Raw genomic sequence first — 70,751 nt, forward strand, 5'->3', positions numbered from 1 at the left:
GCCGCCGGCCCGATTTGGGGAACGGCCGAAGGTAGAAGAAGGGAAGAGAGAGAGACTGACAGGTGGGACCCGCACACAGTAACATTTCACTTTTATTTGATTTTCAAACTTTAAAAGCCCATATATTTTAAAATATAGATCCAATTCCAGTGAAACTTGGACCAATATTCTTCTAAAATCATTCTCTATCCTTTGAGCCTCTTTTTGCTATTTTTGCATTTTATTTTATTTTCTCTATTTTTCATATTTTTGGATTTTATTTGAATTCCTTTTAAATTTGAATTTTATATATGTCTAACCCTAGGTCTTGAGGATTCTTCTGACTCAATAGATAATATCAATCAATCTCAGGACATCGAGCAAGGCAAGTTACCATATACCTGTTGATCATTTAAGCCTATATTTTACAAATTATTTATTTATAGCCTTCTATTCAATACTCTATTTTATATGCACAATTCAACCAACAATTCAACCATAGAAACCCAGATAATTTAGTATTGCTTACTTTGCTTACAATCTGGTTAAAATATCTTATACTTAGATTGGGACAGTACGTAAGATTTGGTTGATTTTCGGGTGGCTAGTACTGTCTCGATCGATATAAGTTTTACCAGGTACTTATGTCGAATGAACAGGTATGACCACAGTTTCTAGAATGGGGACAGACCTAGTTATTATGTTAATTAGCAATATGGCACCTCTGTATAGTGGTTCTTATTTTTAAGTCCTCGCGCAGGAGGCAACTATAGCCGCGAAGGGCAACTTTAACCATTACCATGTACAGGTAAATGGTTTGTGATACTCGAGTATGAACTATATGGTATATTTCTAAACCTTGATCGAGATGACGTGTTGTCATACGATCAGTTCCCCTTAAATATCTCGGGAACGCCAGAACTCCTCTTGCTGCTGTTAACAATACGTTCAGAGCATATGAGGATATAAGTTCATGGAACAGGTGCCATAATTGTTAATGACTTAATACTGGGCCATGACTAAAGCCGATGATTATCAGCAGGTTGTGGACTGCGGGTAAAGCGTACATCTGCTGCAGTAGAATATCTTTGAAACTATTCGAATAGTCGTACTCATGGAGTTGAGTACCGGGACTCATATGGTACCCTGGTTAGAAATCTAAAGTTTATAAGTTTTACAAATTCGTGCTATAACTCTTCCAGATTGTTTATTACTGCTTTTTGCAAAGAACCCTACTATATGTCAATGCATAACATATTTCTATGATAACTTGCTGAGTATTGTAAATACTCACCCTTGCTCTTATAACCCCTTCTTCAGATCTGGGTCAAGAGGAGGACCCTTATGACTATTACTACGATGATTCCGATAACTTAGAGAATCCCTAAAGGTTATACCTCACTAGTCAGAATGTATAGAAACTTCCGCTGTGTATTAAATAGTTAGGTGAGTACCTATTATTGTAAAACCCTTAGTATTGTAAAACGTTAACCTATGCAATGAAGAACCAGTTATATTGTATGTATCAATATCTACTGATCCAGGGATTGATACATTAATTCCAGTCGGATCCAAGTTGTTAGTTTTGGGACCCGACATTATATCTCAGAAAAATAATAAAAAGCGTGGCCCCGCATGCAAAAAAAAATAAATTTAAAATGGTGGGGCCCCTATCCCACATGTCAGTCTCACTCCTCTCTTCTTCCCTCTCCCTTCTCTCCCTTCTTCCCTTTCCCCTCTCTCCCCTTCCCCAGCAGAGGATGGCGCGGGTGGGTGGCGGAGCAGGCGAGCTCCGGCGGCGGCGGCGGCCATCTCTCTCTTGCACCACCCCCCGACCGGAGCGCCGCCGGTCCGCGTGAAGGCGAGCAGAGCGGCGGCGCCCTGGAAGACGCCATCGATGCCACCATCCGTGTCGTCGCCACCGACCACCGGCATCGCCGAGCGCCTCTACACCACGCTCGTCGTCCTCCCGCCACTGTTCCACAAGCCGCCTACGCCGCGCTCTCCCCTCTCGACGCCGTGCTCTGCCTCCTCGCCTCCCTCCCCTGTGCCCCCAATTCCTTCATGCTCAACACCACGCTCCACACCCTCGCCTCCTCCCCCGACCCGGCCTCCGCCCTCGGCTTCTTCTCCCTCCTCCGCTGCGACGGCTAGGTGAGCTCCCTGGCCTACCGGCAAGCGCGCGTGCGTCGCTCCCTCCTCTCCCACAGGCGCCGCTCCCTCCTCTCTCGCCACCAACGCTGCCGCGCGCCGCTCCCTCTTCTCCCGCCGGCGGCCATCGGGGAGAAGGGCGGCGGACGGCTAGGCGAGCGGTGCAAGAGAGAGATGGCCGCCGCTGCCCCACGCGCCTCGCGCGCCGTCACCCGCCGCTGGCAATGCGCTGTCCGTCGCCGCGCCGCCCGCCGCTGGCCATGCTCTGTCCGTCGCCACGCCGCCGCCGTGCTATCTACCGCCGCCCGCTGTGCTTGACGCCACCCGGCGAGAGGAGGGAGCTGAGAGATGGGGAGAGCCAGAGAGAATTAGTTTAATTATTTTTCCGAGATATGATTGCCATGTCAGCGCCACGTCAGCGCCACGTGGGACGGAGAACTAGTCAAACAAGCCACGTAGGCGCCACGTCAGACAAAACTGCCTTCAAAACCACCAAGGGATCTCGTTTGCCCGGTTTTCGTAAGTTGGGGGACGGGTCATACCCGGTTTTGTGATCGAGGGACGAAAATCGGACTGGGCGACAAATAGAGGGACCCAAAGTGAACTTATTCCAAATAAAAATCCTCATTCCTCTTTGGGTCATTTTCAGCCAATTTTCTTCTTTAGCCCGCTACCGAGTCGGCCTACTTTCCTCTCTTCTCCTCCCCTCCGCCTCAGCCCGCAAGCAAGGAAACTAAAGTCTAATTAGCCTCTCCAAGTACTCATCTCACTGTCATGTGGGCCCCAACCAAAAATCTAACCTAACCTTGTGTTAGACCCAACGGCCGTGGCCCATCAGGCGTGCGCGGCCCAGCAGTGATGCGGCCCGACGATAGAGGCCGGCTCGATGCGGGATCGATGTGAGCATCTGAGCCATTTGTTTTGATGGACGACTCAGATCGGTTCCAAATCAATCAAAATCACCGGGGCCAAAAAAAAACCCTAACCCTACTTCATTTCTCCCTCCCCTGTATAAATATATAAGTCTAGATCAGTATCGGCTAGATTGTCAAACCTGGTAATTGATCTCTATTTGATATATTTTTATAGATTGATTTCCTTATAGAAGTTTGTGTCATAGTTATGGATACCACATACCCAATATTAATCGATTAAGCTCGGCGGGGCCCACCATATACCAAGTCTTATACGGAATCATACATCGTATATAGAAGGAGTTCCGCGTAAGGAAGGACAAGTAGAGTTTTATATGGAAACGATAACGACTACTCGGATTGTATCCATATTTAGGGGCGGACAGGAATCTCGTGGCTCATTAGCTCGCTCGGCTCGTGACAGGCTTGGTTTGGCTCGTTAGCTGCTCGCGAGCCTTAACGAGCTAAGGGGTTACCAGGCCAAGTCAGGTCCACAGCCAACAGCACACATACATATGGCCCATTTGGCCTAATAGACCCATCAAAAAAATCCTATTTCACCTCACCCTAGGGAGAAGCGAGTCCCTGACTGGCCGACTCCCTGTCCGCCGCCGTCTCGGCACTCTCGCATCGCATCGGCGGCTCGGCACTCTCGGCATCCGCATCTCGCATCGGCGGCGCATCATGGGCTCGCAGTCGCAGCTCTCCACACCGCGCCAAGCCGCCGCCGCCGTGCGAGCTCCACGCCTCCACCGCGCCAAGCCACCGCCACCAACCCCCATCGCCATCAGCGCCGCCACCGCGTGACAAGCTGCCACTGCCAGGAACTCAGGCGGTCAGGCCGGCACTCTCTACCGCCAGCCCGCCACCACATGCCACTCTCTGTGCCGCCGCCACCCGCCATCTCGCCATACACGTCGCTGCTTACTGCCATTGAGGAAGCGCCTCAACCACCAAGCGTGGAATCCCAGAGCAAATGCGCGAGCGCAAGGCCAATCTCGTCGGCAGCTACAAGTGCAGGTGCAGTGACACGTACACGCTCCGCACGGATTGCTCAAACCAAGGTTGGCCATAGTCGAGGATCCGCAAGGACCGCAATCGCAAGTGGGGCTGCTCCTACAACACAAATATTGAGGATAGAATTTTGTTTTTCTCTTTCCTCATATAATTCATGAAGTATACGATATTTGTGTTTGAGAACAGCTTCTCTGCGTTCAGCTTCTTCCAAACGTTTATGTTGTACATCCATATGTTCCAAAGCTTCTTCATACATGTCATCCGCGGCTTCCATCCAGATAGACATAGTTGCTTTCACTGGTTGTTCATGATAATCCACATTCTGGAGGGTACAATAATCTTCGCCTGGCTCTCGCATAGGATGATAAGAATAGCGAGAGTGTTGCAACCTGTCTCGGTAGATATGATTAAGACGTAGAAAAGCCTCCCTGGACACATCATATAGTGCAGCTCGCATGGTATCCCACCTATGATGTGTTTGGAAGTAATACATATCACGTTCACCTCGTGGAGGATTGATCTTCACGGTCATATAATATTCCCAACGTTCTCCCCGTTGATAGGCATGTGAATAGAATTCCGGCTTCTCATTTATCTTCAGTTTAGTCATCAAGTTGATTAGTTGATCAGTGCAGTCATTATCATGGATAGTAATCGCAGTTTCTACAAGTTCTTGCTCATGCTCTTCTGCCATTGTCTTGAAATATACAAATGTCATTATAATGCATGCTTGTGGATTAAATCTACCCCCCTTAAAAAGATAAGCTTGAAATAAGTTCAAACTTAACTTAGTTAGTAATCCTTAGGGTTTGTCCTATAGTCAAAACATATGCTCTGATACCAGTCCTGTCGAGTCCCAAAACTAATAACTTGGATCCGACTAGAATTAATGTATCAATCCCTGGATCAGTAGATATTGATACATACAATATAACTGGTTCTTCATTGCATACCTTAAAGTTTTACAATACTAAGGGTTTTACAATAATAGGTACTCACCTAACTATTTAATACACAGCGGAAGTTTCTATACATTCTGACTAGTGAGGTATAACCTTTAGGGATTCTCTAAGTTATCGGAGTCATCGTAGTAATAGTCATAAGGGTCCTCCTCTTGACCCAGATCTGAAGAAGGGGTTATAAGAGCAAGGGTGAGTATTTACAATACTCAGCAAGTTATCATGGAAATATGTTATGCATTGACATATAGTAGGGTTCTTTGCAAAAAGTAGTAATAAACAATTTGGAAGAGTTATAGCAAGAATTTGTAAAACTTATAAACTTTAGATTTCTAACCAGGGTAGCATATGAGTCCCGGTACTCAACTCCATGAGTACGGCTATTCGAATAGTTTCAAAGATATTCTACTGCAGCAGATGTACGCTTTAGTCATGGCCCAGCATTAAGTCATTAACAATTATGGCACCTGTTCCATGAACTTATATCCTCATATGCTCTGAACGTATTGTTAACAGCAGCAAGAGGAGTTCTGGCGTTCCCGAGATATTTAAGGGGAACTGATCGTATGACAACACGTCATCTCGATCAAGGTTTAGAAATATACCATATAGTTCATACTCGAGTATCACAAACCATTTACCTGTACATGGTAATGGTTAAAGTTGCCCTTCGCGGCTATAGTTGCCTCCTACGTGAGGACTTAAAAATAAGAACCACTATACAGAGGTGCCATATTGCTAATTAATATAATAACTAGGTCTGTCCCCATTCTAGAAACTGTGGTCGTACCCGTTCATTCGACATAAGTACCTGGTAAAACTTATATCGATCGAGACAGTACTAGCCACCCGAAAATCAACCAAATCTTACGTACTGTCCCAATCTAAGTATAAGATATTTTAACCAGATTGTAAGCAAAGTAAGCAATACTAAATTATCTGGGTTTCTATGGTTGAATTGTTGGTTGAATTGTGCATATAAAATAGAGTATTGAATAGAAGGCTATAAATAAATAATTTGTAAAATATAAGCTTAAATGATCAACAGGTATATGGTAACTTGCCTTGCTCGATGTCCTGAGATTGATTGATATTATCTATTGAGTCAGAAGAATCCTCAAGACCTAGGGTTAGACATATATAAAATTCAAATTTAAAAGGAATTCAAATAAAATCCAAAAATATGAAAAATAGAGAAAATAAAATAAAATGCAAAAATAGCAAAAAGAGGCTCAAAGGATAGAGAATGATTTTAGAAGAATATTGGTCCAAGTTTCACTGGAATTGGATCTATATTTTAAAATATATGGGCTTTTAAAGTTTGAAAATCAAATAAAAGTGAAATGTTATTGTGTGCGGGTCCCACCTATCAGTCTCTCTCTCTTCCCTTCTTCTACCTTCGGCCGTTCCCCAAATCGGGCCGGCGGCGCTAGGGTTTGGGATTACGGCGGCGCTAGAGGGAGAAAGTGGTTGCGGCCGAGGAGGGGAGGGAGCTAGGGATCTCCGGCGACGGCGAGCGGCGGCGGAGGGATTAATTTGATATGTGGATGGGTTGGCGGCTAGGGCGGCGGTGGCACGGTTAGGCCGTGTTGGTGATCGAAGTAATATGAGTTAGACATGGCTAGGGGAGGGGTTCTAGAGCATCTATGAGGTGTTTGGAGGGATTCCGGCAGCTTGCCGACCTTTGGCAAGGTGCGGAGAATAGTTGCTGACGAGCGCCGCCATAGGCGGCGGCCGTGCTCACGTCGGCAGCTCAGAGGGTGGCATGATAGTGCAAAGGGATTGATAAAATGGAATCTAGGTAGTATGTAGATGGTTGAAACGGAAGAACTCACCGAGTTATGTCGAGATGAAGGATTGCGGCCGGAAAAACCTCGCGGCGGCGAAGAACAGAGCAGCGTGGGGGCGGCGGTGCTCGGCTTGGCGCGACGAGGTAGAACTTGACGCAGGACTTTGGTTAGGGTCTACTATGCTAGAACATAGTTGATATAAGGTGTTCTAAGGGATATTTAGGGCGGAGGATGGAGGGAGAGGTGTGGAGTCGATCGCGTACAAGGTGTTCGACCGACGGGTGATGGTGGTTGATGGGATGGATTAGTGAAGCAGAGCTTTGGGGTTGTGGGGTGATGGTGGTTGATGGTTGTTGATGATCGATGATGGACAAGGAAGGGATTGGGGTCCTATTTATAGGGCTGGGAGGAATGGATGAGCTCGGGCACCGTCATCGCCATGGATGAGCTCGAGCTTTGGATATGGCTAGGGCGGCAGAGGCTGTGAGAGGGCGGGCAAGATCAATTTGAGTGGCGGGAGGCCATGTTTGAATACTTACCGGCGAAGGATTGGCTTGACCGCGTGCGAAATCGGCTGGCGATGTGTTAGCGCCAATCCGGGCGCGACGCGCAGCGGCGGCGAGGGTGAAAACAGCCGACTTGGGGGTGAATGGTTTGAATTGTGAGAGGGGAAACCACCGTCTAACTTTAATCCAACTGTGCGGCAAGAATTGGTGCGATTCACCCGGGGTAGAAGCGAAATCGTGCTCGGCGGCGGCTTTGGACGGGTGCGCACGGCGTCGAGCGGTGATTTCTTGCGGCGGTGGTCGTTCTGTCTTCGTTGTCGTCGTGATTGGTGCAGCGGTGGTGGTCTAAGGGCGTCGAACGGCTAGCGGCACGCCAAGGCGGTCGGACACGCGCGATCGATCCGGAGACCGACGCGCGGCGGCTCGGCGCGCGGCAAAGTCAGACGCCAGGACGGCGCGCGCAAGGGGGAGGAGAAGGCCAACTAAACCGTGGTTTTTTGAGTGGGATGTGGTCCCCTAGGATCAATTCTAGACTTTGCACAAGATTGGGTGGTGATTGGGCTGCTCTAGCTGGGCTGGGCATTTTGTCGAGCACCTTGAGTGCAATGAACAGTGTTTTCAGGAATTTTTGAATATTTCCCTAGAAAAGAATGAATTTAATCTATGAATTTGAAAGAGTTTCACTAGGATTTGAAGTATAGCAAATCCTCACTAATATTAGGATAAACTAAGGAAATAATCTATGGTTTGAAATTTGAGAGAATTTTCTCAAATTCACTAAGGTTTGGAATAAAGGGAATAATTAGGGTAAATTAGTAGGGCTCTAAGAAAGTAATACTTGAACCAATTGAAGAGTCAAATAGATTTTTAAAGCACACTAATTTAATCAAAAGCCAGGATGATGCAGTCAAAATTTAGTTTAAAATTTGAGGATGTTACGTATAATTGCCACGTAAGCGCCACGTCAATGTCACGTGGGATGGAGACCTAGTCAAACATGTCACGTATGCGCCACGTCAGCCAAAACCACCTTTAAAACCACCGAGGGACCACGTTTGCCCGGTTTTTGTAAGTTGGGGGATGGGTCATACCCGTTTTTGTGGTCATGGGTCGAAAATCGGACTGGGCGACAAATAGAGTGACCCAAAGTGAACTTATTCCTTTTTATTTAAATAAATGCTGAAATGATGTTTATATTATCAAAATTGACAATGAAACTCTAGAAATTCCAACAAATTTTGAAAGAGTGTTATTAATCATGATTAATTAATTTAATAAAAATTAAATCCAACCATATCCGAATATTTCGATGTAAATATCTTTTCTTCCCATTGCGACTTATTTTTAGTAAAGCAGAAATTGGCAGTTCCGATCCACAAAGAGCCCCTACTACTTCCAACGTTCAAAACCGCCCCGGCATAGTCTCCCTCTCCGCCCCACCGTGCCGCCATTAGCACGCCTCTTTACCCACCGCCGGCCGCCGTCCACTGTCCGCTGCCGCCAGCTACAAGAAAGAAGATTGGGTGATTTGGCATATGGGGAGCTCCAACACCAACGCCAACAACAGCAGCGGCGGTGGCAAGGACAAGGACGATGAGACATCGCCGTCCTTCAAGGAGGGCGAGAGAGTGCTCGCCTACCACGGCCCCCTCCTCTACGAGGCCAAGGTCCACCCCTATCTCCCATTCCACTCCAATCCAACTAGGGTTCTAGTCCCCTCCCCTCCCCTCCGGATTGATTTCAATCCAACCTAGCCGATACATATATTTATATAGGGTGATCTGTCTATATAAGTGGCAAATAATTTTAATTTGGATCACATACCGGATTCATGGAGCATTAAGCCACCGATGTGAGCCGTCGGGGTGCATCCAGCCCTTAGCCGGGAAGCGGCATCACTGTTGTCATCGCCTATGGCCGCTGTACCCTCCCCCTTGGCGTCGAGGCCTACGGGAAGAGGGAGAGGAGGTGGGACGACCGTCGCTGTCGTCTTCGCCGTCTCCGTGCCGTACCCACCATTGCTGCATCGCGTCGTACTCTCACCGTCGCCGTGCCGTGCCTGCGACACGGGAGGAGAGGGGGAGAAGGAGCGGCGCTGCCGGTGGGGGAGGGGAAGCGATGGAGAGAGAGCGACAGAGGGGGAGAGGCGGCCGACGGTAGGAAAGGGAGGGAAAAAATGAAATAGGGTCAGGGTTTTTTTTGGCACATGTGGTTTTGATTGATTTGGAACCGATCTGAGCTGAGCCATCCATCAAAACGAACGACGACTCAGATGCTCACATCGATCCCATATCGAGCTGGTCTCCATCGTCGGGTCGTATCATTGCTGGGCCACGTGCTGTCTGTCGGGTCCAACACTACGCTTAGGTTATACTTTCAGTTAGGGCCCACATGATAGTGAGAGTAGTACTTGGAGAGGCTGATTAGACTTTAGTTTGCTTGCTGGGCTGGACGCTTGCTTGCGGGCTGAGGCGAAGGGGAGGAGAAGAGAGGAAAGTAGGCCGACTCGGTTGCGGGCTAAGGAAGAATGGGCTGAAAATGGCCCAAAGAGGAATGATGATTTTTATTTAAATAAATACTGAAATGAATGATGTTTATATAATCAAAATTGACAATTAAACTCTAGAAATTCCAACAAATTTTGAAAAAGTGTTATTAATGATGACTAATTTACTAAAGATTAAATCCAACCATAGCCAAATATTTCGATGTAAATATCTTTTCTTCCCGTTGCGACTTTCTTTTTAGTAAAGCAGAAATCGGCAGTTCCGATCCACAAAGAGCCCCTACTGCTTGGCTTCCAACGTTCAAAACCGCCCCGGCATAGTCTCTCTCTCCGCCCCGCCGCGCCGCCATTAGCACGCCTCTTTGCCCACCGCCGTCCGCCGTCCGCCGTCCGCCGCCGCCGGCTACAAGAAAGAAGATTGGGTGATTTGGCATGGGGGGGAGCTCCAACACCAACACCAACACCAGAAGCGGCGGTGGCAAGGACAAGCACGACGAGACATCGCCGTCCTTCAAGGAGGGCGAGAGAGTGCTCGCCTACCACGGCCCCCTCCTCTACGAGGCCAAGGTCCGCCCCTATCTCCCATTCCACTCCAATCCAACCTAGGGTTCTAGTCCCCTCCCCTCCCCTCCCCTCCGGATTTCGTTCATTTAATTTTGCTTCTCTGCAAATGGCCTCCATAGTTGCTCCGCTCCCATACTTGAATTTCCTAGCCTTCTTTCGCTTGTTAATTGCATTCCCCAATAGATTTTGTCTTCTGGATTTCTCAAGGTTCAAAAGTCCGAAAACAAGGAGGATGAGTGGCGGTATCACGTGCATTATCTTGTAAGTCTCCGTCGCCATTGTACACCATGACAAGTGCTTAAAAATGATGCATTAACTTTGGGTGTTCCCTTACGATATCCACGTTACCTGTATAATATATTTGGCACCTCCTCCCCCCTCTTTGTCTTGCTTTAATCTTCCTCTTTTCTTTTCTAGGGTTGGAGTAAGAGGCAAGTGCATACCATGGATGATCGATAAGTCTTCCATGCTTACCTATAGCTGATAACTTATTACCAATGCTTTCCAGTTCTTTATGTTGATGTGAATATTTTTCTAACCATACAAGGAAGATCTGTACCTGTACCTGTATGATGCATTTGATGTTTTATTCTATCAAGCAATTGACATTATTTTTACATGTAGTACCATGAGATATGTGAAAGTATGCAAATCTTCTCATGAATCTGCACTGGCCTCAATCTGATTAATACAGAACTACAGCATAGCATCATGTCAAAGCCATAGAATTCAGAACAGACTTTGGGCTACATCTGTGTCTCTTTGTTGTGTAATGGAAATATATGATGTTTTTGAAACCGTCGAATCAAACTTTTATAGTTTTGACCACCAATATATCAAATGCTATTTATAGATTCACTTGTAAATGAAACCATTAGATTCGTTTGTGAAACATATGATGATTGAATGATTATGTTGATGAAATCATCTCTAGAACTTGATCTGTTATGTCTCAGTTGGGGAAGTGATCCTATGCCTGTTTTGTTGACTTTGATTTAGGACCTGAGTGAGTGCCTGGAGCCCAGATGACTTGACATATTTTTAATTATGACCAATCCATTTTCCATGTGTGAATTGAAGTGATGGCAACACAAATTTGTTTAATACTTGTGCCGGATGAAAAATTTCACTGAGGCCTTTGACAGTTTAAAAGTGTCTAAGTTGGATTTTGGACCTTGAGCTGGATATGGATTACCTTATGCATGTTCTAGTGTCTTTTTATTTTTCTGGCAGGGCCATATTGTTGTCTAACACCATGTTTGGGTAGTCTCACATCTTTGCCCTTACGTTGCAATTTTTTTTCTTAATATTTTCATGAATCCTGTTTAGGGGCTTGTTTCTATCATTGCGCTGATGCTATTTAGTTGTCTTTCTGCTCTCCTAATCCAAGTAAATGGCCTTCTTATTATGTTTATTTTCAATGAGTACAGCGTGAATCCTATTGAGGGGCTTGTTTCTATCATTGCACTGAGGCTATTTAGTTGTCTTTCTGCTCTCCTAATCCAAGTAAACAGTCTTCTTATTGTGTTTATTTTCAATGAGTACAGCTGGGATGAATGGGTCACAAATGATCGCTTACTGAAATTGACCGACGAAAATATCCGCAAACAACAAGAGCTTGAAAAGAGCCAAGCAGTTGACAAAAGTGTAAAATCTGGACGGTCAGCGCAGCATAAGCCAAAAGGTTCTAATGGTTAGCTTATTCCTCCCTCTTCTCCGTATTGTTTCCATTGGAATTGATTACGCATGCTTTTTTACTGGGTCGATAGTTTTTACTTCTATCCGTGACAAGCTATCTGTGTGTTAAATCAATGTTTGTGCTGTTGGATCATGTCTAGACTATTCCACTGGGAGCTTCCTTTCTAGGAACTATTTTGCCAAATGGTCGTTTTTACTATGTTCTATAGCTGTGAGTGTTATGTTTCTATTATAAATTTTGTATTTTGCTAATAGAATCAATCATCTTGGAAATGCTTAATCTGTAGTTAAAAGAGTAGAAATGCCAAATGGCAAAGAGATTGTGAATATGGGATGGTTATAACTTATAACTGAATGCTGTGATCATTTACATTGACGGATTAAGCTCAAACTTCACCCTGGGAGATATTTCTTCCAAAGTTTGGAGTTGTGAACCAATCTTGGAGTAATTTTGTGATAGTTAGTGTACAGTACGTGGTAGATTACTGTTATGGGTGTTGGTACTACGCATATAGGACATTCTGAAATTTCCCGTTCATACTTTTTCATATTGGTATGGTTATGAATTCATGATCATATTTCTGTTTTATGGTGGAAACTATCTCTCAGTCCAATCATGAAAATTGCCATGGCTTTGATACCAATTCAGCATGAAAACTCTTAGAACATTGTATATGTTCTTTTCAATTGTTAAACTATCTGTTTATTGAATTTGAACTGTAATTTTATTTGTACTTCTAGAAATAAGAAATGATGACCAATGGTAAACCAAAGGGAAAGAAAAGATAGAAGTTCCTATTTGCAACATTTATTTTTCTTTCTGGCACATTGAATTTTTAAAGGGGTGCTACCACTCTATTTGCTACATTGGGAATGGAATAAACCATGCTGTTATAGTGGTTATACCAAAATTTTTCCCATGCTTCCACCTAAGGATGGGTTTCCACTTAATGTCTTACTTTTTTAATTAAATATATCTTACTTACCTATGGTAATTGCATTCAGCAGATGCAAAAACTGATAAAGAGGACACCAAGATTATTGGTAAGTTCACTTATACATTTTTCAAAGTTCTTGTATCATTGTCTCTGGTGGTTCATGCCTTCATGGTTCTTCTGATTTGTATGATACTTATTACATTTGATCTCTGCGATGTTAAAACTGCAGTCAAGGGGAAGAAACGCAAAAGTCAGCCTGGTGGGACTGAGGTGCCTCTCACTTTCAAATATGTTTTATTGTGAAGTATTTGATTTCCATGAATTTCATTTTCTATCAATTATAATACTGCAATTTGCCTTTTGAGATATCGTTTCTAAACTACTGATATTATGCATATTTCTGCTCCTTTGAACTAATAATACTTTTTTATTAGTTTTCTTTTTATTTTCTAGTACTACATGGTTTGGCAATTATGCTCATTTTGCAGCATACATGTGGAAAATGGGAACATTCTATGGTCGACGTGGACCTTTTGTTGTATGATGATGACAATTTTATTTTCTCAACATTCTAAATTGTAATGATGAATAGGAAATCATGTTGCTTCAGTGCTTCGTTTAGTTCTTTACACAACAATCCAATTTCTGGACTAAATGATGTTTGGTTACCAGCAAAAATAATCTAACTGTAAGAATTGTGTAGTATGGATAAATTTAGAACACATGTTAAATTTAAACTGGAACTATAAACTAATGTTTTACATTGTGCGAAGAGAATTCGTGACCTACCTATTTGCAGACTGATAAATTTTACATTTTGAAGCTTTCAGCTATATTTGGCAATCATATGGTAGAACATTTTATCTATCAAGTTTTCTTGTGACATATTTGTAAACATAGTGACAACTCTGCCCTGTTTGATCCAGGAGAAAGAAAGAAAATCATCTGAGAGTCTCTTCATGTCACATTTTCCTTCAACACTAAAAAAACAACTTGTTGATGATTGGGAGTTTGTCACGCAGCTGGGTAAGGTATTCAATTCTTTCTCTGAGCCGTCTTTGAATTATTTATGTCCAAAGCACACTCCTCATTGTTCAATTATAATTGAATATTGTCTCTGAATTGGCATGGAAACAACAGGTACTTAAGAGAAGCATATTTGTATCAAATAGGAACTAATAAGAGAATGAAAACTAGCAATATTTATTTCCTTCAGAAAAAAAAAACTAGCAATCTTGACCAGTGGATATATTGTTCATTGTACATTCCGCAGCTAAATTTTGACATATACCACCTTACTGTTAGACAAACAACCTTGATATATGCCACTCAAACTTACCTAGATATATCCTGTATATTTTGTATATTTCGTGTATCTGTGGAGCTGGATTTTCTGCACCTTTTTGAACATGATTGACTGATGCCAACATGTTGTCATGTTCATTTCTCATGTAAGAATTGTGTAGTATGGAAAATTGTAAGAATTAAGGTTCCCCAAAAAGGTTACTATTTCAAGAAGAATTACTAACAACTAGACAGACTTGAATGTTTCAAGTCATTATGTTGCACTAATTCCTGACAGGAAAAGGTACTTGTTATAAAACTACAAATACGATGAGTTTGTCCTCAGTTATCACTTTATCAGTATGCCAAAGTTAACTGTTTATCATTCTCACCAGCTTCTTTCCTGAGCCAATTTCCTTGTTCTGCAGCTTGTGAAGCTACCTCGATCCCCCACTGTCGATGATATTCTAAAGAAGTACTTGGAGCACCGAACAAAGAAGGATAACAAGTAAGCATTCTATATAAACATAAATTCTTATTTATTGGCATATCTTTGACACAACAAGTTATAAACAGTGTTGGGATATGGAATTCTACTGTAGGTATCGAGGCATACACCATGATGTTTTAAACAAATGTTAGTGTCATTGGTGCAATTCCTTATTTGCTACTTGAAAATCCATGTGATCCCTTTACCCCTAATGTCTTGCTGACATGTGGACCCTGGACCAACATGTCATTGAGAGAATGAGTGGAAAATAAAGGAACGAGTAACGAGTATTCGAGTAAACTTTCAGAGGTGCAAAGAAGTTACAAGTCTTTTAATTGGAAGAAGGGATAAAATAAAATGTGGAAAGATATTATAGTCTAACATGCTTTTGAATTATAATTGATGTATTTTTCAGAAAGTATTGGAAGTTACTCTAATTTTAACAAATAAACAGAAAAAAAAACAGGAGGATGCTGGTGCATGAGAATCGCTGAGTTTAAGATTACTCACTGACAAACTAGGCAAAGTTACTTTTGTGTAGTGTGTTATAGAATTTTATAAAAAAAATGGCTATTCAGATGAATATTCATGAATTTTGGTAGGTTCCCACATATATACAAAGATAATGTAAAACAAAGATAGGGACTATCACCTTTGGACAGGTCTTGGTGCCGTGGTCACAAAAGTTCCCAGATCGATGGATTGAGGAACTAGAACGAGGAACACGGGATGCCATTTTCTAAAAACATGGAACGTTAGGGGTATACCTCTTCCTAAAACATGGAACGTTAGTTGGAACACATTCCTAAGTTGTTTGGAACATCCCTCTATCACTCCATGGTCGTCCCACAGCGTGACGAGGGCAATGCTTGTCCATTCTCCACTGCATGATGTTGCTGACGCTCGTACATGCACAGCAGGACGTTGGCGAGCAGCGAGGGAGCAACAACAACGTTCGTCCCATCCAGATGAGTTCAAATTTAGTGAAAGTTAATCAAATTATAGATTTTGCTTGGAAATTTTGGATTGCCTTTCCATCATTTGCTCCATTGTGCTGCATTTCTGTATCATACTGCTCTACTCGTTATTCTATCATACCTTGTACTGGGACCACTCTCGAGATGAAGTTCCATCCATGTTCCATCCATTTTCGGGATGAAGTTCCACATAGTTCCCGTTCCTCGATCCGGAACGAGGAACACACCCAAGTTGCATGTTCCATGTGACATCTGCTGCATTTCCCTTCAATTTTCAACTAATATGTTTCACCCTAGGATACCTTAAAATGGTTTTCTGAATTTCTGATTATGCATTTCCTCCAGAATGCTCATTAGTTTTCTCAAGTTTTCTAGTATACTCCACAGAGGGATTTGGGTTTAATATGATATTGGGCTAATCGTGGATTTTTATATAAGATGCAGATGGTGGGTCTGCTGTATCTCATTTTGTTAATTTTAAATGCTAAACTTGAATGACATGTCCAGATACACTGGAATGCTGCATATGGCTGTATCCTGTATGTATCGGACATGGGAATGACATGTATTGTTGATTCATATCTTCATGTTATACCCATAATATGCAAAAACTTGCGCAAAATTTGACATTTATAAGCCAATTAGCTAAATTAGTGGCAGCGTGATACACACTTTATTGGCCCCATGACCCACATGCCATTAATCAACTTCCCATCCAAAGTTATACAAAACGTATGGCCAATTATATCTTTGTGGAACAATGCTGAGTATAGCATGCTTTTGTAAGTTGTGACTAAGGGATAAATTTAACTTAAATAAATCAACTAATGATGTGGACTACTGTAATCACATGTCACGTGAACATTGCAAACAGCAATTGCTGCACCTGACAGCTTCTATCTTTGTTTTGCAACAGCACAACCACAGAATTTCCACTCTTAGCTTAGGGTTTGTAATTCATCCTGTGTGTTCTGTGTGCTTGGTTACTGATTATTATGTGCAGCATAATCCAATAGTATGTTTACTATGTGCATGCTATTCTCTTAACATGACTGAAAACCATACACCAAAAGTCAAACCAGCTATTGAAATGCATCTGTTCTTGTTCAGCGCCTTGGCCTCACTGGTGGGATTATTTCTGTTGTACTGTGTGCCTTCACAAGGAGAGTTCCAGCATTTATTGGTCCATGCCCTGGACAAATCTTTCATGTTGCACATTGGCTGCATGGTTCAAGATTTTCATGGTTCATAGGTTTCATATGTAACCTTCTGATTTGCCTGTTTTTACCTGTCTAATTGCATGAGCAGTCCATGAAGCAAACAGAACCATTGAGGTTGCCAATTCTGGTTTCCTATGGTCAGACTGCTGGTTTGCTGTTTTTTCTTTGTATATCCACAAAACCATAAACTGACCTTTAACTCTTTCTGATTAAATTTCACTACATCTAAATGTCTGAGACCCAAAACTTATAAAATCATTTTAATATTCATATTAATAACCATAATTATGGAAATTCTGTCCTTATGCAACAAAGGTTTAGATGTTATGTTATTCTTATCCAAAACCTATTTGCATCATCTGTGTCTGTCAAGATTTTTTTTAAAAAATATATATTTTTCTTGAAAAGACCCACTAAAACTTTGTATTGTTTGTACTGAAGGATAAATGACTCTTATGCTGAGATTTTGAAAGGATTGCGATGCTACTTTGATAAAGCATTGCCTGCAATGCTTTTATATAAGAAAGAACAACAGCAGTACACTGAAGAGGTTAAAGGTGATGTTTCGCCCTCAATTATATATGGAGCCGAGCATCTACTGCGCCTTTTTGGTATGTGCAGTTCTCGATTATATGAGATATCCACCAATGAATAAATTATTCAGTAAAGTAAGGAAACAATTAGGAACAAGGTTTATTGTCTGTTCAAAATTTCACTTTCTTCCTGAATGTAACTTGCAAATTTACTTCTTCAAGCTTTCATTGCATTTCTAAACCTTCTCTTGTTGAAACCAATTATATCAGTTTCACTTTTGAATACATTGTTATGACTGAGTAAAATTTATTTTACCCTCCTCATCTATTATGTTGTCTAGAAATCAATTCTCAGCTATGAAACAAAACAGCGTAATCAAAAGAGCCCCTTAAGACCAGTCCAATATGATTTTTACGGTGGTTTTTGCAGAGTTGGCATCCAAATTATCTACTTTTTGCTGAACATGGCACCTTATTTGCAAGCAATGTAGAAATAGTTGCCATGTCAGCTGTAACTGGTTTTGGTAGTTGAGCTTGAAAATGTCCAATTTCATAGTTGAGGGTTGGATTTTTAGGTTAGGGCTATAGTTGAAGAGGGTAACATCGACTATTGTAACCCTTGTGTATTCTATTATAATTTGAACTAGAGCCTGGGTAATAATTGTTCACAGGTATGAATAAATTGGAACCCCCATTAGCTGAATGAAATACAAGGTTTTGTTTGAGATGAATGTTTTGTGTCGGACTGTCGGTAGGATGTTGAGACTCAGAATAATTTGGAAGGCTAAGTACAATGTTTGAAAGGGTTCACTTCTTGCTGCTTTGCAGTGAAATTGCCGGAGCTACTTGCGTCTGTTAACATGGAAGAAGATGCACTCAACAAACTACAGCAGAAATTGCTGGACATTCTCAAGTAAGCAAATATTTCTTGATTTTATTGTTGGCGTCACTATGGCAACATATTCATTTCCCATCAATATACACAAATATGTGAAGTCGGTTAGCACCTTCATTTCTTCATGAAATTCCAGCCGTTATTTTTCTTCTGTATATACTAGCAGCTCTCTAGTTAGCCTGACTTTTAGAAACATGCTTGAAAATCTGTCCCACAATCAATTTTCTGGTCAATACCATAATTTTAGTTACATGCTTACCAGATTGTAGCAATCCCTGATAGTTAGGCATACTTAAAGCCAAAATGCTTACTAAACCAATTTGGAATTCATGGTAGGTTTCTGCAGAAGAACCAGAGTTCGTTCTTCCTTTCTGCGTATGATGGTGGTTCTAAAGGTACTGATGGGATAAAGACCAAATAGAAGCAAACTGTTGCATCTGTATGTTGACTGTACTTAACTGTCTCGCTGTGTTATTTTAAATTTTTATTTGATTGCACAATGGTCAATGAACATCACAACACTGTTTGCTAATTCATGTAGTGCTGCAGAAGGTTTCCTAAAATATGGTACTCTCATTGCATTTGCATCTGTGAGTTCGAGGATGTGTCCGCCCCCGCGGCCACCCCCACAGGCCACATTCCGTACGGTAGTTATCACAAACCACGTGAATTTCATATTTAAAAAGTTGAATTCAAAATTTTCTCGTGGTTACTGTGCAGTTACCGCACTGTAAGCCGTGGTCTTTGGCTTGAAAAACAAAATAACTGAAAAACAGAACCGCAACCTTGTATTTGACAAACAAAGATTGTAGCGTCTACACTATTTTCAACCGACGCTGTCTTGTAGTCATGCCAAATCATTATACACTTGGATTAGCATTTTTTTTGCCCCCATGGGATTTCATCAGGATCCATTCCCATTCAGCGTGTCAAAATATATAATTAAGTCAGTGTGTTAGAAAGGAAAACCGTTGGGTCAATGGCTTGATGCAGCGTGTAGGCAAATCTACTCAACAACAGTTTTCTGGGGTAGCTCGGACCTTTCGAGAATGTTTAGGGGGCTCAATGTTCGGTTTATAATAACTTCGGTTGCAAGATGAACGCTCACATTAAATTTTTGATTTTTTTTCCTCAAATAAATAACCTAGGAGTCAAGTGGGAAAAGAAATATTGCTAAAATTTGTAGGACAACAATTGAACTCCAAACAAATTAAGGAAGAAAAATAAAGCAAAGCAAATGGTGAGGTGAGTTGACATGGCACCAAACAACGGTGATGTAGCCGACTAGAAGTGGCTGCAATATGTCATGGACTTGGGTTGGTTGGGTGGAGAGGGGTTGGTGGAGTGGGATCATGTATGGGAGATCCAAACTGACATTGATAAGGGAGCTGGGATGGTAGTAGGACCTACTACACTTGAAGATGCTATACATTGATGGGATGGGATTTTAAACTCTAGAGGGGATTTTTTTTTTACATGTCATCAAAATAAAAAATAAAGAAGATAGATCACCCCACAAACATGTAAGTTCAAATTCAACTTCTATAAGTTGAGAAAAAATTAAACTATAACTAGTTAACATATATTTACAGTTAAATTTGTTTTTTTTTGCAACTTGTATAAGTTAAATATGATTTTGCATATTTGCAAAGTGGTCTATCACATATTAATCTATCTTGTTGAAACTTTTTTTAAAAAAAATCATAACCATTTAAGCTAGTGACATGCAAACAACGAGAAATGTTCCCTCGAGAGTTTAGAATTGTTTCCCATGCATTGAGGCAATTTGTTAATATAGTCACTAAAAACAGAATTGATGGTAGCGTTTCTCAAACCAGGATTATCAGATATTTTCATTTTCGTCTTGTAGAAACCTCACATAAATAGTGTATCATGTTCATCGACCCAATCAACCTAGGAACTTTGTCGGTATGGTCAAAATGCATCCTAAGGTTGTATGGTTGTATTACTTGAGATGGGGGTAAAAGAGAAGGACAAGATATATAAAGGTAAGCCATTAGCGCATGACTAATTAAGTATGAATCGATATGAATCTTTGAAGCAACTTTCTTATAAATATTTTTTTAAAAAAAAAGCAGTTCAAAAAACGTGCACACTAAAAAAAAGATAAAAAAAAGATAGAAAGTGTGCACATTGAATCTCTCCCTCTGTTGTTAAAACGAACCATCCACTCTAAGATTGTGTTTGGCTCTTCTTTTCCCAACCTTTATTTTCTTATTTTTCATGTACATATTTTCCGGATTGCTAAATGGTGTGTTTTGTAAAATGTTTTATAGGAATGTTGTTTTACAAAATCATATTCATCTATTTTAAAATTTTCAAGCTAATAAGTCGCTCAGTTTACCGTGCTAGACATGAACGTTCCTTGAACGTACGCAGCCTTAGCAGCCAATAAAATTGTGGAGATGCGGAGCCAATTTGTCAAAATTTAGGAGCCAAATGTCTAAATAGGTGGTACATTTAATTAGGAGTACTGTGGAAGGTAGCGTATCCTGTGGTTCGTTGACTAATATAATCTGCCCGTGCTGTGACGACTGTCAACAATATACTAATTTGCTAGTAGCTCTGAAATCTGTCCCATCTGTATCACAATCAAGCTTGCTTGGAATATTTGATTTGAGAGACATGCAATAGGTCTAGGTAGGGAATACATACACATTAATTATTACAATATAGTAAAGTGGTAATTAATTTATAATGGTTGTATTACGGTGCGTTACAGGGACAGGAAAGGAGTAGGAGTGGTAGGTAGGTAGGGGTAGCTAGAGGAGCGGCGGGAAAGGGTGGAGGCGCGGGTGGGCGTGGAGGAGGAGGCGATGCTTCCGAGCGCAAACCAGGCCGTCTGCCTCCTCCATGTCTATCAACTTATTGTCCATGCACTGCCAATCGAAGCACTGCAGCAGCGCCGCCACCACCGCCGGCACCGACTGCAGCGCAAGCCCCATCCCGGGGCACCCGCGCCGGCCGCTCCCGAACGGCATGAACTGGAAGTGCTGCCCGCGCGGCTCCACGCCCTCGCCGCCGCCGCCGGCGAGGAACCGCTCCGGCCTGAACTCCAGCGGCTCCTCCCAGTACGCCGGGTCTCGCCCGATGGCCCACACGTTGATGAACACCGCCGTCTGCGCCGGCACCCTGAACCCTCGGATCTGGATCTCCTCCGTCGACTGCCTGTGCGCGATCGGCGCCGCCGGCCTCAACCGCAGCGTCTCCTTGTACGCCGCCTGCAGATACGGCAGTCTCGGCAGGTCCCCCTCGCCGGCGATCCTGTCCCGCCCCACCACCGCCTCGATCTCCTCCCGCACCTTGCGCAGGGCCTCCGGGTGGTTCATCAGCTCCGCCACCATCCACTCCACCATGGCGGCCGAAGTGTCGGACCCGGCAGTAACAACGTCCTGATCGATCGAGTGCATCATATCCATGCATCATCTTAGTACTCCACTCCACTAGCTAATTAAGAAAGAAAGAAAGAAAAAAGTGCGTGCTGGCTTACGATGATGAAGGCCTTGATGTTGTCTCTGGTGAGCTTCACCTCCGCCGCGCCGTCCTCCGCCTTGTCCAGCAGGATGTCAAGCAGGTCCTTGCTGCCGACGTCTGTGTCTGTCTTCTTCCGCATCCTAGCCTCCTCCTTGTGCCTGATCATCTCCTCCAGCAGCGCGTCGAACCTCTTGTGCACGTCGGCCGCACGGCGCCCGAGGCCCTGCAGGTCCCAGCCACGGCACAGGGCGATGTAGTCGTCGGCGTTGAAGGCGCCCACCAGCTCCGCCACCACCTTCACCAGCTCCTGCGCCTCCTCCGTCACGCTGCTGGGGACCGTGCTGGCGGCCATGCGGATGATGGAGGTGTTGGACATGCGGATGAGCTCGCGGGTCAGGTCCACCGCCTCCGCCTCCGGCTGCGACAACACGTGGCGCAGCAGCGACACCAGCCCGGCTCGGCGCACGGGGCGCAGCTGCTCCACCGTGCGCGGGCCCAGCAGCTCCGACATGCACAGCCGCTTCATGAAGCGCCAGTGCGGGCTGTAGGGCGCGAACGCGAACCCCGCCGACTCGTACGCGAACTGCCGGGCCACCGCCGTCAGCGGCCGCTCCGATATCTTCGCCTCGTGGCTGCGGATCAGCTCCGCCGCCACCTCCGCCGAGCTCGCCACAACGCAGTGCGTCGACCCCAGCCGGACGTGCATCAGGGGGCCCAGCCTCGCCGCCAGCTCGTGGAAGGTGCGGTGCACCGGCGGCCGGAGCAGGTGAAGGTGCCCGATCACCGGTAGGCTCGCCGGACTCGGGGGAAGCCGCCGCCGCCCAAAGGCGTTCACGGCAACGTGCACAACCACAACGACGACGAGAGCCAGAGCCAGGGCGCCCATCGTAGTGCCCATTCCCAACAGCGGCACCTGCACTTCCATCAACGATGCCATCCTACCTTACTGATCTGTTTCACCGCACGCACTATTATAGACATATATATATACTCCCTCCGTTCCCTCCGTCCCAGGATGATAACCTACCATTGGATCTCCGTACTCATAATGTCTCGTCCGATTCTAAGATTATTGCTATATTTTGAAACAGGGGAATTAGCTAATGAAGAGGCATGGATCGTGTTTTATCTTCACGTAAATTTTTTAAGCATATTTACCTGCTCTCTCTAGTTACAAATAAGTTTTACCTTAGAATTCGTGCAGTTAACTTAATTCATTTTGACCATTATAATATACAACAACTTCTAATTTCGAAATATGGACAAGTACATTCAAGCTAAAAATACTTATATTTTAAGAAAATAATTATTTAAATTTTGGGCATATGAAAATGACACATTCAAATTTGTTATAGCGAAAGCTTTCGTAGATAATAGTACACCTATACAACTTCTATTTTTATTTAAGTATAATAATTATTCCCTCCATATTTAAATAGATGTCGCTACTGTCTTTTGGAATGAATTAATCACTATATTACCAAGAATGTTTTTTCAGACGGCCCAAATTACTAGGTGGAGCATCTGTCTGTAACCAAATTTCTGTAAAATTTGGGACTTTCATAGGTAGCCCCACACAATTATATATGTGAAAATCGATTATCATACACGGTTCAATTAGTAGACCTCCTGTGAAAATCGAAAGGCACCAGATTGGAAAATATTTTTGCAAAAAAAAGTTCTCCACAAACCCTAGCTCCCCAGCAAAATAATTTCCACAAAACTCAGATTCACAAAAATTCATCAGTGAAGCCACCGTCGTTGTAGTCATTGTTGTCACCCCGCTGTCCCGATCCGGCCTCCTCACTACTCCCCAGCTGGTCGCCATCCATATGTGGCGCATCTCGAGGAGGAGAGGTGTGCGGCGGCCCTCTCTACCACTCTCGCGTGGTTGCCGACAGCCTCCTCGCACCGGATCTTGGGTCACGCTAGTCACTCCACCTATCATTGGTGCATCCTAGCTCTGACTGGTGAGGGAGAGGGTGGCGCAGATAGGATGTACGATTGTGATGGAGGCAGCGACACTCTTGGTTTCATGGAGGCTGCGATTGAGAGGGGAAATAGGAGGCAGCGGTGTTGCGAGGACTCTGAGAGGGGAGAGCTCCGAAGGAAGGAGATGAAGAGGATGCAAAGAGGATATATCTTTGACTTTGCTTCGGGCGGTGGTCGAGCATCGTCGGTCGTGCGTAGGGCTCACTATTTACACAATTCATGCACTTAAAAAGCACCGCTTATGAAAATAGTCATATCTATCTATGTGTGATATTTTTACTGGTAAGCCTGCTATCTGTATAGTTTAATTATCAAATTGAGATCTTACGCAGTAGATTCTAAATTCTACAATAAAAAAAATAGTAAAATACCATTTTCACGCACATCCACTTTTACGGACGGTCTAGAAGAAGGAAAATGTATAGCCTGCCCCAGTCAAACCATTGAGCGAAAACTATTGATCAAGGCCGTGTTTAGTTTCAAAATTTTTTCTTCAAACATTCAATTTTTCCGTCACATCAGATATTTGGACACATATAGAGCATTAAATATGAACGAAAAAAACCAATTGCACAGTTTGTATGTAAATCGCGAGATGAATCTTTTGAGCCTAATTACGCCATGATTTGACAATGTGATGCTACAGTAAACATTTACTAATGACGGATTAATTAGGCTTAATAAATTCATCTCGCAGTTTACAGGCGGAATCTATAATTTGTTTTGTTATTAATCTACGTTTAATACTTCAAATGTGTGTCCGTATACTTTAAAAAATTTGGCACATGAACTAAATACAGCCCAACTTTCTTTCCCCTAACTCTTCTTTCTCGTGTTCCATGCACACGCTTTTCAATCTGCTAAACGGTACTTTTTTAAAAAAAATTATATGAAAGTTGCTTTAAAAATCATGTTAATCTATTTTTAAAAAATAGTAAATATTTAATTAATCATGGATCGCTCCGTTTTGGGAACTCACCTCCCGAATGCAGCCTTAAGTTTGTGTCCAGTTCACCGGTTGTACTTGCATCTATACTTAATTCCATTAAACAAACATGGACCCCGTGTTGAACGTTTGGACCTCATATTTGCACCTAATTTAATAATCTCCAGAAGTAATATATTGCACCTACATATTATATCTTCCCGTTCCAACATATAATTAATAATGAACAGGAATTAGCTACTCCCTTCGTCTCAAAAGAAAAGGACAATCTTCTCCTCGTACTATGAATTTGGATAAAGGGCTGCCTATATTGGATCACATCTCGTTGGTATTTTTTTAACGGAGGGAGTAGGTTTCAAACCATTTTCCTTGTCATCTCTACTGCAATGACACGTAGCCGTTCATCTCTAATGGGAGAAATTTTATTATAAAAATGATTTTCCTTTTTTTCTTCGTTGGAAGGAAATCACAGAGTTTTACATATATATACTTTGATCGGCGGACACTACTGTAGAAACCATCTTTGTCCGATCGGTAAAAAATCACAATAGTCCTGATTGTAATAAAAATCAAGATTAAAGATGATTTTTAGTCCCGGTTTATAAACAGAACGGGACTATATGATCTTTAGTCCTGGGACTAGTTCACATGCTGTTAGGGGCTGTCAAGGCCCTCCGGAATCTTTAGTCCCTGTTGGTAACTCCAACCGGAACTAAAGTTCGGATCGTTAGTCCCGGTTATCAACCAGGACTAAAGATCCCGGTGATCTTTAGTCCCGTTTAGTAATACCAACCGGGGCTTAACCGGGACTAAAGTTAGGACTTTAATCCCATTTGGTGTTACTAACCGGGACTAAAGATCAAAACGCACTATATAATCCCTAGTACTTATCCTCTTCTCCCGTCCACACAAACTCCTCTCTCTTAATTTTCCTCTCTAACTTATCTCTTTCCTTCCTTCACAGTTTACAGCCTTATCTCTTTCCTTCCTTCACAGTTCGCGGCTGAGCGAGCGCAGGAGGAGGGCAGCCCGGCTGGCGGCGGCGCGGAGGGCCGCGCGGCGGCGGCCGCCGCGGCGACGGCTAGTGCGGTGGTGCGGAGGGCCACGCGGCGGCGGTCGGCGTGGAGGGGATGGCAGCGGCAGGCGGATGGGAGTGCGGCGGCGGTCGGCGTGGAGGGGATGGCAGCGGCAGGTGCTTTTTTGTTGAAGAATTTGTGATTCATTGTATGGATTGAGATCTATAATTTCTTTTTTTTTAGAATCTGTGATTTATTGTATGGATCTGAGATGTATAATCTGTGATGTATTTGATTTATGGTATTTGGGATATTACTTTGATTTGGGGTTTGATTCGGGGATATACACCCCACTCGATTCGGGAGAAAATCAGTTAGGGATTAAGTAGTAAGTAGCAATAAAAACAATGAAAGAAAAAAAAGTAAACTAACCGGGACTGCCGCTGCCCTGAATTTGTAGTCCCAGTTGGAAAACCAGGACTACAGGGGGTTATAAATCAGGAGTAAAAAGATTTCTCCACCAGTGTGATGATAACAAAAGAGAGGATACGTTTAGGGTTTAGGGGTAAGCACCAAGGGTGTAATGGTTTTTGGCGCACCAATATATATGAGGCTTTTGCAAGTGTTTTTCTATAAGAATTTACCTTTTCAATAAGAATTTAGTTAATGACTTGCTTGCTAGCTAGTCTGGCCGTCTCCTGGTATGTGTTAGGTTCGCATTCATTAGCCGGTGTGTGAAATGATATCGATCTATACAAGTACAATTATATATGTCCCCGCAAAAAAGGTACATACTATTTGTAATAAAAAAATGAAAGTGGCCGGGAGCTGAGAGCTAGTACATATCATCGGGAATTGGACGAGAGAGTAGACAGTACACATGGGGAGTAGTTGGTGAAGCACCATGTTATAGTGAGGTCACTTTTCAATTGCCATCTATCTACATATGTATACTTTTATACTTTTTAAAAGTTTACATTTATAAATCTAAACTATTTGCTTCCTTTAAATTAAACATCATTCTTTACGTATAGTTCCCTTCATACAATATCATCTTCACTGTGAGGGTGAGCATTAAATTAGAATATTGATATTAGCGTTCAAGAACAATAACAGTTTTTTTTACTAAATTCTATAACAACTTCTCTACGTACATTCATTGCGCAACCAATCACAACCTTTCACCTTTCAAATTTGTCACATAGTACTAATTTTCCTTCACAACTAATCACAATCTTTTTCCATTTAATTCTACCTACTTTTTAATTTCCGTATTCAACTCTAAAATATTTTATATTTTAAGACGGAGGTAGCATATAGTAGATGAATCCCATATGAAAATATGAAACTAAAAGAAAGGTAGCCGTAGTTCGTCCCAAAATATAGCATATGTGTTCCGTATAAAATATAAACAACATAAGGCTGTGGACGTTTGAGACAAGGCAAAGGGGAGAAATGTCCCTCATTTTTCACGTGCACATTTCTTAAACTGCTAGATGGTGTATTTTTTAAAAGAAATCAACTAGGTAGCTATTTTGAGATGATACTAAATTGGAAGTTGATTGATATGAACACATTTCTTTTAACTCAAGAAGTAAAGAGTAAGAGCATCTCCAGCAATAGCTCCTATTTTAGATTCACTAAGCATCTTCAGCAATATCTCCTATTTTAGGTGGTGTTTGAATCTCCTGAAGATAAAGATTAAGTGTTTTACGCAAAACGAGGTGGTAATAACGTGTGATTAATTGAGTTGAAATTATTACAAACTTGAAAAATAGATTTTTAAAAAATTTAGAACAACTTTCATATGGAAAGTTTTCGTACGAAACGCTCCGTTTAGCAGTTTGAAAAGCGTGTCACTTTTATCCAAAAGTTTATCCAACTTTTATTGAAGATTCAAACAGGGCCTAAGAATCCCTAAAGGTTAAATGGGGGCTACCCCTATTTCCTCGGGACTCTAGAAAGGTTCTAACTCAAGCAACAACCTTTATTTCTTAGCCCCTATTTCTTTTTCTCCTCTATTTCATTTTATAATCCATATTTTATGTCTAGTTTAATATCACAATAATATAAATATTAGTATTTCCAACACATAGAATTTAATCATATTTAAATTAATTTTGAATTTTTTGCGACATCGAAAAGGCAATCCTAATGATATCACATTGATCTGTGCATACAAACTTTAACAATTTGACACTTTGCAAAAACTAATTTTACAAATAAACCGCGGCCAAAACTTATTTCAGAAATAACCCTTTCTTTCAGCGACAAATCGTATGGCGCTGAACTATGACACCTCAGCGCCACGTCAACTGGCACTGAATGTCGTGCCACCACGGATGGGAGGTTGAGTCGGCGTGCCAACGTGCATTTAGCGCCGTGCTATTTAACGCTGAAGTGTCTAAGTTCGGCGCTGAACAAAAGAGTCATTTTTAAAATAAGTTTTAACCACGATTCATTTGTGAAATTAGTTTTTGCAAAGAATCAAATTATCAAAATTTATGTATACATACACTGTGATTGCGTGGATGACTCGCTAGAATTAATGCTTGATCAGTGCATCTGCTGCGGCTGGTAGCGCGCGCGCGCGCGCACACACATATATATATATATATATATTTGATGCTCTATGGTGTCCGGGCTCCAATACTATCCACCGTTCACTGGCTTTAGGATTCGTGCTGCACTCAAATGGGTATTTGGTGAAAATTACGGGTCAAACTCGTTAAGATATTCGTGTAGATTGGTTTCCATTTAATACCCAAGAAATTGAACGTAAGTTATGCTACTGATTTTCTTTCCATGTGATAGCTTGCTTACAAAATCAGTTACTTTACTTGATATTTTGCCAGGTGTTTCCATGTATTAGCACTTTTTCCATGCGGAAGAGAATATATCTGATGGTAGTAGTAGCTCCTTCTAGATCAGCGAGATCAAATCCCATCATATATATCTCTTATTTTCAGGGGGTGTTAGATTCAGGGTGTAAAGTTTTGACGTGTCACATCAAGTATTATATAGAGTGTCGTAGGGGGTGTTCAGGCACTAATAAAAAACCTAATTACAGTATCTGTCAGTAAACCGTGAGATGAATTTATTAAGTCTAATTAATCCGTCATTAGCACATTTACTGTAGCACCACATTGTCAAACCATGGAGCAAGGCTTAAAAGATTCTTCTCGCAAAGTGGTCGTAATCTGTGCAATTAGTTATTTTTTAGCCTATATTTAATAATTAATGCAGGTGTTCAAACGTTCGATGTGATAGGATGTAAAATTTTAAGGTGGAATCCAAACAGACCCTTAATCCCTTCTAAATTTGTCCTATAGTGTAAGAGATTTGGTACTGCTGGTCACATTAAATCAACTTCAAATCAAAATTATTTCACTCTAACCACGCCCACCCATACTAGTGGTCAACATTTTTGCTGTGCTCATCTACGTCTACGTTTGTGTTGACCAACTCCGATACACTTAAAAATGGTGCACCATTTTTATTCAACTGATGACCCCCTATATATATATATATATATAAAATATTGATATTTCCGTGTGCGCGCGGGCACGGAAAAATGACGCGTGGGTGACACCACGTACGACGTTTGGTGCGCGAGCCAAGGCAACACCAACAAATTCCAGCCTTCTAGGGTTAGAACCAAGCGAGTACATGCAAGCGAATAAGAAACTTTTTGGGAAGAAAACTTAACAAGTTAGTGCTTGTTTAGTTGGTGAAATGAAAATTTTTAAATGTTACATCGAGCATTTGATTAAATGTTGGAAGGGGTTTTCAGAGACGAATAAAAAAAATAATTTCATAACTCGCCTGGAAACCGCGAGATGAATCTTCCGAGCCTAATTAAGCCATCATTAGCACATGCGGGTTACTGTAGCACTTTTAGCCAATCATGGACTAATTAGACTCAAAACACTCGTCTCGCGATTTACATGCTAGTTTGCAATTAGTTTTTTCTTTTTATTTATATTTAATGCTCCATATATATGTCCAAAGATTCGATATAATGTTTTTAGGAAAAGTTTTTAGGAAGTAAACAAGGCCTTACTACCTTGATTTATTACGTATATATAGCCGTATGTGACACGTTGTAATCCTCATGCACCGTGAACTATATATATGCCACGGCTCTAATTTGTGAACATAATACATGCAGTGGAAAAACATTTGTTAAATTATATTTCCTCCGTTTCATAATGTAAAACTTTCTAGCATTGTACACAAACATCTATATGAATATGAGCAATGCTAGAAAGTCTTACATTGTAAAACGGAGGGAGTAGATTGCATGTGCATCTAATTTTAGTGACAAAAGATCACTCAATTTCAAATTTTGCACTAATCATGCATATCATTAATACATTACAATATTTCATCAGATTATTGCGTCACTTACAGCTATATATAGTAGTATGTTGGATCATACACACTATATATTAGCCATGCATGCCACTGGGAAATTCCATATGGAAGTTCCTCTAAACAATCTCTATAAGAAATAATTAATGTAATTTTTAAAAAAAATATGATCATAATTCGGTATATTTTAATCCAGAATATAATAAACATGACATTTGCAATGAGAATTGATCTAGTGATGATGCTAAACATGAGCAACATGAGCATGCTTTTTATAAAATAAGCATCAATGTTCACGTAGTAACGGCCCATCTGGCCTGGCCCAACAATGCGCATGTGTGGCTGTCCCATCACCACCTTAATCGGTTAACAGGGACTCTCTAATATAGCTCTCTATTTAAGTTGATATATCTCCACTTAAATTTTTATGGTGATATTAATCTCTATAGTATTAATTGTGGACCTATGAAATTAATTGAGAGTAAATTGTGGCCAGCTCATTTATTCCAACAAATTTGAAACTCCTCCAATAAGAGCTAGCTAGCGTACGCGCGTGTGAATCTGAAGGAGGGGAGTTGGTGCACCAAAGTGCTGCTGCATCATGATGCGACATTTCAAGCAAGAAGATAGCTAGGTACTATAGCTCTTTCGTACGTTCCCCATCAGCTTTGCATATATCAAGGTCGGGATCGACTATCCTTTCCGGTGTTTGGTGGAGATCGATGCATGTTTGCAAGCATGCAGCTTTTTTTTCCGAATAAGATGAAGCATGCAGTAAAGTGTCACGATGGCGTGGGCATGACATAAACCTAAATTAATTTGTTCCAATGATAATAGTTGGTTTTCCTTTTGTTGTGATACGCACTATTATTTTTTAAAAGAAAATAATTGCATTAAAAATTCTTTAAACCTTCAATTTAATTTTGTTAGAGTGGATTTATTGTAAACCTTGGACAACCACTTTTTTAATTTTATTAGATAATAGAAATGGATTACATCTCCGACCTTTGTCCATGGGCACATAACCAAAAAGTCTCATAAGTAAACATAAAAGAAATTAAAAAAAGACGTGATGGGACAAACACCAAACTTCTACCAATAAGATGATCTACTAAAATAATATTTTCAAAATCACATAGATTCTATAAAAAAAATTATGTCTACGATATCCAAACTGGAATAAAAATTTCTTGGCTACCAATTCCAAGCGTGTAGCTCCGTTGCGTATAGTATCCTGTTGTTCCTGTGAAAACATCATACACTAAGAATGGAGCTAGTTGGAACACATGAAGATAATCTGTATGATGTTGGGTATTTTTTTAGGTTAAAAACTACATCATTATGGCAACGCCAGGTTAACCAACACAAAGCACTAGCTCCAAATAAAATCAATTTTCTCTCTGAGAAAATTGCATATCTACCATCGCAAAAAAGTAGTTTCGTTAGAATACCTTCACTAAAATGGGCTTCGCATGAATACCGCTCCCAAGCCGTGGGTGTTCGTTGGAATGCTATTTTCTTGGTTTCTTGCATCTAGAAATAACTTTTCCTTAATTACACTTTTTCTCGGACGTTTCTACCCCTGGGTCAACATGTTGAATCGCACATGCGAGAGAGGAGACTAGAATTGGCGAGATAGATGACGAAGGCAAGAGGAGAAGGGGTGAAGCGGCGATGCTGGTGCTGCCCACCACCGCTCTGCCGGCTGTCGTGCCGCCTCTCCTCATTCCTCCACCGCACCTGTCTCGGCAGCTGCGCCGCTGCTCCCCACCACCACCTGTGCTGCACCGGCGCTCGTAGCCACCGTGGCTGCCCCCAACTGCCACCCCCGACTCCACCACCACCTGCGCTGCACCGGCACTCGCAGCCACCGCGGTCGCCCCCAACTGCCACCACTGCCACCCCCGAACCCCGCCACCTCTCGCCCCCAAATAGCCACTCCTGACCCTCGTCGCTGCCCCCACAGCCGAACCCGCACTTTGGTCGTTGATGTCGCGGCAGTGAGGTGGGTCGATGTCACGCCCAGAAATTTAGCCTCAAATTTCTAGACTATTTTGTGTATTAGATCCCTGTCCAAGACCAGTCAGGGTACACAAAACGACAAGTAATATACAGTTCCAAACATAAATAAAGCGTAAAATACTTCAGAAGAGGCACTTAGTCCTCACACCGAAAGAGAACGACAGCAGCGAAAAGGCGATACCTAGCGGGACTTCAGCTCCACTCCACAAGCAAAACTCAACTGGGGTCTGAGCCTTGGTCCTTGCAGTCACTCCTCTGATCCCAAACCCACACAGTACCTCGCAGTCACACCGTGCGGCGAGCTCCTGCGTGTGACGTGGCGGTGGCACGATCGAGACGACGATCATCACTCCGGTGGACGCATCCAACAACAGGGCGCACCTGAAGCACGTCGTCTTCACGACTGTAACGCCCCGATTTTCGTTTGGGATTAAAAATCAATTAATAATGCATTTTCTAAAAATTAAATAAAAGTTAAATCAATCCAATCAAGTGAAATTATAGGAGAATTACAATTTTCCCTTAAAAATCATTGGCTGGAAATATTTTGCAATATTCTCTGTGCCCTAAAGTACTCTCTGAAATTTCCCGTAAATTTTCGGAGCTCAATAAATAATTTTAATGTCACAAAGTTCATCTAACCAATTAAATAAAAAGGAAAACAAATAAAATTCCCTCTCCTTCCTTTTGGGCCGCCCTCGGCCCAATCCCCCTCCCTCCTTCTTTCCCCTCCGGCCCAGCCCGGCTCTCCTCTCCTTAAGTCCACATAACACCCTCCCTCGGCTCCCTCTCTCTCTCCGGCCGACATGTGGGACCCGAGGCCCCACATGTCAGGACCGTCCCCAACCTTCGGCCGGCCTCCATGGCCGCCGAAACCACCCCACGACGCCGCCTCCTCCGCGCGCCTCCACGCTCCCATGCGCGTGTGGACGTGGTCCACCCCACGTCCTCCCCTTCCTCCACTTTCTCCCCCATTTTCCCCCAAAAATCGGCGCCGTTCAAGCCCCACTCGCCCACGTCGCCGGAGCTCCCTCCGCCGGCCGTTGCCGCCCGCCACGACCACGATCTCCACCTCCGGGACCTATAAAAAGCATCCCCGGGGCCCCCTCTCCCATTTTCCCCAAATTCCCGAGCTCCCCGCGCCCTCTCCCGCCGGCGATCTCCAGCCGCGCGCCGCCGCTGCTACCGCCGTCGCCGCGCCTCACCGCGTGTGCCATCAGCTTCGCCGTCCCGCGTCGCACGCCGGCCTCCACCCGGTTTCCTTCAACCGCCATCGGAACCACCTCCCCACCGTGTAACCTCTCTCCGCCGCTTGCCGCCGAACTCCGGCCGCCGCTCCTCGCCACGCTAGCCACCGCCAAGCCGCGCCACCGCCACTGTCGGCTTCACCTCTCCAAGCCGAGCACCGGCCACCTCCTCGTTCCTCCAATCCACCACCGAGCCGCCCTCCCCACTACCAACCAGAGCTACCGTCGCCATTTCCGCCTCCGGACGCGCCGCGCCGCCTCTTCAGTCCGCCCCGTGCTGTGCCGTCGCCCTCCCCGGTACCGCAGCCGTCGTCCGTGGCTCGGCAATCCCTCCGTGTTCGCCAGTCGTCGCCGGACTCATCTTCCCGTGCCTCCCGGTGAGCTCCGTCGTCATTTTGTCCGGCGTTTCCCGCGCACCGCAACTTCCTACCCTCTATTAACCTCTCCATTTCCTTCCCTCGGTCCCTCCGACCATCGGCCGCCGTTTCCCGCTCGCGGAACGTCGCCGGACCATCGCTGTCGTCGTCGCCTTCCTCCGCTCCGGCCGCCACCCGGGTGAGAAGCCCTCATTCCTCCCCCTCCTCTTCGCCGGCCGTGCGCGCCGCCGCCGCCCGCGTGCGCCGCCGCTCCCCTGCCGCGTCGCGCCGCGCCTCCGCTCTCTTTGCATGTGCTGCCATCGCCCGCGTGCGCCATCGCCGATTGTCGCCGCCGGTGACCGCGCCGCCGCGCGCCGTCGCTCGGCCGGGCCGGCCTGAGCCGTGCCCGTGCCCAGCCGCGCCATCCCGTGGCCGCCCGATCAGCTCGGGCTGATCTGGGCCGTCGGTCCGTGTGGACCGGCGGTGGACCGCCCTTGTGGTCCCGGTCCACGGTGGACCGACCTCCTTGTCTCGCTGACGTGTGGGGCCCGCCTGTCGGCGCCGGCCTCACTTGATGACGTCAGCGGCTGTGCCTTTTCCTTTGGAAAGTAATTATCAATTGCGTAATAAATCATTAATAATTATAGAAGTTCATTTAATGGCTCAAAACTTTCTAAAATTCATAACTAATTCATTTGAACTCCAAATTGGGCCGTTCAACTTGCAAAATTCATCTAAAATTAAGATCTACATGTTTGTTTACTTTTTATGTACTGTTTGCTTGGTGTTTATTAGAGTTTTTCCTCGTTTTGTGTGCCAGCGTGTAGAATCCGTCGTTTCGGAAGTCCGCTGTCGCGAAGAAAAGAGTTCAGAAGATCAAAGTGAAGAAGCAAGGCAAGTCACACATTCCCCTTGAGCATGTTGAGCCTACTTTACAAATGTTTTACTGTTTGCAAATAAATATGCATGTTTTGCCAATTACATGGGAATCGGGTTTACCTAGCTGCTCGCTTGTGCCATGTTTACTTGATATCTGTCCTTTGTCAACCTTGGGTAATAAATCGACTAGCTCATGTTACTTATGTGACCTAGCTAGAACTATATGCTTAGCCATGCTTAATTACCACTAGCTCAGTTGATGGGATAATTGCAGTATTAGACCTCTTAGTGACATGACAAGCTGCGTGCTCGAGACATCTTGCCATGCTTCATGGTCGTAATTATCCAACTAAAATGCGACTGAATGGTGAGCTGTGGGTGCATGGTTTTGCTAGTCGCACCCATGACAATTAAGGACCGGTTCGCGGGAAACCCTGGAAGAATTCCTTGTACTTATCACAAGCCAGCGTGGGCAACGGCTGGGTTTGTAGTGTAGCTTTTCTCTAGCCGACGCTCCCAAGCAAGGGTGGGCGTGATGGAGCAGGGCGGGCCCTGCGACGGCCTCTGTCGCTTCCGGATTCACCTAGGCATGAGAGGGGACTGCCCGTTGCCCGCTGGGGACGGGGGTGAAACCTGAGGTGTGGTGTGCTTGGCTAGAGGGGGTTATGCGAAGGGTCATGTCACGGCCTCTTTCCGGTATGTCGTGGTGGCATGTCGGCGCATGGAAACGTGTTGTGGGGCTTTGTCTTGTGGTTACAGTTGTACACCTCTGATCAGAGTAAAACTATTCGAATAGCCGTGCCCGCGGTTATGGGCGGTCGACCAGATTCACCGTGATCAGTCCCACCTTAATAAATCGACTCAATGCACTGTAGTTCAGGTGGGTTGGTTGGGCCTGTTCAACATGGTGTAGCGTTGATCAGTGGAGATTTAATGTTACTTTAATTACTCAGCATTTTTACTTTTTTGCTCAATAAAATGTTTTACAACCGCCTTTATGCAAATAGCCACAAGCCGTCCTTGTATTCCCCTTGCACGTTTGCATCATTGGTGTGGCTTGCTGAGTACGGTGGTTATACTCAGCCTTGCTATTATTCCCTCTTTTCAGAAGTGTAGTGCTTCTGAGCTGAAGACGAAGTTAGAAGACCAAGGCTTAGACCCCAGTTGAGTTTTGCCTGTGGAGTGAAGCTAAAGCACTGCTAGGATGGCCTTTTTCCGCTGCTGTCGTTCTCTTTCTTTGTGAGGACTAAGTGCCTCTTCTGTAAGTATGTTACGCTTTATTTACGTTTGGAACTGTATATTACTTGTCGTTTTGTGTGTACCCTGGCTGGTCCTGGACAGGGATTTAATACACAAAATAGTCTGGAAATTTGGGTTAAATTTCTGGGCGTGACAACGACGAGCGTCAAGGTCGAGGAGGCTTCTTCGCCTTCGCGAGGCCCGAGAGCAAAACCAGGTCGAGTGTTGCTATCGCGTCCTGCTCTGCCACCACCGTCGCCGCGGCTTACACGTCTTCTTCGCCGCCGCCTCGCTTCTCTACCTCGCGGCTGCCGCGCCGCCCTCCTCCTCTCCTGCCTCGCCCCGCCGACCGGCCTACCGCCTACATGCAGAGAGAGAGAGAGAAGAAACCGAGGAAGAGAAGAGAGGAAGAGATGACTCAGCCTGACATGTGGGGCCCATGCGGGTCCCACGCTAACTCCGCCGTCACGTAGGATAAAATAGGGGTCAAAACCACCGAAGGATCTATTGTGCCCGGTTATGATTAGTTGAGAGACGTTCGGTATTTGGTTTTGCGGTTGGGGGACGATTTTGTAACTCGATGACAAGTTGAGGGACCTTCGGTGTACTTTTTCCTTGTTGATTTGGGCCTGCATGAATGATTGCTACAAGGCCGGCCCAATGTGAGTCCCACCCATATACATAGATAGGTCCTTAATTTGCAATTGCCCCGCTCTGGTCTGGGAAGAATGAATGAATAAAACGTACGAATGGTGGGGAGGGATGATCGGAGAGAGGAAATATATGGAGCGTGCATGCACACAGCTGTCGTTTTTGTGAAGAAACACAGCGTTATTGGTGTTGTAGAGGCAAGCAGGCAGGCAGGCAGGCAAGGGGAGGGGCAGGAAGAAGGGAAGAATTGAAGAGGCTGAGGCTGTTGGATTGGAAACCGTTTCCAATTCTCCATCCTCTCTATCTTCCTCTCTTCCTTCTCCTCCGGTCCCTCTCTCTCTCCCCCCTCCATCTCCATCTCCTCTCTTGTATGTATGTATGTATCTTAATTGTTGCAGCTAGCTAAGAACATCAATCAAATTCAAATATTACATACATAAGCCTATTGATTGATTTGCTTGCTGCAGTTAGCCTACTTACGTGTATGCATGTCAAAACAAGACGAAATAACAACAGGCATGCATGTATGTATGCTTATTTTGCCGTGCTAGACGGCTTTTGATTCGTCTTCTTTGATGGGCATTCATCCCTTTCAGCTCCAACCCCTACAGGTATATTTGTATGCGTTCATCCAATTCAACTATCATCATTCCATCTTTTCTTTGCCATTATCTTGTTTTGGCGTCAACATTATCACATAAAACTAGACAAAAATTCAATATTACCACAAACAGTTGCCTAGCCTTTTTTTTGTGCTGAAACACATGCATGGCTTTGAATTTCAAATTCAAAGCTCATAATTTTATATAAATTTATATTCTAACATGTTTACGAAACACAGTAATTCATTATCGAAAGCGCATACCACTGAGGTTATCAGAATTTTACACTACTTCAATATTACTCTACTAAAAAAACAAATTTTCGTATATCCCTTAATGCTCTGCTTGTTTTGCACAAAACTTTCTTCTAGCTTTGGGAATGATTTCTCAAATTATATGTAGGATAATTTTCATGTCATCGTCTGGACATATATAATTTCATATTGTTCAAAGACATGCTCTATGCTTGACTCTTGTTTTGCAAATATCCTGATTGCAGTTGATGCTATGGTTGGGAATAGGATATGGTTTGGGGGCCTTTTCACCAGCTCAGGTAGAAGGCGCCAAATCAATGCTGAGAAGACCTTTGAGCTGAGCCCTGTTCAGGTGAAGTTGTATTAGGATTAGCATACACCAAGCCACGTTATCTTTCTTTTTTCGATAATGGAAATAGTCACATTGCATTTCTGATGGCTCGTTCTTAGTAGTATTCAACTAAACCATCAAATGCAGTAAATAGTGATAACTCTGCCCAGCCAACTTTGCAAGCGAGACTGGATTTGGATGGTCTCTTCTTTTATAACAGCATTCATCAAGACATAGCATTTCTCACATCTCAAGTCTGAACTAATTAATTAACCTTGTTCAATGCCACTCATCACTCATCAGGAGCAACGTTTGCAAAAGCTGAAGGAAAGACTAAATATACCTTATGATCAAACTCGGAGAGATCATCAGGTGGGAAATTCCAGCAAATATATATAAATATCAGCAAGGTTAAATAGAAATGTACCAGTAATGTAGATAGTAATTTGTTGTAGGAAGCTCTCAGGGCTCTGTGGAGTGCTTCATTTCCGGATGCAGAGCTGTCAAGCTTAATTTCAGAGCAGTGGAAGGACATGGGATGGCAGGGCCCAAACCCATCGACTGATTTCAGGTACATAAATATTTTTTAATCTCTAACTCTACATTATACTAACTGGTGACTGTAGCTAATTGGTTTGTCTAGAAATAAACAACGTAATTAACATATCCGGTACTCTTGATCTTCAGGGGCTGTGGATTTGTGGGACTTGAGAATCTTCTCTTCTTTGCAACAACATATCCGGTACGGTATGTTGATGCTGTTTCAATGTCTGTCAGTAACAACAATTTAGCTGAGCCTGACAGACATTACTGCACTCATGCATGATAGGCTTCTTACCAGAGGCTGCTTCTGAAGAAACAAGGGATGAGAGCCACATGGGAGTACCCCTTTGCAGTTGCTGGTGTTAACGTCTCATACATGTTGATCCAGCTGCTGGAGCTCAACGCAGGTAGGTATATACATTTGTATCTATATCTATGACCAAAAAAAAACATCATGCACAAGATCGAATTGAAGCAGCATATATATACATGCATAATTTGTGTTTGTGTTTGCATTTACGTTTGCACACAAAAGAAAGCATGACAAAAACAAAACATGAAATCAGAAGAGATCAATTAATTAAGAAGGGGCCAGCATGTGCATGGCATCTGTAGATGTGCAACTGATTGATAACTAAATTAATAATCTGTCGTAAGAATCACTACTCAGCTGATCAGCATGGCCTGTGCATCATTGACTATGTACATTGCACTGCATCGGTATTGGTCAGAAGAGTACATCTACACTGCATGTGCCCAGCCGTACAAGTCAAACAACTAACTACGTAGTAGTACTAATTAAGCACATATTAGAATGGTCCGGTACGTACTGGCATCAACAAGGCATCTTCTGTGTTTATTTATTCTCTTGTGCATGCAGTCTGCACAATTAGAGGAATCTTGCGGTTTGGTTTGATAATGACCATATCATATGCATATAGACAGACAGATGGTGCATAATGAGTAGTACTATATACCCCTTTTTAAAAAAAAGATGAGACCGTTAACTTTTTATATAAAATTTTATCATTCGTCTTATTTAAAATTTATAATATCATTTGTTTTGTTGTGACTAGCTTGTTTTATCATTAAATAAAATATAATCTTAACATATAGTTTTATACATTTATACTAAATTTTGAATAAGATGAATGGTCAAACGTTATGCAAAAATTTATTCGAAAAGAAGATAGTATATATATATATGGCTAACTGCTAACTGATTCAGATGCCCAACAGTACGTCTCATTGTGTGTTCCCTCTCTGCCCCTGCTATTTGATTTATCATTACCTGTATAAATATTGTACACACAATCATCTAGCCAGAATTAATCATTGAGCCAACTCCAAGAACGAACTACTAACAATTATCAGGAAGAAAAATTATTATATATGCTTTGACACAAGAAAGGCTCTTATTGCTCATGTGCTCCTTGAGTGCAACTGGTTAGAGATGCAGTTACTGAATTGTCGCTGCTGGCCGGGCTGCTTCTATAATTGCTTGCTAGGACTAGTAGCTAGTTCAACTGTTTTCTTTTCTTTCTTCAGATGGCATGTAGTGTATATAATGCCACGAGGTATGATTGATGTGCCCTTTATTTTTGTTTTGTTTTGTTTTCTGTTTGCCCTTTTACTTCTTCATTGATTTTAGTAGCTAATTAATTTGGTTGCTGCTCTGCTCAGAACGGCCCAAGTCTTTGCCAGGGATTAACTTTATCAAAGTGCTGTCAGGTGAGCAAATGATCGCTTATTATTAGTATCTTGTCATCTTCTCCCATGAATCATGCATGCATGGGCAGTGCCTTTCTGAAGTATAATTTACAATGAAATACTACTAATTCACTGCATGGTAATGGTAGAACACGAAGAGGCATTTGACGTCCTGTACTGTATAGCTTTCGAGATGATGGATGCCCAGTGGCTGGCAATGCGAGCATCCTACATGCAGTTCAAAGTACGTTTCCTTCTTTTCTTCATCCTAGAAAGTACTCCCTCAGTTTCAAAATGTTTGACGCCGTTAACTTTTTATTACATGTTTGACCGTTCGTCTTATTCAAAAAATTTAAGTAATTATTAATTCTTTTCCTATCATTTGATTCATTGTTAAATATATTTTTATATAGACATATAATTTTACATATCTCACAAAAGTTTTTCAATAAGACAAACGGTCAAACATGTGCTAAAAAGTCAACGGTGTCGAATATTTCGAAACGGAGGGAGTAACTAACCGTAGATTTGGATTTGGAGTAGTGAAAATCTAATTAGTTAACTGATGATCAAATTAATCAAAATGGCAAATTCCAGGACGTGCTGGAAGCAACAAAGCAGCAGCTGGAGAGAGAGCTATCTCTGGAGGACGTCAATGGAATCCGTGACATACCAGCTTACAACCTTTTGTACAAGTAGCTAGCTAGGGGAGGCTCAAGAAAACATAAACAGAAACCTTCTTGTAAATTGCATATCAGCATGCATGTTTTATGTACTGCACCCAAGAGAGAAAAAGGCAGACTTTTACATTTATACACAATAATTTTATTTATACACACTTATAAGTTTGATCAATGATACTACTATTATCTGACAGTAACAGTGAAGCCTAGAAGGTTTCAGAAACAGTGAAGGAGGCAAGAAATGCTAGCTTAATTTTGGTAGTATTTTATTGATAAACCCTAGTGGAAATGAATACTAAATGATTGCATCATGTGTAAGCAAGTGATTGAGTGGGCCGAACGAACACACTCACACACACACACAGAATAATCAGGCAAACAGGAGGAGAAGGCATAAAAAAAGAGAGAAGGGAACTCTAGCTAGAGAGCAAGCATGTTGCTTGCATTGGCCCCATAAGATTTTTTTTTTTTTTGAAAACGGTCCCATAAGATCTGATCTCACGTATGTACTATATATCATACGAGTATATGCCACGTTCAGCTCCTTTGATGAATGAAGAAGAATACAGACAGTTGCTGAAAGACGAAAGAGAGAGATAGCAGTTACTAGTAGTACACAGTAGAGCAGTATCGTTGTGTGTATGCAGAGACAGTGGAGAGGATACGGTATACACTGTAGACAACGTACCAGCTGAGCCGTCCATCCCTGCAACAGTGCTGCAGATGTGGGCACATTCTACAGCAATCAGCGGCTAGCTCATCATGCCTGATATTGCAGAGAGTGCGATGGAGGCAAGCGCAAGCGGCCAAACAAAGCGTCGGAATTGTTGTTGTGTTGCGCCCAAATCGACACTACTGCTGGCTGGACTGCTAATCTGCTATGCTAAGCACAGAGAACACAAACAAGAGGTGAAGAATGATGAGCATGAGCATGAGCACACTGTTTGTTAATTTGCTTGTTTGTTTGTGGTGAAGGAATGGACATGGAAGCAATCAGTCTACTGCTCCCATATTCTCTCCCTCCAATGTAAGCTCTAGCACTAGTCCAGTCCACACCAAAACCGCCCTTATCAAGAAGAACATTGCATCAATCAGCTTGGCTATGAAAAGGAAGAAGAAGAAGATGCATGAATCATCATAATCTCCAATGTCGTTTTAATCACCCACTCTTCATCTCAGGTAGTATGGTCAGGTCAGGTCAGTCAGGATCAGATTAACTGTTTTGGTTTCTCCCTCCCAATCCCATGGCCATGTCATGCACAAAGATTCCATCAAACCAAGGCACTCACTAGCCTACAACACAACAGCAGCGGAGGATCATGGACTGAATGATGAGCACCAAGCAGTGAAGGAGCTGTCCCTCTTGTCTGTTGATTGATTTAAAACCTTAACCACCTCACATGCATGCCATCATCTTGCAATTTGCATCATCTTAATCCATTCCAAACTCTAAATACTACCCCCATCTGCACTAAAATAAATCTACTTTTTTACGCGAATATATGTTTAAAGAACTTTTTGGATTTAGTGTCCATATTAATGTAAAAAAAACTTTCGGTCGGAGGGAGTACGTAGTAACTGAAAAATGGAAATAAAGAAAGAAATATTTTCTTTTTGGTTTTTAGATAACGAATGGTTTGGTTTTCGCGTTTTAGATAATAAAAGATTTGATTTTTGGTTTCTATAGATAATGAAAGATAAGTTCGTTTGTTAGATGGGAATGTATCCGATGTATGTGTACATACATGCACACCAACAAACAAACTTCATCAAAAATTGAAGAAAAAAAATATATAAGTACTTTTAGTAGTATCGCATTTATGTGTAATATTTTATCTTCAAATTCATTCTATACATAGAGAAAAAGAGTCAAAATTCTAACAGATTTATATTCTTAAAACTATTAGGGATTTTAATTTTTTTTGTTACGACTAAAATATAGTGAATTTTAGATTAATATTTTACACATAAGTGTAATTGGAAGTGCATGTACGATCTTTTTTTTACATATTTTGGTAAAATTTATTAGTTGGTATGCAAAAGATACTGTTGTTAGATAACGAACGATTTGATACTTGGGAGACGAGAAGCGAGAATGAGTGGCAAAGTGACAGTTAGAGAGGATGAGACTGTCTAAACTAGTTCAAATTTTTGAATAGGAGTACAAAAAGAGAAGAGAAAAAGAAAACAGTAATGGAGGGAGTAGATGTAATTTACGTCCGCCGCGCTCCGGCAGGGACTCCTCCCTCTTCTTAATTCTGCCTTTCTTCTTTCTTCTTCGTCGTGGAGACATATCTTGTGTTTGTTGATTCATTTCACATAAGAAGAAAATGAAAATGAAAATGAAAAAGAAAAGAAAATTATCATTGATTACAAGCTGAGCTGAGATTGATAGATGATGAGAATCAGAATCTGGCGTTCTCGAAACCGTGGAGATCGCTGACACGGTTCATGGACTTGCGCATGATGGCCACCTTGGCCAGCTGCTCCGCCGCGCGCCACGCCGACGTCGGCGTCAGCGGCTCTCCCCCCCGCGCCCGCGGCGTCCCCACCGGAGTCTCCTCCGACTCGCCGCCACGCCGCCTGCCTGCCGACTGCCCGCGCCGCCACCGCATGTCGCTCAGCTCCGTGTCCAGGCTGCCAACCAGCCCCTGCTCCGCCGACTGCACCACCACCGCCCGCGCCGACGACAGCAGGTGGATGGCCGTCGCGTAGTCGTTCAGCTCCGCCAGCCGCCGCGACTCGGCCACCGCCCGTGTCGCCACGAACAGGTCGTGCAGCCGCCGCGACGAGCTCCCGCCGTGGAGGGCCGGCACCACCAGCTGCTGCTCCGCGCCGCGCACCGTCTCCTGCGACGCCGGCTCACGGTAGCTGCACCGCACGGACAGCGAGTGTGGGTGGCTCTGGCTCAGCGGCGCGCGCAGCTCCACCAGCAGCTCCCGCTCTTCCTCCGCGTACATCTCGCCCAGGGAGACACTCACCGCCGCGCCGCCGCCACCGCCCCCAAGGGCCACCGCCTGCTGCCCGTGGCCGCACGAGTACACCGCCGTGATCTCGCCCGTCGGGAACGCCAGCTCCAGCTGCACCTCCTGCATCACCACGCTGACGAGGCCGCCCAGGCATTTCGCGAAGGCGTGCTCCGAGAACTGGTCGTCGTCCTCCTCCGCCACCAGCGCCGACCGGGCCGGCTCCTCCCCTGGCCCGATGGGGATCTCGACGTGCGTGAATCGCGTGGCCGGAGGGGCGGCTGGCGGGCGCCGGATCGCATCCTGCTGCTGCTGCTGCTGCTGCTGCGTGTCGGAGAGGAGCATGACGGTGGCGACGGGGTTGCGGTCGCGGCGGTCCTCGAGCACCTTGGTGGCCTTGCGCAGCGCGTCGCCAACGCAGACGGCCTGCGGCTGTTCCTGGCCCTGGGCGGCGGCGCAGACGACAAGGCGATCGACGATCTGGCGGGCGGAGCGCTGGCCCTGGCGCGTCATCCGGCGCAGCGGGAGGAGGCGCTTGGCGGCGCCGGAGAAGGCGACGATGGCGAGGCGGTCGGCGGGGCCGAGAGAGGCGATGACGAGGCGCATGCCTCTCTTGAGCATGTGAAGCTTGTCGCCCATCATGCCCTGGCTGACGTCGAGGACGGTGACGAGGTCGATGGGGGCGCGCGTGGAGGGCGAGGAGCGCAGGGCGGGCGCCTTCACCCTCACGGCCACCACGTACTTGCCGTGCCTCCGCCCAGCGGACACGAGGGCGGCGTCCGGGGCGAGGGTGACGGCCAGCCCGCTCCTGGGGCGCGCCGGGAAGAAGCCCCTGAACTCGGTGGCGTCGTCCTCGTCGTCCTCGGGGATAGGGTTGAAGGCGCCGGCGGCGGCCTTGGGCGCGAGGAGGGGCTCGTCGTCGTCGTAGGACTTGCGCTTGTGGTCGTCGGTGGTGGTGGTGCGCTTGTTGATGAAGGGGGCCTGGCGCCATGGCGCGGCGCAGACGGGGCAGGAGAGAGCGGTGGCGGCGGCGAGGGCGTGGGCGTGGGCGGCGATGCAGGGGAAGTGGAAGGAGTGGGAGCACTCCGCCGTGAACACCGCCGCCGCGCCGGTCTTCACGCCGTGGGAGCACACGCCGCACCGGCTCTGCATCCATCCAACATTATTTATTTCTTTAGCAATCAATTCCTTCTTTTCTTTTCTCTCAACAAAATCAACAAGTACAACAAGACTAGTAATAATCCCTAATCCCTAAACTAAATAAACAGAGTCGACAGTGAGTGGAGTGCTGTGGATGGAGCAAAATTAAGAAAGAAAGAAAGGCTGGAGGATCTTTCTTTTTGGCAGGCATTTGATTGATTGGTAATCGATGGAGGATCAAAATCAAGAAAAAGCTGGGCGATCTGATCTGAATCTGATCCATCTTTCCCCAATCCCCAGCCAGCCTTTCACTTGTTGTTTGACATACTCCAAAAGAGAGGAGCAGCCTTTCTCTCTTCCTTTGGGCCCTGCATCATCATCCTTTTACATCTTGTTCGAGATCATCCATCCTCTCGATCTATCTCTACCTACCTATATCTGCAATTATACCTTCACCGTTAATTTCATGGGTTCCATTCTGCTTCTCACTCGCATTGTCACTCCCATTCCCAGAAGAAAGAAATTTAAAAAGAAACAAAAAGAAAAGAGGAAGTGGCGGGGTGGGGGATTGCAGTTGCAGGACGGAAGGAAAGCTGCTCCTCTGCCTGTGATGTTATTATTAGTTACTACCTCCATTTTACTACCTGCCGTTGAATTTTTAGCACATGTTTAAAAATTTAAGTAGTTATCAATTATTTTTCTATCATTTGATTCATTGTTAAATATATTTTTATATAGGCATATAATTTTACATATTTCACAAAAGTTTTTGAATAAGACAAACGATCAAATATATGCTAAAAAGTCAACTGTGTCAAATATTTTAAAACGGAGGGAGTAATTATTATTATTATTGCGTGAGGCGAATCGAATCGAATCTCAAGGAGGGGAGGGAAGGGAAGGGGATTAGGACAAAAGAGAGAGTGGTGGCAATGATTGATCGATTCGATCTCCATCTCCGTCCGTCCGCCGCTACAGCCAGATTAGAAGAGGAAGAAGAGCATAATATATATGATATGCATGGGGGATCACAGGGCCAAGGCAGGCAGGAGCTATTTATTCTTCATTTGAGTCATCATCATTTCTAAAGAAGGAGAAGAAGAGGTACCTACCTTGTTGGGCAGGATGGAGGCCTTGAGGAGGGCGAATCTGGAGGGGGATCTGGGCGAGGATGGCACGGAGAGAGCCTGCAGCAGAGGCATCCTCTTCTTGGGCGCCGGCGCGGACGACGGAAGCTGCTGCTGGTGGTCGCTGCTGCTGGACTGTGGCTTTGGTTTGGTGCGGCATCGCAGGGTGGGCGTCGTTGTTGCTGGATTACTGCTGCTATGGCTGCTGGAGATGGCGGAGAAGAAGCCACCCAGCCTGCTGCCTCCTCCACACCGGGGGCTTGGGGCCTCTCCTCGCCTCTTCACCTCTTGTTGCTCCGGATCTCGCCGGACCGACGTGCACAGTGCCCTCCGCCACCCCGTCCCCATCACACACACACTCTCTCTCTCCCCCAAGGAAGGAAGGAAGGAAGCAAGCAAGCCGGCGATGGTATGGTATGCTGGTGGTCGCCGGAGGGAGGAAAAGAGAGAGAAGCAGAGAGGAACCAAACCAAGCAAGGAACTCTCCCCGGTGGCGCTTGCTACTTATACCACCTTAATTCACTGATTCACACACACTCTCTCTCCTCTTCTCCTTCTACTCCTATCATGTATCACATGGCATGACGGCAAGCTGCTCTCTCCCCTCCCCCCTACTGCGGTTTTGGTTTCGGTATTAATATACTACTACTACTACTAGCATTGCTTTATTGCAAACAGTCCAGTCTCCCTCTCCCCTAATAATTTACTCCCTACCGGACGACGACGAGAGTTGCCCAATTATTATCATCAACCCATCTTCTCTCTCCGCCCTATTTGACCGCCCCCCTCGTATCTATCTATTATATTAGCTCGAAAAGAAGGCACCATATTCGCTGTGGGGGCTAAAAATTCCCACATTAATCAGAGAAAAAGAAAAAAAAGAAAATGAGAGTCTAAGTAGAAATACAATCTAAAAATAGCTGAAATTTCGGAATTAAAAATAATCTATATTGAAATAAGTTTACATATAAGAATCCAATACAAGATTAATCAAAATTCGAAATAAAAATAAAATAAAATCCTAAATTAGAAAAAAAGAAGAAGAGAAGAGTCCAAGTAGAAATACAATCTAAAAATAGCTGAAATTCGGAATTAAAAATAAGCAATATTGATAGAAGTTTCCATATAAAAACCCAATACGAGATCAATCAAAATTCTAAATAAAAATAAAATAAAATCCAAAATTAGAAAAGAAAAGGAGAGTCCAAGTAGGAATATAATTTTAAAATAGCTGAAATTCTGAATTGAAATAAGGAATATTAAAAGAAGAGTCCATATAAGAACCCAGTACGAGATTAATTAAAATTGGGAATAAAAATAAAAATAAAATCCGAAATAGCAAAACAAAAAAGAATAGTTCAAGTAAGAATACAATTTAAAATTAGCTAAAAATCGGAATTAAAAATAAGCAATATTGAAAGAAGAATCCATATAAGAACACAATACGAGATTAATTAAAATTCAGAATAAAAAATAAAATAATAACCAAAATTAGAAAAATTAAAAGAGAGTTCAAGTAGGAATACAATTTTGAAACAACTGAAACTGAAAATAAAAAATAAAAATATTAAAAGAACACAATACGATATTAATTGAAATTTGAAAAAGAAAATATGAAATTAGAAAAAGAAAAATAAGATTTAAATTAGGAATACAATTTATAAATAACTAAAATTTGTGATAAAAATAAAGACTATTGAAAGAAAATACCATCTAAAACATATGACGAGATAAATTAAGTAACATGCCTATAAAGAAGTAGAGTGATGGCGGTTGATACGACATATAAAAAATGTTAATAAAACACCAAATAGAATCCTAATGACAATTAAAAGGAGGGACGACAACAGGCTGTGAAGCAAACGAGCAAGGCGATTGTCGGGACTTCTAAAAAGTAAAAAAAATAAACCCCATTGATAATCATAGTCGATTTTTAAAATCTCAATGACAATAAAAAATAGAAGCAGTAGACGGGGTGTATAGGAGTACAGTTGCAGAGCCGACGGTTTGACAGGACTTCTAGAAAATAAAAAAAATGAATTCCAACGATAGTTATGTTCTATTTTTAAAACCACAATGACAATAAAAGAGTAGGCGGCGGACGGGCCGCACATGAGTATAGTGGCATCGTTTGACGAGACTTCTAAAAATTATAAAAAATGAAACCAAACAAGACAATAAACTCTAAAAACTACAAGGTTCAATTTTTAAATGTTCGGAACTTTCAAAAGTAAAAAAAATAATGATAATCATGTTCGATTTTAAAATCTCAATGTCAATAAAGAAGGGAGGCAGCGGGCGAGCCGTAGAGAAGTACAATGGCAAAGCCGCTGACAGTGACGGGACTTCTAGAAAGTAAAAATGAACCCAAATGATAATTATATTTAATTTTTAAAATCTTAATAACAATAAAGAGAAGAGACAGTGGACGGGATACAGAGGAGTATAATGGCAACGTTTGACGGGACGTCTAGAAATTATAAAAACGAAACCCAACGTGACAATAAACTCTAAAAACTATAAGATCTAATTCTTAAAGGTTCCAAGGAGAATGAACAAAAATAGTGGTAGAGCGAGCAAGCAAATAAAAAAGGAAATGACATAAGAGGTAGCAACTGGTGTGACTTTTAAAAAACTATATATATAATTAGGAACACGTGGATGATAAGATTTGGTCTTTCAAACTCTTAAGACAATGAGATAGCTATTTAATAAATTTTAAGTAAAATCATAATAAAAAAATGATTTTGTTTAGGTGCTAGCCGCGCAATTGCGCGGGCCACCCAGCTAGTTCACTTGATTGCTTATTTATTCTTCTTGCTATACATCATTGCCACACCACCACAATCCAATTTTTCACCGTATATTTGAGAGGGATTAAAATTATACATAAAACAAGATAAACTATTAGTGTATGATTAATTAAGTTAATTATTTCAAACTTAAAATATAAATTAATATGATTTTCTAATACAAGTAGTGGAGTTGCGGGTGCATGAACAACCACGATTCAACCTACCAGGATTCAAATCCAGATACCCACAAATACTAAACACAAATGGTTGCACTACAGATAGAAATTCAGGGAGGTCAGAGATTTATTGTTGATCTTTGCCTCTTTGAGGGTGTGTTATGAATGAGTTCATGAGCATATTTGATTGTTATGTGTCTACATCCATGTAATAAAAAAATTCTACCGCATCTGTATCGATGGGATATACCGACTAAGTTATCTTAGGGACGTACTCCCTCCGGTTCCATAATTCTTGAAGTCTTAGAAAAGGTAGAGGTCAAATTTTTATAACTTTGATCATCAATAACAATATATATATATATATATATATATATATATATATATATATATATATATATATATATATATATATATATATATATATATATATATATATATATATATATATATATATATATATATATATATATAGATTTATCTTTTAAAGTACTGTAAGAAAAGTAAACATGCATTTATTTATTGAATATATTACAGTAGAAAAACAAAGTCAAAGATATATTTTGAAGGCCGTGTCATTGTTCAAAACATTAAGAATTATGGAACCGGAGGGAGTAGGTGTTAGTGTTAAGGATAATGCATACCTCCTATACACGGATTCATGAAATACACTTGATTATATACGCGAAGATGTCTTTTGATTAAGGTAATATGACAAATAAAGATGGAAATTATCTTCTCGGAATATAAGGAATTAGAATCCTATTCGGGGAAGATAAGGTTTCCTTGGAAGATTTAGGGCCCATTTGAATCAAAGGATTTATATAGGAATTTTATAGGATTCAAATAGTATAGAAAATTTTCCTATTTGGCCTTTTGATTTAAATGATTGAAGCTTTTTAAATCCTATGAAATTCCTATAGAATGACACATTGCATATGGATTTTGGAGAAAATTTCCTATGAAATTCCTATAGCAAAAGCTTCAACCTCTTGGAAAATTTTCCCTGAGTCTATCTTTTTCATCTGATTCCTACGTTTTTCCTGCGCAACAATCAAACAACCATTCCTATGTTTTTCATGTGTTTTGTAATCCTCTATTTTACGCTTCAATTCCTGTCAGAATCCTGTGTTTTTTCTATCTCTCCATTTTTTCAACCCTGCGATTTAAAGGGGCCCTTAAAGTAGTTTTAAAGCTGAATTTTTTTTATAATAATTAATAATCCACGAATTAAATATCTAGTAAATCTTGGGCACGATTTGTAAAAATAGGAAGGACGCTATCCATCTTAGTGTCCAGGCGTGGACGCTCTCGTAAATAGCGTCCACCTAGGGACGTGGTGGTGCACAGCGTCCAGGCTGTTACAGCCCATCGTATTCGTGGCCCATTCATGATTCATCTCCTCATCCATGGGAAAAAGAAAAATGCACAAAACCTACCCATCTGCCGCAATCCTCTTCCATTCTTCCTCCGAGCGAGAGGAGGCACCGTCGGCCACCGCTGCCCTTCTCCTCCATATGTGGGAGGCGTGTCCATCGTGAATCTTGGGAGGCTACAGCCGCCGTCTGCCTCCATCCTGGAAGGCCGTCGCCGCGGTCCACTAGTCTTCCCCGGGCTTCCGCTGATACCATACCCTGCATGGTCTCTGCTAGCAACCTGAAGATAATATTGTTTTTCTACAATATGGGATTAGCCGAAGATAATTTGATACATCTTCACTGGTTGCCATTAATTTGTAACTTTGTTTCATTTGCTGACCTATCTGCATGTCCTTTTGTAGTATGATCCTGACATAATTGGTGGAATTTATCAAGGAAAATATGGAGCGCATGGCCTGTTTCCAGAATGAATTTCAGATTGATCCTTCTATGAGATATCCAGCATATGTGATTGTTGTGGCTTTGTTGCATAAAGACAGCAAGGGTGTCTGCTACTGCTATAGGGCCATAGGGGGCTTACAAAACTAAGGATAATGGCTTTGGAGGTGTTCAGCTCTTCACATGGACGGAATATAAGTGTTTGTCGTCTCAACATGTAGTTGCATGTTCCTGTTAGGCTCTTTGTTTGGATAGGGAAGAGTGTTTAAAACTGAAGCGCAGACAGTAGAACATGTTCATGTAAGTGCAGTGATGTAAGCTGCCATGATGTAATTATATATAAGTGGGATTTGCCTCTTCCTATAAAGGTCTCATGGACTGATGCAGCTGTTCTGACCACAAGCGCACAACACATATTACTATCATCAAAATTATTGTATCTAGAATGGTTAATTTGCTTCTACCATATAGCGTTTGTCACGAGGACGAATGTCGGTTAATTTGCTTCTACCAGATTGCGTTTGCACGAGGATGAAGGCCGATCAATAATTACATTCGGATCATTGATCATCAAACTATTGACCCGGCTTTTGTATTTTTTAGGCTTATTGACTCGGTTGTTTGATGATCGGCCCAGGTTAGGTCCGCAGCAGCCCACTATGCTGGACGCTATCGCCAAGGGCGTCCGCACATGGACGCAGTCCTCAACAACGTCCATATCTGGACGCTATACGGAAGAGCGTCCTTCCTATTTCTATAATTTTGAAACTATGTTTACTACTTATTTAATTTTAGAGTTATTAATTATTACAAATAAAAAAATCGGGTTTTTAAAAGTTGATATATTATTTTTAAAGAAACTGTACGAAATAGTTTTCGTAGCTTGGAAAATGTCACATTACTCCGTTCTTCCGTTCCTTAGAAAAGGAAAGGCCTGGATGAATAGAGTACAAGTTTTCTTTCCTTTTTTTAAAAATAAATAGAGTACAAGTTGATGAAGCATTGCCTAGTTATATACTATTCTAGAGTGAAGGGCTGAAGGGTCAACTCCTTTGTTAATCTCAAGGTCTCCATTCCAGCAAAGAATGGTCTGGACCGGCCTGGACCGACCGGCTAGGACTAGACTGGATCACTGGAGTACAGGACACGTGTGTTCTCGCCTTTGCCTGCAGTGCACTTGTGCTGCGGCCGGCAGCACGGCTAGGGGTGGCTATTCGATTTAACCGACAAATTCAGCTCGGTTTCTCTGTTTTTTTTTGGAAAATTCAATCTTCAAAATCACAAGACTTGTCGATCTTAAAAAAATTCAAAACCGAGCACTTTAGTCTTCAGTTATTTTGTTTTGGTTTCGATTAAGGACCGAACTAACCCATAACAGTGATTTAAACAACAAAAGAATTAATCACAAAAATAAATAAGTCGACGATACAACATTGATGAATCAAAGCAACTCAAATGAATAACTATCATACGATGCTAGTAGCAAAAGAGCACGACTCATAGGGGAAAAAAAGAAGCAAATTAATCTTGCCATGACTTGTATCCCATCGATCTTCATCACTCCACGAGAAGTTCCAAATCCCATTCATCTCAGTGCAGTGCAAGTCGCCGATGGCAGCGCCGCACGTTTAGGAGCTCCGAACTCTCTATCTCTCTCTTTTATTCCTGAAACTCGATCGTGAGGGTGGGGACTGAAGAGATGAAGGCGGAGGCTGGTTGGAGGTGGAGGCGCGAGGTGGTGCACGCTAATGAGGCGGTGCGATGGATGTAGTCAAGCAGAGGATGGATGCGTGAGCGCGATGGAGACGGAGGTGGTGTGAACCGAGGAACGATGGAGGCGGAGGAGCAGCTCTCTACCCTGCCTCTAAGGTTTAGTATGCCGAATTAGTGGGCTTATTAGGCCCACTAGGTTAGGCCACATGGGTCAATTCGGTTAACCGATATCACTAATTGAATTGACAGAATATATTTTGGTATTTCACTGGTTGAAACCGACTACTAACGAATTTTTCGGTCTTGGTCTTATTCTGCGCAACCGTATGCATGGCTCATCTCATTCTCCTCTTCTCTTTGTTTTTCTCTCGTCAACGATCGAACCAAGTAGACTACTTCCTCCGTCCCATTTTAAGTGCAGCTATGACTTTCCGTTCCAACTTTAATCGTCCGTCTTATTTGAAATTTTTTTTATAATTAGTATTTTTTTTGTTGTTATGAGATGATAAAATATGAATAGTACTTTACTCGTGACTTATGTTTTTAATTTTTTTAAAAAAATATTTAAATAAAACAGATAATCAAAATTAGGAAAAAAATAGCTGCACTTAAAATACAAAATACAACGGAGAGAATAACGTCTACCACTAGCTTGCTGCGGTAAGTACGTACTAGTAGGAGGGGTAGCGCGGCTGGTGCGGCGCATTCAAAACTGTACACTCTACTACTGCGGCTCTGCTAGGTGAATCATCGGCGACGTACGGCAGCCTGCTACCCTATCTCTTTAACCATATCGATATGGCTGTGTTTAGTTCGTGTGCCAAATTTTTTTTAAGTATATGAATACATATTTAAAATATTAAACATAGACTAATAATAAAACAATAAATTCCGTCTCTAAACTGCGAGACGAATTTATTAAGCCTAATTAATCCGTCATCAGCAAATGTTTACTGTAGCATCACATTATCAAATCATGGCGTAATTAGGCTAAAATGATTTGTCTCGTAATTTATATGCAAACCGTGCAATTGGTTTTTTCGTCCACATTTAATTTTCCATACATGTGACCAAACATTTAATAGAAGAGATTTATATTGTATTTTAAAAACATGTTTGGTTAAAATATCATCGGAGGTTTACGTTCAAACTTCCAACTTTTCCATCACATCAAATGTTTGGACATATACATGAAGCATTAAATATGAAAAAAAACTAATTGCATAGTTTACATGTAAATTGCGAGACGAATCTTTTGAGCCTAATTACGCCATGATTTGACAATGTGGTGCTACAGTAAATATTTGTTAATAACAGATTAATTAGGCTTATTAGATTCGTCTCGCAGTTTACAGGCGGAATCTGTAATTTGTTTTGTTATTAGTCTACATTGTCCGTGTACGTTAAATTTTTTTTTTGCCAAAACAACTAAACACAGCCCAAACCAACATGGCCAGTAGTTTATCAGCATTTTTTTTTGTGATGTCCGGTTCACGTGGCTGAAGAACTAGCAACATAAGTTGTGTGTTCACACAACTATGACCTCTCCATCTATTAAATATATTTATATATTATTTATGTTAATAGATATAAATGTTAATAACAATTAATAATAAATATGTTTTAACCTATTTTTTTTAAGAAGTGTAGCTATAACAGTAATGGATTTATATATCTTGATTTGTTATTAAGAATATCATTGTAACAACAAATAATTTATCATATATTACCGCGATCATTATCTCCTACAATATCTAAATAAATGTGTCAATTGTAGTAATAATGTAAATAGCTACATTTCTTACGCGTTACAATTCTGTCATCACCACTTGAGAAGTATATATACGCTTTTTAATAGTAAATCTTATAATCATATGATTGAAATCAGCTTTGCAAAATTTATTATGTCATCCATGTCACATTTTTTTTTAATTTCAAGCTGTAGTGAAGTAATCGATAGTATTAGGTTATGTAGCTATTCATATTTTCACGGATACCTACTATTGTTGATACAGTAGAATTACTATTGAATGAGTTAATTACTATTGAATACTCATTGATGATTATTTTATAAGGATAATTTTGAAGATATTTTTTCATTCGCATATCTTTGTTTCCACACATTTTATGGGATATGTTTGAAGGGTCTAGAACATCCTATGACATTATTTGCTTTTTGTCGACGTTTGATGTCGCGATTCCAGTATTTGTATAGTATGGGGATCGTTGGCACTAGGATGTACGCGAGACTTAGGCAAAAGAGATGGAGACGAGGATTTTTATACAGGTACGGGCCCCTGAATTGTCAGGTAATAACCCTACATCCTATTGGCCAAAGCCGGTATTGCTCTTATTCATCATAATCACACCAGTACAATATTTGGGGTAGCCTATCTAACTGTTGTCGACTTGGCGGTTTGTAGTACTGACTCGTAGTCGACAACAGGGTAGCCTTCTTCCTCGAATCCGCATCCGGCGAGATCAGAGACAACGCTATATCTCTCCTGACGGTAGTCATAGGCACCGTAGGGGACTAGCCATGCCTATCTCTGAAGTCGATATCTGGTGTCTTGTCTTAGTGTATATTGGCTTGTATGTTGATCTTCTGTCTTGATCTATTGTTTCGTGTCCCCTCTCCTCCTAGGGGGCCTTGTATTTATACCCATAGGTGTCCCCTTGTCCAAGTAGAACTAGGGAAACCAATATGGATACAATCCGAGTAGTCCTTGTCGTTTCCATGTAGAACTTTGGTTGTCTTTCCTTATCCGGAACTCCCTCCATATCCGAGGTCAGTTTCCGTATAAGATATGGTATGTGGTGGGTCCTGTCGAGATTTAGTCAACTACTATTAGGTATGTGGTATCCATAACCCTGACAGTAGCCCCCGACTTTAATACAAATGAACAAATTCATATTCTCAACCGCAGACCTTGGAGTAACTATTATCGAGCTCACGTGACCGTTCTCGGTGAGTTCAGAGATAACGCTAGACTTCCCTTATCAGCCTCGTGCGGGCACCTATAGGGTTTGTCCGAGTCAATCTCCGACGTCAACCAAGAAAGTACAGAGCATACGATTAAGTCTCCCGTCTTGCTGTAATCGAGAATTTGGATTGAAGTCAAGAAATTTTATCTCGACGGGTACACCATCTCTTCATTCCGTATTCCTTGTCGAGATCCACCAACCGTTCTCGAGTGATCGAGAAGGCATAGAATCTGCGACGAAGCCTCATCAACATTCATCGTACTCGCCTTAGTCGATCTTGGTGTAGAACCATAGAGACATGGAGTCTTCAACAATGTTGAATAGAATTTTCCTGAAATCAATACTCAGAAAAGAATATTAGATAGAAATAGCCCCCGAGCGAACGCTCAAAGGGTGACATGTTATAATATGTATGGAAAACTGAAAATGAATTAAATTTACAGACCAATGTTTTGTGTACGAGCGTCTTCTCTTTTACCGACTTCGATCAGTCAGTTTGTTGAGTCATACACTCTCCCTAGCCCCCAGCCTTATCGTCGGAGAATCGTTCTCAGAGGATAAGGCTCTTGGACCCTTGACCTGCCTTGGTTGAAAAAAGCACTGACCCTAGCCCCCAGCCGTGAAGTTGGAAAGCTCAATTTCCGATTACACGGCTTGGTTAATACGCACGGCGAGAATTCTAACATGACCAGGTCTTACATGGTCGTTTGTCTCTACATGATCCGACAAGGCCTTATCCGCTCTGGGCGTCCCCAGCCGAAGTTCCCTTAGGTTCCTCAGAGGCCTTGTCAAGACAACGTAAAGGGACATGAGGATAGGTTTCAATTCTAGGTGTCATCGTGGTAAGGGATCTCTGGGTAAAACACTTGGTGATATACCTGATATCAACTTTGTTGGAGTAGAGGTAATGGGAGGATTGCTGCACCGCTGGTCGAAAACTAGTTGTAGCCACATCTCGACCACTTGAAGTAAAAGTAGTGGGAGAATCGCTACACCACTGGTTGAGGACCGGGTAGTAGTCGTAACTCGACCACTAGAAGTAAAGTTAGTGAGAGTATCGCTACACCTCTGGTCGAGGACCAGGTAGTAGTCTTAACTCGACCACGAGAAGTAAAGCTAGTGGGAGTATCGCTACACCTCTGGTCGAGGACCAGGTAGTAGTTGTAACTCGACCACTTAAAGTGGAAATAGTGGGAGAATCGCTACACCGCTGGTCGAGGACCAGGTAGTAGTCGTAACTCGACCACTTAAAGTGAAAATAATGGGAGAATTGCTACACCACTGTTCGAGGACCAGGTGTAGCCTTAACTCGACCACTAGATGTAAAGGTAGTGGGAGTATCGCTACACTGCTGGTCGAGAACCAGGTGTAGCCTTAACTCGACCACTTAAAGTGGAAATAGTGGGAGAATCGCTACACCGCTGTTCGAGGACCAGGTAGTAGTCGTAACTCGACCACTAGAAGTAAATGTACGAGAGATCGCTACGATTGACTGGTTGAGAACCAGTGAGTAGGTGTCTCTCGACCATTTGGAGTCATGGTACGAGGGCCGCTACGCTGCCGGTCGAAGACCAGTCGTAGCTGTTCCTCAACCATCTGAAGTCATCTGAAGTCGTGGTGCGAGGGCCGCTACGCTATTGCCGTTGTCGTACCTCGACCATCAGGAGTTAAGGCGCGAGAGATCGCTACGTCCTACTGGTTTGAGAACTAGGAGTAGGAGCCTCTCAATCACCTATAGGGGTGCTAAAGTTGGTTTGTTACATGTGCATCTCATGTGGCCAGCATGACTCACATACCCAACTTATAGCATATCCGGATGTCCACTCGCAATCATGTCGGGTGATCAAGCCGACAACATTCACGAGAATTTATCCGTTAACAACCTTTTCTCGAATAGCCTAGCCATGGTTGGTGCTATGAGATAGGTCGTCGGTCTTCGTTGGTAGGTTGTGTGCAACAACTCTGCATTTTTCGAGAACGTTCTCGATAATGCGGTGTACTCAACCACAACCTACTCGAGTGCTCAATTGTTCCTAAAAAATATTTTCTAGAAGACAAGACATATAGCAGAAAATATCGAGTATGTACTCAAAAAACTGCATGGATCTTCTAGTATTATCAGGATATAACGAGCATATTAAATATCAGGCATTATGTAAACCGTAGACAAGCATGATTCATATAGAAGAGAGCAGAGCGAGCCCCCAGCGTTAGACCGTAGTTGGCCTAACATCGGAAGCACTTGCACAATAGATATTGTATAAAAAACATGCTCTAGGTAAACATAATAAATTAGAGATATGACAATATTGTATGATCTGAATAGGTACGATAAATTGCATATAAAATATTGCTTACCTTTGTAGATACATGCCGGATGTATCTACGAAATTAGTAGATTAATTTAAAAAACCAATCTACCAATTACCTTATTGCGTACTCGTTCGACATCATACGGTATGACATCTTTTGGTACGCCGCGTATCTTTTTTTTGAAAGAACCACGGTAGGGGAAGCCCCCACCGTTAAGATTTTATATTAATAAAGGAGAAAAAAATTACAACAAATTTAACCACTGTAACAATATATCTCTCTCAGAATTTTTGACTCTATGAACTAAAAGGGAGAGATCATTCCTAAAGAGAACTCTCCAAGAGGGAACAGAGGGAACAATGTTTTCAAAAATTAAACTATTCCTCTGCTTCCAAATGTTCCAAGCAGCATAAAGCACCTTCTCAACAAAATGGGTAGAGTTATATGAATTTCTGGCTGTGACCAAAATTTCACCAAAGCTTAAAGGAAGATTCCAAACCACACCAAATTGCGCCCAACATTGAGTGCTAAAAGGACACTGGAAAAATAAGTGGAGAATTGTTTCCCTTGATCCTTTTGAACAAAGTACACAGAGCAAGGAAGCATTTTGAGGGGAGCAATGCCTTCTGTCTAACATGTCATAAGTATTTAACTGATCAATCGAGAGTAGCCAACCAAACACCTTGACTTTCATAGTACAACTGCTCTTCCAAATCCATTTAATATAAACAGGCACATGGACAAGAGGAAAATTCATGGCATAAATTTTCTGTGAGGAAAAGATACCGTTGCCCCAAACATATGTCTAGCGATCACTCTCATCATTAAGATGCTCCAAGGTATCTGCAGCTGACATTGCCAAATATTCCTGAAAAGCTTGCGCTGATTGTTGCAAGGCAAAGAGCTGAGGTAGATCAGAAGTAGAGAACATCAGAACTGAGAGATTTGAATTTCTGGCAAAAGAATATATTCTGGGATAAACCAAGGCTCTGACTTTATTGTTCCACAAATCTTCCCAAAACAAACAAGATTTTCCATCTTGCACAGTACAGGCCGAGATGCCTCTAAAAATATCCACAAATTGCAAAACATCCCTCCACCAAAAAGATCCTTTAGGAGTAACAGCATGAGGAGGTTTTGCAGTGTAGTAAGTATTCCAAATCAAACTAACCCAGGGAACAGGATATCTATTATAGAACTTATGCAAATTCTTCAAGAGAAGGGCATTATTTTGCAATCTAAGGTCTATTACACCCAAACCACCTCTATCTTTCAGCTGACAAACTCTTTCCCGGAGAACCAAAGACTTCCTACTAGAATTAATATCAGATCCCCTCCACAGGCAATGTCTCCTAGCTCTATCAATACTTTCTATAACTGTCTTTGAAAGTGAAAGAGAGCACATGTAGTAAGTGGGAAGGGAGGAAAGAACTGCATTCACAATGGTCAATCTGTCCCCATAAGATACCAAAGCAGTGGTTGCTGAGAGTCTTCTCTCTACTCTATCAACTAGAGGAGCAAAATCTATAACTCTTGGTCTTGTGGTTCCAAGAGGAAGACCCAGATAAGTAAAAGGTAACTTACCAATAGAGCAACCAAACAATTTTGAGAGATGATCAACCTTTTCCAAATCTACATTCAGAGGAATCATGCATGACTTACTATAGTTAATCTTAAGGCTAGTTGAAGAGACAAAAGTGTTCAAAATTGCCTTGAGATAGAAAAGCTCTTTTTGGGAAGCAGTCAAAAAAAGTAGAGTATCATCTGCATACTGGACAATCCGAAATTCATTACCAGGTGTTGGGATTGGCTTTGTAAGAACTTCCTGAGAACAAGTTTTATTGACTATAGATTGTAACAAGTATCTTGAGGCTTGGTCGATCTCGAGAGATCGAATTGTTGAGGATGATGGTTCCGACCTTGTTGGGGCACATACTCTGGCTAGGTTAGACTTCCCAGATCCAAAGTAGTTGAAGTATCTCTCGTCAAAGAATCCATAGTGCCGATGACTTGGCGAAGCTTGACGAAGATCCCGATCCGTCGAAGAACGTACTTCGTTCGGGTCATACCACCCAACATACGAAGCCGTTGAGTAGTTTGTTGTTGAAGAATCCATCTTCTCGAACCCATCTCGTCGAAATCCTAAAGCACCAATATCCCCCTACGGCCCTACCTGGCGCGCCACTGTCGACGTATGATGTCGCGATTCCGGTATTTGCATAGTATGAGGATCGTTGGCACTAGGATGTACGCGAGACTTAGGTAAAAGATACGGAGATGAGGATTTTTATACAGGTTCGGGCCCCTGAATTGTCAGGTAATAACCCAACATCCGAAGCCGGTACTACTCTTATTCATCATAATCACACCAGTACAATATTTGGGGTAGCCTATCTAACTGTTGTCGACTTGGCGGTCTGTAGTACTGACTCATAGTCGACAACAGGGTAGCCTTCTTCCTCGAATCCGCATCCGGCGAGATCAGAGACAATGCTATATCTCTCCTGACGGTAGCCATAGGCACCGTAGGTGACTAGCCATGCCAATCTCTGAAGTCGATATCTGGCGTCTTCTCTTGGCGTATGTTGAGGATTTTTATACAGGTTCGGGCCCCTGAATTGTCAGGTAATAACCCTACATCCTGTTGGCCGAAGCTGGTACTGCTCTTATTCATCATAATCACACCAGTACAATATTTGGGGTAGCCTATCTAACTGTTGTCGACTTGGCGGTTTGTAGTACTGACTCGTAGTCGACAATAGGGTAGCCTTCTTGCTCGAATCCACATCCGGCGAGATCAGAGACAGTGCTATATCTCTCCTGACGGTAGACATAGGCACCGTAGGGGACTAGCCATGCCAATATCTGAAGTCGATATCTGGCGTATTGTCTTGGCGTATGTTGGCTTGTATGTTGATCTTCCGCCTTGATCTATTGTTCTGTGTCTCCTCTCCTCCTAGGGGGCCTTGTATTTATACTCATAGGTGTTCCCTTGTCCAAGTAGAACTAGGGAAACCAATATGGATACAATCCGAGTAGTCCTTGTCGTTTCCATGTAGAACTCTGGTTGTCTTTCCTTATCCAGAACTCCCTCCATATCCGAGGTCAGTTTCCGTTTAAGACATGGTATGTGGTAGGTCTTGCCGAGATTTAGTCAACTACTATTAGGTATATGGTATCCATAACCCTGACACTTTTTTTTACTTATTTTTCTCTCTTATGATCCAACTGTTCTCTTCATTCAAATCGTGCATCCAACGGTTCTTATTTATATTTATATGATGACATGGCTTATCCTGGTGGGATCTTGGGATCCTCTTTTCGCTAATGTAGTTTTGACCGGTTGAGCAATGACCGCACCAAATTCGATCGGTTGAGCAATGACCGCACCACAGCTTTTTACATGTACAAAGTTTTATATTTATAGACGACCCATTAAAAGTCCAGTAATGATAAGAAGGTCATATAGTCTAAACCTACCTCTGAAAATACGGTCACTCAAGAAAACCACACTTGAAAAATATAACCATATTCTCATATGCGGTCCTACTAGTCATTAGCGAGCGGGTAAATCCCCCTCCCCTTCTTATCGCGTTTCTCCATCTCTTGAGCTCCCTCCTTGTCGAAACAAGATTTCAGCAATACTAAAAGGGGGTGGCTATCAAGCTGGAAAAGTGGATGGGTTTAGAGACAAGAAATTTTATACAGGTTCAGGCCTTCTTAATCAAGAAGTAATACCCTACTCCTGTCCGGAGATTGATCCGCCGAGTATATTATTGATCGTATGATTTGGGAAAAAATCGTGCCCCTAGAGGCACCCGGACCCCTCCTTATATAGGGGAAGGGGTCCGTATTACAAAGTACAGCCCATATCCTTAACGGAATAGGTAGCTACAGATAAGATACAATCGTAACCGACTAGGATCCGGGTATTTCCTTGACGTACAAGTTTGGAATTTAACCCGAGTCTCCTTAAAGATATTCTATCTATACATGGCACCCCATACCCAGTCGGATTATACATGCCGCGGAGGTATGGGGTATCCATAATCTCCACAGTAGCCCCTGAGACCTTTATAGTCGACGAAATAGTCTTGTCTCGTAATCCAAAATGATAATCCGAGTACTTCGACTTCTTCTGCCTTGATCTCCCGAGTACCAAAATCAAAGACTATGAAGGGCTGAAAATAAAAAATCAGGTGCATTGACTAGATGCACCTAATTAGGTGTAGCCCCCGACTATGTGATTATCTAAAGACTAAACATATAGTCAAGGCGCAAATAACATCCATCCGAGTGGTTTTACAACCAAATTGTCCAAAAGTATCATACAGCTAAGCATATGCGGCGTTTAATAAAACATCCAGCCGACTGCTTTAGCTTTAATATACCAAAAATGGAAATATAAAAAGGCCTGAGTAAAAAATACTCTAAAGGTCCATAAATCAACACATATGACAAGAATCCAAGTAAAAACTCTTAAAGGATCCATCAAATGTGGTATAAATGTGATTTCATGACAATTGATGAGTCTAAATAGCCTAGGCTATGACTCACGCCATAATCTAGATAAGCATATAACATGCCGAGAGAATGACTGCTCAAAAACCAGTCATCTCAACAAAACCCAATCAGCTTTTGCTGCCTAAAAAAGCTAGCAAAAATTAGTATAACACTTTTCCATTGGGCACCTTTTTATTTGCATCGTAGTAATTCCAAATAATTATCTAACTGCGTCAAAAAGGATTTTAGCAGCATTGGGCTACACTGTTGCGAGCAAGTATTGCCGAAGCAAAATGCCTAAGTCCCTAAGGATCACAACTTAGCCACGCTGATAGAAAAAAAAAGTGGGCTGAAGTACTGTTTTGGGCCTAGGCCCATTAGTACTCCCGATACCCTAATAATACCAAAAGCCAAACGTCGCTTCGTCTTCCCCGCCGAAACTATCGCCACTTTCCCCATTCCCTGCTACAGTGCGAAACCGCACCGGCGAAGCTAGGGTTCACCGATTCGCTCCAATCCGTCCTCCAAAATTCCACAAAAATCTTCCACGCAACCACCGCATCAATCTCCCATTCATTCCCAGCCACATTCCGAACCAAATCATACCATCCAGTTCGCATCCATGGCGGAAGAGAGAAAGCTTTGAAAGTCAGTGGGCGCCCTCCGATGTAACGGAGGAGAATTTGAAGGAGATGGTGGCGCACGGCGTTCTTCCGGCAAAAGAGATCATCGGGTGGCGTCCAACATACGGTGAAATGTTCCCGACCCCCGACACACACGAGGTGGTGGTATTCTCCCATTTCTTTTATGGCGGGTTTTCTCTTTCGACCTCAAGTTTCTTCCGAGGAATTTTGGATTTCTATGTAATCAGCCTGGACCACCTAAACCCCAGTTCCATAGTCCATATCGCCAATTTCATCCATGCTTGCGAATCTTTTTTGGGGATTAGGCCACATTTCGCTTTATTCTGCCGCATCTTCTTCCTCAAACCCCAGCCAAACAAAAGCAAACCATGCGTAGTTGGGGGAGCCGGATTTCAACAGAGGGGGACCTTGAGCCAAAAATACTTCTCCATGCCATTCAAGACCTCGAACAAAGGTTGGCACACGAACTGGTTCTATGTGCAAAACCCTGAGCCAGCGCTTCCCGGATACTCCTGTCTTCTCCCAGTCTATCGCGATACCTGGAACTCACTGCCGATGGGAGAAGAGGCCGCCCAAGCGCTCGACTTGTTGGATTGCATGCTTAAGCTGAAAGAACAAAGTCTGCAAGGGGAACAAATCACCCGGCACTTCATCAAGACCCGGCTGGCACCAATCAAGGAAAGATCCAGAACAGCCTTTGAGTTTGACGGCAAGCATGACCCCAATCGAGAGAACCCAGAATCTCTTGAGTTCAAAATTATGCAGGAGAGGATGTACAAAATCTTCTCGAATGCCATAGTGGTCAACTATTCACACTTATTGCCAGTTGTGCCATACAGTGCCTTCAACCCTCCTCCACCGGTATGTATTATACAACTCAGTTTCTCTCAAAGCATGCTTTTATCGTCTGTAAAGTCGACTGAGAACTTGGAAGACCATGCACAGGAATTCGCTTTGATGAAGTCCGATCCTCCAATTGCTCAACGCCGCTCACCTCACCGGCACACTGGCCAAGCCAGCGGAGGGCCGAAGATTCAGTCGGACGTCCAACCCAACACCTCAAGATCGACTAACCAGTCAGATTCTCGTAAGAGGAAGCTGGTTTCAAGTGACGATGAAGGTGATGACGCGGAAAAGACGGGCAACAAAGGGGTGATTGGAAAACAACTAAAGCCAACCAATCCGAAGAAGAAAACATCCAGTCGTCCCATGCCAAAAATCAGGAAGTCATCCAGGTATGTGTCCTCTGGTAATTTCCCCTGCTTTACTAGTTACTCACAATTGAAACAGAGTTGATAACGTGTCTAAAATTTGTAGAAAACCATCTGACATAGATCCCTCTGGAAAAGACCCCACGCCGACTGGCATAGAGACTGGTCCTTCAGTAGAAACTGGGTCAACTGCCGAAAACCGCCCGGGTAATAATCAACTGGCAACCGGCAATGTAGATACCAGGAATGAGCCCCCGACTGGAAACCAGTCGGCTGAAGCTAAAGCCAGTGCTGATCAGGAGCCCCCGACTAGAAACCAATCGGGTACAGAACATAATAGAGATATCCCAGAAATGGAAGCTCATGCCAACAGCCCTCCCAAGATGGACATTGGTGCTGACCCTGGAACTAGTTCTCCTGTTAGGTTGAAAGGACCTGCTCGTCCCCGACCGGAAATTATCACAGGTAAACAAGTCCTCCAAACCTGCTTTGATCCGACAACCTTTATTCAATTACTTCACCATTATTCATGAATATATAAGGGCCATTGATTGGTGATGAAGAGGAGCTCCTCCGGATACGATCGGCTGAAGATTCTTGCCCACCAATATTAGTCAAGTGGTGGGATGATGAAATGCGACCACAAGGAATTGTAATAAATAAGCAAAGGGAGCATGCACTTGTCCAAGCCATGTTCTTCAATAACAATGGTCCGAGTTCATTTGACGCTGCCGAGATCTTCGACAAGCTGAGAATTGCTCCGGATACATATTTTAAGAATATCAAGGAAGCTGGAAACATGGGAGCAGGCCTGGCGTTGGCGATGACCAAGTCCTTGTACCCGAAGATTGATATTGATGCCATTGATGGCTTTGCAGACGGGACAAGCGAAGAAGCTGGTCTTGACCTTATCAATGACGCACAAAAAGCTGCTGATAAGATAGCTGCTGATGTTGTTGAGAGATTCCAGGACAACGACCTTCTGCCGACTGGATCTAATAACTCTGATGATGAAAAGAATGATACTGATTGATGTTGTATTCTAACAATGATGATGATGATGATGATGATGATGGAGGCACAATTTGTACAATACTGATGAATTTATGCTGTGCTTGATGTTTCAAACTTAGCTCCTGATTTCTTAAAAGTTTTTGTCAAACCTCATTGAGCCTAAAACCCGCAAAAGTTGTTAAAAACTTTCAGTCCTCATTGACTAAGACAAAAAAAATCAAACAAGGCAATGATAAATCAAGTAAGCAAATTGAATTGATAAAAATCACACTCCATTATTATTATAATAGCCCCCGACTGATAACTCAAGAAAAAAAACTTGATGTTAGCAGTCAAAGAGGAAGATACAAAAAATAATGCCTAAGCATAAAAACGACGAAGATGTTCAATATTCCAAGAGTTGTCAATATGAGTACCGTCTTCACGTTTGAGTCGGTAAGAACCTGGCTGAGTAACTTCAGAAACTATGAACGGTCCTTTCCTTGTAGTCTGAATTTTCCTCAGAACCAGGTCGCCGACTAAGAAAGCTCGTGATCGAACATTGCGATTGTGATAATGGCGCAACCCTTGTAAATACCGAGCCGACTGAATTAAGGCTGCTTCACGGGCTTTCTCCAACCAATTGTGATCATCTATTTGGTCTTCTTCGTAGCGCTCCTCGCTGAAATTACGAAATTGCAACGACTCAAATTCCACCTCGCTTGGCAACATCACTTCTGCTCCATAGACTAGAAAAAACGGCGACTGGCCCATCGCCCGACTAGGTGTGGTGCGCAGGGACCAAAGGACAAATGGCAACTGTTCTACCCATTTGCCAGCATAGGGATGCAGTCGGTCAAAAACTTGTGCTTTTATTCCTTGAAGCACTATACCATTGGCACGTTCAACTTGTCCGTTGCTCATGGGGTGCGCTACGGAGGCATAACAAATTTTGATGCCGAAGTCCTGAAAAAAATCTTTAAATACCCCGCTAGTGAATTGAGTGCCGTTATCAGTGATGATCCGATTGGGTACCCCAAATCGGTGCACAATGTTGATGAAGAAATCTCTAGCCTTGTCTACCGTGATTATGATGACCGGTTTGGCTTCGATCCACTTGGAAAACTTGTCAACGGCTACGAAGAGATGAGTATAACCACCGACAGCCTTTTTAAACAGGCCAACCATGTCGAGCCCCCATACCGCGAACGGCCAAGACAACGGGATGGTTTGCAACTCTTGAGCCGGTAGATGAGTCCGTCAGGCAAAAAATTGATAACCCTCACATGTTTGCACAATTTTGTCAGCGTCGGATACAGCTGTAGGCCAGAAAAAACCTTGCCAATATGCCTTGCCAACTATGGTTCGTGCGGCAGCGTGATTGCCACAGATGCCTGAATGTATATCCTTTAGCAATTGTCTTCCCTCCTCCAAAGACACACAGCGTTGCAAGATTCCTGATGGACTTTTCTTGTACAGCTCGGTCTCATGTACGACATAATGTCTGCTGCGCCTGGAGATCCTGTTGGCTTCGTCTTTATCTTGAGGGAGTTCTTGTTTGGTCAAAAATCTTATGAAGGACTCTCTCCAGTTGGCTTCAATCATGCTTACGTCTCGAGCGTCCGTGGCCTCGTTTATTTCTTCCCTTGGTACAGTTGGCTCATAAAGATGTTCAACGAACACGTCGGGAGGAGCTGCTTCTCGTTTTGAACCAAAATTGACCAGTCTATCGGCTGCCTCATTATTATATCGAAGAACGTGGGTTAGCTCAAGGCCATCGAATTTATCTTCTAATTTGCGTACCTCCTACCGATAGGCAGTCATGTTATCATCAAGGCAGGACCACTATTTCATGACTTGATTAACAACCAACTTAGAGTCTCCACGAACTATCAGACGCCGAATTCCCAAGGAGATCGCAAGCCTTAGCCCGTGAAGAAGCGCCTCATATTCCGCCACGTTGCGAGATGTAGAAAAATGTATCCACAATACATAGCTCAACCTCTCTCTAGTCGGGGAAATTAGAACAACCCCCGCTCCTATGCATAGTCCAATACTCCATCTTCTCCGCAGGCATGTCTTCTTGGCACTCGGTCCATTCGGCGATGAAGTCTGCTAAAGCTTGGGACTTGATCGAAGTTCGTGGCTTGAAGGATAGATCAAAAGACATCAACTCTAAGGCCCACTTTGCGATCCGCCCATTTTCTTCGCGATTGTGAAGTATATCCCTGATGGAAATGATGTAACCACCGTAACCGAGTGACCTTGGAAGTAGTGAGATAATTTCCTGACGGTAATTAAAACACCATATAATAGCTTTTGAACCTGAGGATATCTTGTCTTGGAGTCGGCCAAAACTTCGCTAACGAAATAAATCGGTCGTTGTACTTTTTGAATATGGCCTTCCTCCTCACGCTCAACAACCAGAACCGTGCTCACAACCTGGGAAGTTGCCGACACGTATAACAACAGCGGCTCTTGCGGATGTGGCGAAGCTAAGACCGGTGGAGTAGTGAGGAATTTCTTGAAGTCTTCAAAGGCTTTTTGTGCTTCGGGTCCCCACTGGAAATTGTCAGTTTTCTTTAGCAGCTTGAAGAAGGGCATCCCCCGCTCGCCTAGTCGTGAGACGAACTGGCTGAGCGCCGCCATGCAACCAGTTAACTTTTGAACGTCCTTCTGGGAGCTTGGCGGTTTCATGTTGAGGATAGCATTGATTTTCTCCAGGTTGGCTTGTATGCCCCTGTGGGATACCATAAAGCCAAGAAACTTCCCTGACGGTACTCCGAAGATACACTTTTCAGGGTTTAATTTCATCCTGAAAGCACGGATGCTCGCAAAAGTCTCCTCTAGATCCGTGATCAAATCATCCTTCTACTTGGTCTTGACGACTACATCATCAACATAGGCTTCAACGTTACGACCGATCTGAGTTGAAAAAACATCTCTGGATCATGTGTTGATAAGTTGCTCATGCATTCTTTAATCCAAAAGGCATGGTGATGTAGCAATAGGCCCCAAAGGGTGTAATAAATGAAGTCTTTAAGCAGTCGGACTCCTTTAGTCGGATCTGATGATATCCTGAGTAGCAATCCAAAAAACTGAGTAGCTCGCAGCCGGCCGTTGAATCAACTACCTGGTAAATATGAGGTAACCCGAAGGGATCTTTGGGACAAGACTTGAATCAACACACATGCGCCATTACCCCGTCTTCTTCCGAACCAGGACTGGGTTGGCCAGCCAGTCGGGATGAAGGACTTCCTTGATGAAGCCTGCTGCTAACAGCTTGGTCAGTTCCTCCTTGATCGCGTCCTTCCTATCTTGTGCGAAATGGTGGAGTCGTTGCTTGATAGGTTTAGCATCTTCCTTAACATGTAAAGAGTGCTCAATCACCTCTCTTAGGAATACCAGGCATGTCAGATGGTTTCCACGCAAAGATATCGTTATTATTTTGAAGAAAGGTGATGAGCGCGCTTTCCTATTTACAATCTAACTCAGCGCCTATTACAACAGTCTTTGTAGGATCAGAGGGATCTAGAGGAATCTTCTTGGTCTTGGCGTCGCCTTCTCCGCTCTTTGTCATCTTGGTTGCAGGCACTTCTCATTCGGTTGCTGTGGACGCAGCCAGTCGGATCTTTTCTCGGGCGAGCGTGATCTCGCGGGTCTGGGCCATCTCGCAGCTTTCCTTGTCGCAAGTGACGGCTTGCTTGATGTCGCTCCGTAGGGATATGACTCCTCGGGGACCTGGCATCTTCATCATCATGTAGGTGTAGTGCGGGACAACCATGAACTTGGCTAACGCCGGGCGTCCGAATATGACATGGTACACTGTCTCGAAATCAGCAACTTCGAAGCAAATATTCTCTGTGCGAAAGTTCTCCCAAGTGTCGAAAGTATCCGGCAAAGTGATCTGGCCGAGTCGAGTAGAAGACAGCCCGGGGATGACTCCGTGAAAGGGCGCGTTACTCGGCTTCAATTCCGTGCGAGGAATCTGTATGTCGTCCAGAGTCTTGGCGAAAAGGATGTTGAGTGCACTGCCACCATTGATGAGGGATCGTCGGAGCTTGACGTTGCGAACCACTGGGTCTAGTACCAGGCGGTACCGCCCCGGGTGGACCACTCGGTCAGGGTGATTAGAGCGGTCAAACTTGATAGCTGTCTCTGACCACTGAAGATATTGGGGTGTGTCGGGCTGAACAGCATTGATCTCCCGTTCGGTCAGCTTTTGCTTTCGCTTGGATTCATAAGCCAGGGGTCCGCCAAAGATGTGGTTAAATTCCTTGCGATGGTCTTGAAAACCAGTCGGGGCATCATCTTCATCATCCTTCTTCTTTGACGTGCTTTGATCTCCGTCAGTCGTCTTGCGTGCGTTCTTGGCATATTATTGTGCGAACTGCTTGTAGACAAAGCAATCTTTGGCCGTGTGATTGGAATTTGGATGATGTAGACATTGGGAATTCATGATCTTGTCAAAAGTGTTGACACGTGAACGTTGTCGGGTAGAATCCGCTAGGGCCATGGGCAGATAGTTTGCCATGGCTTTGCTATCTCCTCCTTCTGCGCAAATTGCGAGGCTGTAGACGGTGAGCTAAGACTCTGGGTTAGTGGTGCCGTCATAATTCTCGATTCCAGTCGGCTTGAAGCCGACTGGCCAATCCACTCGACGCATGTCGCTTGTGAAGGCAGCAACTCCATCCATGTCGTCGTCGTAGCGATCTGGTGAATGGTGGGGGACGTAGCTTCTCGTCGCGCGGCGCTGGTTGATAGTATCACGAAGATCGATGGGACGCCTGCGATGTGGGGAGCGGGGTCGTTCAGCTCGACGCTCCCTGCGTCGGTCAGGAGGCGAGTGGGCGGATCGCTCGTCGTGATCCCTGCTCCTGCGACTGGATCCCACGCTGACGACGCTGATGCTTGGTTGGTGATAGTCTTGAGATCGAAGAGGGGGAACTCGGTTGCCAGTCGGCGTGCGGACGCTCGCGGAGTTAACCGGGACTGAAGCTGCGATCATGGTCTTGGTCTGGTTCAAGATGTTGACGACGTGATTGGCTTGGTTAAGTGCGTCTTCCTTGAGGAGGTTTCGAGAAGGGTGATCGCTGCATCCGCGTTCTGTTGTGGGGTGCGAAAAACCGCCGTCCCATCGACGTCTTGCTGCCCGATGAGTTCTCGTGCTCGTCGCCCGGCCTCCAAGGCGCGTTGTCATTGGTCCTCAGCCTCCTTTGCAGCCCGCTCGTGCTCCTGTTGCTCACGCTGTAGCCGTTCTCGCTCTTGTGCTTGGCGCTCCTCCTCCAGTCGGCGTCGTTCGGCTTCTTGTCGCACGCGCTGTTCTTCTGCTTCTCGGGCTTGACGCTGTTCTTCCGTCTCATTGTCGGTTCTGAAAATGCCGAAGTAGAGGGGTGTGTAGTTGTCTTCAAAGCCTTCGTTGAAGTTGTCGAGCTTGTGGTGGTCGTAGCGGTAGCCGAAGTCGTCGTACTCCACGATCTCCGTTGGTCGTGAGTCGACACCAGGGGAGCTGAGGTAGCCGTCTAGTTGTTCCATCGAAACCGTGCCGAGAGGCTAGAGTATGACGCCGACTTCCCTGGAGCTAGACTGGATCGGGGCCGGGGCCGG

The 70,751-nt window shown here is 43.3% G+C and overlaps 5 protein-coding genes and 1 long non-coding RNA gene across 19 annotated transcripts; 4 read left to right on the plus strand and 2 right to left on the minus strand.

The window, feature by feature from the left end:
- Window positions 1-10,121: 10,121 nt before the first annotated feature.
- Window positions 10,122-18,984, plus strand: LOC4334885 (protein MRG1). Of its 11 annotated transcripts, none has more exons than XM_015781408.3 (12): window positions 10,122-10,389; window positions 10,570-10,647; window positions 10,804-10,817; window positions 11,934-12,079; window positions 13,090-13,128; window positions 13,252-13,292; window positions 13,949-14,053; window positions 14,735-14,814; window positions 15,714-15,749; window positions 17,435-17,604; window positions 18,355-18,439; window positions 18,758-18,984. In XM_015781408.3, the coding sequence occupies exons 1-12, from the start codon at window positions 10,255-10,257 to the stop codon at window positions 18,840-18,842; spliced, it is 1,014 nt and encodes a 337-aa protein (XP_015636894.1). In that variant the 5' UTR covers window positions 10,122-10,254; the 3' UTR covers window positions 18,843-18,984. The 11 variants fall into 11 exon arrangements, with proteins under 11 accessions (XP_015636894.1, XP_015636896.1, XP_015636895.1 ...); XM_015781410.3 differs by having other exon boundaries at window positions 15,717-15,749; XM_015781409.3 differs by having other exon boundaries at window positions 13,093-13,128.
- A 2,040-nt stretch (window positions 18,985-21,024) lies between these two features.
- LOC4334886 (cytochrome P450 93G1-like) lies at window positions 21,025-23,050 on the minus strand. Its single transcript, XM_015781407.3, has 2 exons — window positions 21,933-23,050; window positions 21,025-21,834 (listed from the first exon to the last, which is right to left on the minus strand). Exons 1-2 carry the CDS (start codon window positions 22,851-22,853, stop codon window positions 21,205-21,207), a joined length of 1,551 nt encoding a protein of 516 aa, XP_015636893.1. The 5' UTR covers window positions 22,854-23,050; the 3' UTR covers window positions 21,025-21,204.
- Window positions 23,051-31,883: 8,833 nt separating this feature from the next.
- LOC112938635 (extensin-like) lies at window positions 31,884-36,004 on the plus strand. Its single transcript, XM_026024683.2, has 4 exons — window positions 31,884-32,119; window positions 33,007-33,890; window positions 34,697-34,763; window positions 35,857-36,004. Exons 1-4 carry the CDS (start codon window positions 31,884-31,886, stop codon window positions 35,876-35,878), a joined length of 1,209 nt encoding a protein of 402 aa, XP_025880468.2. The 3' UTR covers window positions 35,879-36,004.
- LOC4334887 (uncharacterized) lies at window positions 35,901-40,954 on the plus strand. Of its 4 annotated transcripts, none has more exons than XM_015778909.3 (10): window positions 35,901-36,009; window positions 37,106-37,249; window positions 37,740-37,846; window positions 38,129-38,197; window positions 38,281-38,396; window positions 38,513-38,567; window positions 38,655-38,775; window positions 40,052-40,099; window positions 40,228-40,322; window positions 40,676-40,954. In XM_015778909.3, exons 3-10 carry the CDS (start codon window positions 37,748-37,750, stop codon window positions 40,775-40,777), a joined length of 705 nt encoding a protein of 234 aa, XP_015634395.1. In that variant the 5' UTR covers window positions 35,901-36,009; window positions 37,106-37,249; window positions 37,740-37,747; the 3' UTR covers window positions 40,778-40,954. The 4 variants fall into 4 exon arrangements, with proteins under 4 accessions (XP_015634395.1, XP_015634396.1, XP_015634394.1 ...); XM_015778910.3 differs by lacking the exon at window positions 35,901-36,009 and adding an exon at window positions 36,739-37,010; XM_015778908.3 differs by lacking the exon at window positions 35,901-36,009 and adding an exon at window positions 36,807-37,014.
- A 1,933-nt stretch (window positions 40,955-42,887) lies between these two features.
- LOC4334888 (E3 ubiquitin-protein ligase WAV3) lies at window positions 42,888-46,469 on the minus strand. The gene is made up of 2 exons (XM_015777873.3): window positions 45,980-46,469; window positions 42,888-44,873 (listed from the first exon to the last, which is right to left on the minus strand). Exons 1-2 carry the CDS (start codon window positions 46,340-46,342, stop codon window positions 43,167-43,169), a joined length of 2,070 nt encoding a protein of 689 aa, XP_015633359.1. The 5' UTR covers window positions 46,343-46,469; the 3' UTR covers window positions 42,888-43,166.
- Window positions 46,470-50,391: 3,922 nt separating this feature from the next.
- On the plus strand, window positions 50,392-51,170 carry LOC112938709 (uncharacterized). Its single transcript, XR_003241958.2, has 2 exons — window positions 50,392-50,606; window positions 50,746-51,170. It is a non-coding gene; the product is annotated as an uncharacterized lncRNA (long non-coding RNA).
- The last annotated feature ends 19,581 nt before the right edge of the window (window positions 51,171-70,751 follow it).

This window comes from Oryza sativa, chromosome 4, assembly GCF_034140825.1.
Source record: "Oryza sativa Japonica Group chromosome 4, ASM3414082v1".
Taxonomy (NCBI): Eukaryota; Viridiplantae; Streptophyta; class Magnoliopsida; order Poales; family Poaceae; genus Oryza; species Oryza sativa.

Coding starts and splice junctions, on each gene's coding strand:
- LOC4334888 (XM_015777873.3), bottom strand. CDS start 46,342: ATGGGGACGGGGTGGCGGAGGGCACTGTGCACGTCGGTCCGGCGAGAT. Junction 44,874..45,979: donor CCTCCATCCTGCCCAACAAG/GTAGGTACCTCT, acceptor GGATGGATGCAG/AGCCGGTGCGGCGTGTGCTC.
- LOC4334886 (XM_015781407.3), bottom strand. CDS start 22,853: ATGGCATCGTTGATGGAAGTGCAGGTGCCGCTGTTGGGAATGGGCACT. Junction 21,835..21,932: donor ACATCAAGGCCTTCATCATC/GTAAGCCAGCAC, acceptor TCGATCGATCAG/GACGTTGTTACTGCCGGGTC.
- LOC4334885 (XM_015781408.3), top strand. CDS start 10,255: ATGGGGGGGAGCTCCAACACCAACACCAACACCAGAAGCGGCGGTGGC. Junction 13,293..13,948: donor GTCAGCCTGGTGGGACTGAG/GTGCCTCTCACT, acceptor TGTTTGATCCAG/GAGAAAGAAAGAAAATCATC. Junction 17,605..18,354: donor GCATCTACTGCGCCTTTTTG/GTATGTGCAGTT, acceptor GCTGCTTTGCAG/TGAAATTGCCGGAGCTACTT.
- LOC4334887 (XM_015778909.3), top strand. CDS start 37,748: ATGGTTGGGAATAGGATATGGTTTGGGGGCCTTTTCACCAGCTCAGGT. Junction 37,847..38,128: donor TTGAGCTGAGCCCTGTTCAG/GTGAAGTTGTAT, acceptor ATCACTCATCAG/GAGCAACGTTTGCAAAAGCT. Junction 38,776..40,051: donor GCTGCTGGAGCTCAACGCAG/GTAGGTATATAC, acceptor TGCTCTGCTCAG/AACGGCCCAAGTCTTTGCCA.
- LOC112938635 (XM_026024683.2), top strand. CDS start 31,884: ATGACGAAGGCAAGAGGAGAAGGGGTGAAGCGGCGATGCTGGTGCTGC. Junction 33,891..34,696: donor TCATCTTCCCGTGCCTCCCG/GTGAGCTCCGTC, acceptor GCCAGCGTGTAG/AATCCGTCGTTTCGGAAGTC. Junction 34,764..35,856: donor GATCAAAGTGAAGAAGCAAG/GCAAGTCACACA, acceptor CCCTCTTTTCAG/AAGTGTAGTGCTTCTGAGCT.